Below are 72,089 nucleotides of genomic sequence, written 5' to 3'. Positions count from 1 at the left end.
ATGAGAAAATACAATTGAATGTGTTCAATCTCCATCTGGTACCTAGAGAGCAGAACACTGGAAGACATCGATCGTGATGAAACATGTCCAGTTCACAGGTTAACATCAGCTGTAACAGTGCAGCAGCTATAAAGTGTATTAATGGCTGCCTCCACATAACTCATTTTATAAGCCATCATACTACTGAAACAGGGCTCATATCATTACCATATGGTGAGCTGCTGAGCTAGCATCAATGTGTGCTTATTCTAGGATATATACTGCTAACTACCCACTGGACACAGACGTCAATTCAACATCCAGGAGCTAATGCCTAAACGTAACCTTAAGCAAATTTGACGTTTGGAACAACTTCGAAATGTGACGTTTGAGAAACATGAATGTCTAATTCTGACATGAGACTGTGAGAGCTTGTTGTTCCCTTCATAGTGCAATACTGTTGACCAGAACCCTATGGCCTCAGGTCAAATGTATTGCGCTACACAGGGAACAGGGTACCATTTGGGATGCAGCTGAGGTGTGTTGTGGTAAGTGGATATAGTTTATGATAGAGGCTGCAGAGGTGTAGACTAGAGGTGCTGTATAGAGGACTGAGTGTCTAGAAACCTAATGAATAGCAGAGTTCATCTCCCCTGTGTTGGAACACCTCATCCTCTCTCTGTTTACACACTGTCCAATAGAGACACTGATCTGGCTGCTACACTACTCTAATCTCTCTCTCTCTCTCTCTCTCTCTCTCTCTCTCTCTCTCTCTCTCTCTCTCTCTCTCTCTCTCTCTCTCTCTCTCTCTCTCTCTCTCTCTCTCTCTCGCTCAATTAAATTACATTTGCTTTATTGGCATGACATAACAATGGACATATTGCCAAAGCGTACTTTGGAGATTATGTGATACATTTACAATGTTAACATAATTAAATAATAATAATCAATATTGTCAACAGGACAACAGTAGCAACAATAATCAAGGGTCAAAATAACCATACATTCAACAATAACAATAACAATGGCATAGAGGACATGTGCAGGTTGGTTGGTCGGTCAAACACTGTCCCTCAATTTATGGCAGGCAGCAATGTAGTAAGCTGCCAACCCACAGCTCTCTGCGTCCTCCCCCAACAGGACGGGTAGCCTATTCTCATCAGAGAGGTCTTTGAAACCTTGAATAAGGGTTTCAAATTTGGGGAAATTGTTTAATTGTTTTGACATTTTGTCAGGAAATGCAGCTCTGTCTCAGGTTCTGCTGTGGTGCAGTGGTTGCACAGCCTTTCCTCTACAGGGAGCCAAGTTTTCCTGTGTCTACCCTTCTCAATGACAAGGCTGTGCTCACTGAGCCAGTACTTTGTCAAGGTTTATCTAAGGTTTTGATCAGTAACCATGGTCAAATAGTTTGCCGTGGTGTACTGTCGATTTAGGGACAGATAGCACTGCATTTTACTTTGTGCTTGTGCTTGTGTTTCCCAATAAGCAATGTCGTTTTGTTTTGACTGCGTTGTAATTTGGTTTATTCTGATTGATTGGATGTTCTGGTCCTGAGGCATCAGTGTGTTAGTAGAACAGGTTTGTGAACTCAGCCCCAGGACCAGCTGGATGAGGGGACTATTTTCTTTGCTCAGCTCTTGGCATTGCAGGGCTTGGTAATGATATGAGAGGGGGTCACTGTATTTTAGATGTTTCCAAAACTTAATTGCTATTTTTGGAGTTTTTATTATTGGTGGATATTGGCCTAATTCTGCCCTGCATGCATTGTTTGTAGTTTTCCTCTGGACATTTAGGAGAATCTTACAGAACTCTGCATGCAGGGTTTCAATGGGGTGTTTGTGTCACACCCTGATCTGTTTCACCTGTCTTGTGCTTGTCTCCACCCCCCACCAGGTATCTCCCATTTTCCCCATTATCCCCTGTTTATTTATACCTGCGTTTTCTGTTTGTCTGTTGCCAGTTCGTCTTGTCTTTCCAAGTCTTACCAGCGTGTTTTCCCGTTTTCCAGCCACTCTAGTTTCTGTTTTCTAGTCCTCCCGGTTCTGACTATTCTGCCTGCCCTGAGCCTGCCTGCCGTTCTGTCCCTGATTGACGCTGCCTTGAATTACTGACCATTCTGCCTGCCCTGACCCTGAGTCTGCCTGCCGATCCTTATTCACGCTGCATTGGACTACGGACCTCTGCCTGCCCTTTGACCTGCCGTTTGCCCCCTGTCTTATAAATAAACATCTGAGATAAAAACTGTCTGCCTTCTGTGTCTCCATCTGGGTCTCATCCTGAGTCCTGTTAGTTTGTCCCACTGGGTGAAATCTTGTTTTGCAAGTGGACCCCACACCTCGCTGCCATAAAGTGTGTTCGAATCCAACGATAGAAAGTTGTTTTTGATATTTTAGTTTTTAGGCTATCCCAAACCTAAACCCTAACCTTAACCATTTCGAGTTAATACCTAACCTTAAGATGTCAGAGTTAATTCCTAAGCTTAACCTTAAACACTTTGAAAATCTATGTTTTGAACAACTTCGAAATTTGATGTTTGAGAAACATGAACATCTAATTCTGACATGAGACTGTGAGAGCTTGTTGTTCCCTTCATAGTGCAATACTGTTGACCAGAACCCTATGGCCTCAGGTCAAACGTACTGCGCTACACAGGGAACAGGGTACCATTTGGGACGCAGCTGAGGTGTGTTGTGGTATGTGGATATAGTTTATGATAGAGGCTGCAGAGGTGTAGACTAGAGGTGCTGTATAGAGGACTGAGTGTCTAGAAACCTAATGAATAGCAGAGTTCATCTCCCCTGTGTTGGAACACCTCATCCTCTCTCTGTTTACACACTGTCCAATAGAGACACTGATCTGGCTGCTACACTACTCTAATCTCTCTCTCTCTCGCTCTCGCTCTCGCTCTCGCTCTCGCTCTCGCTCTCTCTCTCTCTCTCTCTCTCTCTCTCTCTCTCTCTCTCTCTCTCTCTCTCTCTCTCTCTCTCTGTCTCTGTCTCTGTCTCTGTCTCTGTCTCTGTCTCTGTCTCTCTCTCTCTCTCTCTCTCTCTCGCTCTCTGTCTCTGTCTCTGTCTCTGTCTCTGTCTCTCTGTCTCTGCTCTCTCTCTCTCTCTCCTCTCTCTCTCTCTCTCTCTCTCTCTCTCTCTCTCTCTCTCTCTCTCTCTCTCTCTCTCTCGCTTCCTCTCTCTTCCTCTCTCTTCCTCTCATCCCCCTCTCTCTCTCAATTCAATTAAATTCAATAGACTTTGTTGACATGGCAAATTAAATTACTTACATTGTCAAAGTATACATATAACAAAAATGGTGGGACCAACAGCAATAATAATAGTAGTAGTGGAAATGGAAATGGGATTACCATTAACAGCAACTACAACAACACTATTAATGAGAATAACAATACATTAAAGCAATAGTAGTCGACCAGTCTCAACATGACTGAGAAGACACATGGCATGGTATGAAAAACAAAACGAAATGGGAAAGTAATATTGATATTACATTACACTTTTCACTGGCTGTCCCTCAGGTTGTGGCAGGAGGACATATATTTGCACATTTTGGCTTTTCACCCAATAAATATTTGATTTCTTCTTCATCTTTTATAGTTTCAAATTCTTTGTACTGAATGATAATTTTGGGAAAAAAATATTATCTTAGGTCTGAGTATTTTTCACAGTGTAGTAGGAAATGCAGCTCTGTCTCTACCTCTCCCCCGGGGGCAGAGTGAGCACAGCCTGTCCTCTCTGGGCAGCCAGGTTTGCTTGTGACGACCGGTCTCTATAGCCAGACTGTGCTCACTGAGTCTGTACCTAGTCATTGTTTTCCTCCGTTTTCTATCAATCACAGTGATCAGATAGTCTGCCACCATGTACTGTCTGTTTAGAGCCAAATAGCATTGAAGTTTACTTTGATTTTTTGTGGTGTCTTTCCAATAGGTGATATATTTTTCTTTTTGTTTTGTGATGATTTGGTTGGGCCAGATTTTCCGAGTGCTGTCCTGAGGCTCTCTGTGGTTGGTTTGGGTTAGTGAACTGAGTCTCAGAACCAGCTGGCTGAGGGAACTCTTCTCTTGTTTCATCTCTTGACATTGTAGAGCTGTGTGATGGAATGTTTTGGGGTCACTTGTTTTTAGATGGTTGTAAAATTTGATCTTTCTTTTTTCTATTCGAATAAGGAGGGGGTATAGGCCCAATTCTGCTCTACATGCGTTATTTTGAGTTTTTCTTTGCACTTGCAATACAGTCTTGCAAAACTCTGCATGTAGTATTTAGAATGGATGTTTGTCCCATTTGGTAAATTCATTATTAGAGAGCGGACCACATTCTTCGCTGCCATATAGAGCAATTGATTCTATAACTGATTGGAAAATGTTGAGCCAGATTCTAATTGGAATTTCGATTTTAATGTTCCTTTTAATGGCATAGAATGCTCTTCTTGCTTTGTCTCTCAGCTTGTTCACAGCCATGTGAAAGCTACCTGTGTTGCTGATATTTAGTCTTAGATACAGTGGGGAGAACAAGTATTTGATACACTGCCGATTTTGCAGGTTTTCCTACTTACAAAGCATGTAGAGGTCTGTAATTTTTATCATAGGTACACTTCAACTGTGAGAAACGGAATCTAAAACAAAAATCCAGAAAATCACATTGTACGATTTCTAAGTAATTAATTTGCATTTTATTGCGTGACATAAGTTTTTGATCACCTACCAACATGTAAGAATTCCGGCTCTCACAGACCTGTTCGTTTTTCTTTAAGAAGCCCTCCTGTTCTCCACTCATTACCTGAATTAACTGCACCTGTTTGAACTCGTTACCTGTATAAAAGACACCTGTCCACACACTCAATCAAACAGACTCCAACCTCTCCACAATGGCCAAGACTAGAGAGCTGTGTAAGGACATCAGGGATAAAATTGTAGACCTGCACAAGGCTGGGATGGGCTACAGGACAATAGGCAAGCAGCTTGGTGAGAAGGCAACAACTGTTGGCGCAATTATTAGAAAATGGAAGAAGTTCAAGATGACGGTCAATCACCCTCGGTCTGGGGCTCCATGCAAGATCTCACCTCGTGGGGCATCAATGATCATGAGGAAGATGAGGGATCAGCCCAGAACTACACGGCATGAACTGGTGAATGACCTGAAGAGAGCTGGGACCACAGTCTCAAAGAAAACCATTAGTAACACACTACGCCGTCATGGATTAAAATCCTGCAGCGCACGCAAGGTCCCCCTGCTCAAGCCAGCGCATGTCCAGGCCCGTCTGAAGTTTGCCAATGACCATCTGGATGATCCAGAGGAGGAATGGGAGAAGGTCATGTGGTCTGATGAGACAAAAATAGAGCTTTTTGGTCTAAACTCCACTCGCCATGTTTGGAGGAAGAAGAAGGATGAGTACAACCCCAAGAACACCATCCCAACCGTGAAGCATGGAGGTGGAAACTTCTTTGGGGATGCTTATCTGCAAAGGGGACAGGACGACTGCACCGTATTGAGGGGAGGATGGATGGGGCCATGTATCGCGAGATCTTGGCCAACAACCTCCTTCCCTCAGTAAGAGCATTGAAGATGGGTCGTGGCTGGGTCTTCCAGCATGACAACGACCCGAAACACACAGCCAGGGCAACTAAGGAGTGGCTCCGTAAGAAGCATCTCAAGGTCCTGGAGTGACCTAGCCAGTCTCAAGACCTGAACCCAATAGAAAATCTTTGGAGGGAGCTGAAAGTCCGTATTGCCCAGCGACAACCCCGAAACCTGAATGATCTGGAGAAGGTCTGTATGGAGGAGTGGGCCAAAATCCCTGTTGCAGTGTGTACAAACCTGGTCAAGACCTACAGGAAATGTATGATCTCTGTAATTGCAAACAAAGGTTTCTGTACCAAATATTAAGTTCTGCTTTTCTGATGTATCAAATTCTTATGTCATGCAATAAAATGCAAATTAATTACTTAAAAATCATACAATGTGATTTTCTGGATTTTTGTTTTAGATTCCGTCTCTCACAGTTGAAGTGTACCTATGATAAAAATTACAGACCTCTACATGCTTTGTAAGTAGGAAAACCTGCAAAATCGGCAGTGTATCAAATACTTGTTCTCCCCACTGTATGTGTAGTTTTCGGTGTGTTCTAATAGAACTCTGTCCAAATAGAATGTATATTTGTCATCCTGATTTCCGGACCTTTTTTGGAATATCATTATATTTTATTTAGATTAATGGTCAGAGCCCAGGTCTGACAGAACCTGTGCAGATGATCTAGATGCTGCTGTAACCCCTCCTTAGTGGGAGACAGTAGCACCAGGTCATCTGCGTACAGCAGACACTTGATTTCAGTGTTGTGTAGGGTGAGACCAGGTGCTGCCGATTCTTCTAATGTTTTTGCCAATTCATTAATGTAGATGTTAAATAGTGTTGGACTTATTGGGCAGCCCTGTTTCACTCCACGTCCCTGGGAGAAGAAGTATGTTTGCTTGTTGCCAATTTTAACCGCATGTTTGTTTTTAGTGTACATTGATTTAATAACATCATATGTTTTCCCTTCAATACCACTTTCTATTAGTTTATAAAAAAAGACCTTAGTGCCAAATTGAATCAAATGCTTTCTTGTAGTCTACAACAAAACATGAGTAGATTTTGCCTTTGTTTTGGTTTACTTGTTTGTCAATTAGAGTGTGGAGGGTGTAAATGTGGTCTGTTGTTCGATAATAAAAATAAATAAATCCAATCTGGCTTCTGCTTAGGATGTTGTGTTCATCAAGGAAATTATGTAGTCTGCTATTTATGATACTGCAGAACATTTTCCCCAAGTTGCTGTCAACGCAAATTCCTCTGTAATTATTTGGGTCAAATTTGTACTGTTTGCACTCCATCTATAGGCCTGTTTAGTACCATGTAATTTATTGGGCCGTGATACTTCACGGTTGGGTTCTACTCTTCTCAGATACACTGTGATTTTACTGTGGTCTGAGAGAGGTGTTAGTGGGCTGACTGTGAAGGCTCTGAGAGACTCTGGGTTGAGGTCGGTGATGAAGTAGTCTACAGTACTGCTGCCAAGGGATGAGCTGTAGGTGTATCTATCAAAAGAGTCCCCTCTTAGCCTACCATTGACTATGTACAGACCCAGTGTTCGACAGAGCTTCAGGAGCTGTACTCCATTTTTGTTTTTCACTTTGTCATAGTTGTTTCTGGGGGGGGTATATGGGGAGGGAAAGGTTGTTGCGTCCCGGTAGGTGTTTGTCCCCATGACTGGTAATAGTGTCTAGTTCTTCTGCTGTTCTAGCATTCAGGTCTCCACAGACCAGTACCTGAAAGTTGGGCCTGAAAGTGACTAATCTCCCCCTCTAGAATGGAGAAACTCTTCATTGAAGTAGGGTGACTCTGAGGGTGGAATGTATAGCACAGAGGAAGACATTTTTACCTGTTAAGATAGCCTCCTTGTTGGTTTTTAAACAGATAAAGAATTCTCCTGTTTTGATCAATTCGATTGAATGAGTTAGTTCAGATTTATACCATATTAGCATTCCCCCTGAGTCTCTGCCATTTGTGATTCCATTTAATTTGGTGGATGGTACGATTATCTCCCTATAACCTAGTGGACAGCCAGTGGAAACATCACCTCTGCACCATGCTTCCTGTAGTACTACAATATCAACATCATCAATTTCTTTCAGGAAGTCTGGGTTTCTGCTCTTTAGCCCAAAAGCAGAGGACTTAAATCCTTGTAAATTCCAACATGTAACTGTTTTTTCTTTACCTTCAAAATGAGATGAACACTCACAATCCAACAATAACTATTAAAATAGGATTTTTCAATTAACGTAAACTCTTATTATGCAAATGTGATTTGTTTATCATTTAAGATAGCATTTGTGTCATGCCACTTGGGTGGATGTAGTGTGAGGATGGTGGTGTTCTTGTGCTCATCTTACCATGACCCTCAGCCGATCACATGTGAGCATAGTAGACTCAGCATTTGTTTAATGTCACTCATTTTGTTCGTGGGGACAGGGCCAGTTGCTCCTCTCACAGCCTGTGTGTAGCTCTGCCTGCCGAGCTGTGGCTCCTCCAGGTGTGGGTCTGCGGTGGGGGGGAGGGGGGTGGTAGGCCTCGTCTGGGTGGGGGTGGTAGGCCTCATCTGGGTGGGTCTGAAGCTGGGATGGGGTGGTCTGTAGCTCAGCTGGTAGAGCACGGCGCTTGTAACGCCAAGGTAGTGGGTTCGATCCCCGGGACCACCCATACACAAAATAAAATGTATGCACGCATGACTGTAAGTCGCTTTGGATAAAAGCGTCTGCTAAATGGCATATTATTATTATGTCTGTGCTGCGCTGGCTGTGGTGGGCATTGAGGTTGGTGGTGCTGTAGCCGTGGCTGGGGGGTCCAGGGTGCTGGTCCGGGGTGTTGTCTCTGTGATCTCGGGGGGGTGGAGATTGCTCCGCTGTTCCTAGGTGGAGAGGTCGGGCTGCGGTTTAAAGCGACGTCCTTGAGAGTCTTGGCGAGGATGGGGACTGTCTCCCTATACAGGTGAACATGGTCATAGAGACAGTCCAGATCGAGGGTGGGATGGTGGGCCAGGTGTACATTGGGTCGCAGGGCACAGTCCCGGGAGAGGCTGGCGTTTATTCTTTGGATTGTGGCAGGGTGGAAGTCCTTCCTCTGTAGAAGGGTTGACACCACGATCCTTGAGTTGGGGAAGATCGCGGAGGCCTTCTCAATCACTCCCCGTAGTGAAGTCGCCACCCTCTCCTGCTGAGCACGCAGGTCGTTGCTTCCGGTGTGTATGATTATGTGCTTGGCGACCCGAGCTGGGCCTTATCAAGCAGTTGCATGGCACTCTGCTTTGTTGGGCACCACACCTCTCTCGTTTTGTGTCTAGGGAAAAGTTTCTTCTCCTGAACAAACTTCCCATTTGAGTCCATCAACAGGACGATCTCAGCTAGTGTTTCTTCTGGACTGGAGGGGGTAGAGTGGGGGCTGGTGGGTGTTGGAGCTGGGGTGTGGCTGGTCTTTGCCGGTGCCGCTGTCAGTGGGAGGCTGTTCTGTGGGCTGGGGGAGGCGTGCAGCAGGCAGGGCTGGGGAGGCCTGGCTGGTTGAGGTGGGCTCCTCTGCTGTGTGAGGGCAGGTCATAGAGTGGTGATCTAGCTGCTCCTGCAGCCTGTCCTCTGTTCTCTTTCTCTCCTGCAGCTCCTCTCTTAGTGTGGTCAGCTCGTTATTACTGCTCTGCCTGTCTTTTTGGAGCTCTCTCACCTCCTTTGTTAGATCAGCCAGCTCTCTCTTGAGTCCGTCTCTCTCTTGCTGAACCTCTTTCAGCTGTGTTGCAAGGCTGCTGTCCTGCTCTGTCCGCACCTTGGTTAGGAGCTCCTCTAATGTGTGGATGTCTGGTTGCTGTTTGCTCTCGCTCTCCCTGAGCAGGACCACCTCCCCCTCCAGTTTGGTGAACTCATCCCTCATGGCAGCCATGGTGGTGAGGAGGGCCTGAGCCTGCTCTGCACTGAGGGGGTCGCTCTCCTCCTGGGGCGTGTCCTCCACTTTGGTGGGAAGAGAGTGCTGGATGTGCCTTTTTGGTTGGGGATAGTGGGGGATGAGGTTGGTGCTGGTGGAGTTTGTCTTGTGGGAGGGCATGTCACTGGTGGTGTCCTTCTCTCTCTCTGCTCTCTCCTTAATGGTCTGAAAGTCTGTTTCAAACAGCCTAAGGTTACCTTGCACCATGACAGTCCCAGTTTTGTAGAGGTTGATTGTTATCATGGTGCTGTCAGGGTCATCTGTCTCTTTGACTTTCAGCTTCCAATATTTATTAAACTAGAATTAACTGAAGGGGCTATTGGCTTCTAGCAGCCTATTACAATTATTTTATGAGAAAATATAATTGAATGTGTTCAATCTCCATCTGGTACCTACAGCGCAGAACACTGGAACACATTGATCATGATGAAACATGTCCAGTTCACAGGTTAACCTCAGCTGTAACAGTGCAGCAGCTATAAAGTGTATTAATGGCTGCCTCCACATAACTCATTTTATAAGCCATCATACTACTGAAACAGGGCTCATATCATTACCATATGGTGAGCTGCTGAACTGCTGAGCTAGCATCAATGTGTGCTTATTCTAAGATACACTATATATACAAAAGTATGTGGACACCCCTTCAAATTGGTGGATTTGGCTATTTCAGCCACACCCGTTGCTGACAGGTGTATAAAATCGAGCACACAGCCCTGCAATCTCCATAGACAAACATTGACAGTAGATAGGCCTTACTAAAGAGCTCAGTGACTTTCAACATGGCACCGTCATAGGAAGTCAACTTTCCAACAAGTCAGTTCGTCAAATTTCTGCCCTGCTAGAGCTGCCCCGGTCAACTGTAAGTGCTGTTATTGTGAAGTGGACACGACTAGGAGCAACAACGGCTCAGCCGTGAAGTGGTAGGCCACACAAGCTCACAGAACGGCACCGCTTCCAGAGGCAGGTTGCAACACCCACTACTGAGTTCCAAACTGCCTCTGGAAGCAACGTCAGCACAAGAACTGTTCGTCGGGAGCTTCATGAAATGGGTTTCCATGGCCGAGCAGCCGCACACAAGCCTAAAAACACCATGCGCAATTCCAAGTGTCGGCTGGAGTGGTGTAAAGCTCGCCGCCATTGGACTCTGGAGCAGTGGAAACACATTCTCTGGAGTGATGAATCACGCTTCACCATGTGGCAGTCCGACAGACTAATCTGGGTTTTGCGGATGCCAGGAGAACGCTACCTGCCCCAATGCATAGTGCCAACTGTAAAGTTAGGTGGAGGACGAATAATGGTCTGGGGCTGTTTCTCATCGTTTGGGCTAGGCCCCTTAGTTCCAGTGAAGAGAAATCTAAACGCTACAGCATACAATGGCATTCCAGACGATTTGTGGCAACAGTTTGGGGAAGGCCCTTTCCTGTTTCAGCATGACAATGCCCCCATGCACAAAGTGATGTCCATACAGAAATGGTTTGTCGAGATCGGTGTGGAAGAACTTGACTGGCCTGCACAGAGTCCTGACCTCAACCCCATCGAACACCTTTGGGAAGAATTGGATTGCCGACTGCGAGCCAGGCCTAATCGCCCAACATCAGTGCCCGACCTCACTAATGCTCTTGTGGCTGAATGGAAGCAAGTCCCCACAGCAATGTTCTAACATCTAGTGGAAAGCCTTTCCAGAAGAGTGGAGGATGTTATAGCAGCAAAGGGGGACCAACTCCATATTAATGCCCATGATTTTGGAATGAGATGTTCGACGAGCAGGTGTCCACATACTATTGGTCATGTAGGGTATGTACTGCTGACTACCCACTGGACACAGACGTCAATTCAACATCTATTCCACGTTTGTTCAATGTAATCTCATTTAAATGACGTTGAAACAACGTTGATTCAACCAGTGTGTGCCCAGTGGGTAAGCTCACTGTAACCATTCCTCCCTCACTCCCTGCCCTCCCTCCATCCATCTATCCAGTCAGGGTCATGGGCCTGCTATGATTTAAACCCTTCTCCATCCCTTCTCTTCCACTCCCTCTCTTCTACTCTCTCTCTCCTCTTCCTCTCTCTCTCTCTCTCTCTCTCTCTCTCTCTCTCTCTCTCTCTCTCTCTCTCTCTCTCTCTCTCTCTCTCTCTCTCTCTCTCTCTCTCTCTCTCTCTCTCTCTCTCTCCTCTCCCTTTCAATTCAATTCAATTTCAATTTAAGGGGCTTTATTGGCATGGGAAACATATGTTTACATTGCCAAAGCAAGTGAAATAGATAATAAACAAAAGTGAAAAAAAACTATAAAAAATTAACAGTAAACATTACACTCACAAAAGTTCCAAAATAATAAAGACATTTCAAGTGTCATATTATGTCTATATACAGTGTTGTAATGATGTGCAAATAGTTAAAGTACAAAAGGGAAAATAAATCAACATAAATATAGGTTGTATTTACAATGGTGTTTGTTCTTCACTGGTTGCCCTTTTCTTGTGGCAACAGGTCACAAATCTTGCACACTGTGATATTTCACCCAATAGATATGGGAGTTTATCAAAATTCTTTGTGGGTCTGTGTAATCTGAGGGAAATATGTGTCTCTAATATGGTCATACATTTGGCAGGAAGTTAGGAAGTGCAGCTCAGTTTCCACCTCATTTATGTGGGCAGTGTGCACACAGCCTGTCTTCTCTTGAGAGCCAGGTCAGCCTTCGGCGGCCTTTCTCAATAGCAATGCTCACTGAGTCTGTACAAACTATTACAGACTACAAAGGGAAGCACAGTCGCGAGCTGCCGAGTGACACGAGCCTACCAGACAAGCTAAATTACTTCTATGCTCGCTTCGAGGCAAGTAACACTGAAACATGCATGAGAGCATCAGCTGTTCCGGACGACTGTGTGATCACGCTCTCCGTAGCCGATGTGAGTAAGACCTTTAAACAGGTCAACATTCACAAGGCCACATTGCCAGACGGATTACCAGGACGTGTACTCCGAGCATGCGCTGACCAACTGGCAAGTGTCTTCACTGACATTTTCAACCTCTCCCTGTCTGAGTCTGTAATACCAGCTAGTTTCAAGCAGACCACCATAGTCCCTGTGCCCAAGAACACTAAGGTAACCTGCCTAAATGACTACCAACCCATAGCACTCACGTCTGTAGCCATGAAGTGCTTTGAAAGCCTGGTCATGGCTCACATCAACACCATTATACCAGAAACCCTAGACCACACTGCCCTTTCACACCTTGACAAAAGGAACACCTATGTGAGAATGTTATTCATTGACTACAGCTCAGCGTTCAACACCATAGTGCCCTCAAAGCTCATCACCAAGCTAAGGACCCTGGAACTAAACACCTCCCTCTGCAAATGGATCCTGGACTTCCTGATGGGCCGCCCCCAGGTAGTAAGGGTAGGTAACAACACATCTGCCACGCTGATCCTCAACACGGGGGCCCCTCAGGGATGCGTGCTCAGTCCTGTCCTGTACTCCCTGTTCACTCAACACCATCATTAAGTTTGCCAATGACACAACAGTGGTAGGCCTGTTCACCGACAGCGACGAGACAGCCTATAGGGAGGAGGTCAGAGACCTGGCCGTGAGGTGCCAGGACAACAACCTCTCCCTCAACGTGATCAAGACAAAGGAGATGATTGTGGACTACACGAAAAAGAAGAGGACCGAGCATGACCCCATTCTCATCGACGGGGCTGTAGTGGAGCAGGTTGAGAGCTTCAAGTTCCTTGGTGCCACATCACCAACAAACTAACATGGTCCAAGCACACCAAGACAGTCGTGAAGAGGGCATGACAAAACCTATTCCCCCTCAGGAGACTGAAAAGATTTGGCATGGGTCCTCAGATCCTCAAAAGGTTCTACAGCTGAACCATCGAGAGCATCCTGACTGGTTGCATCGCTGCCTGGTATGGCAACTGCTCGGCCTCCGACTGCAAGGCACTACAGAGGGTAGTGCGTACGGCCCAGTACATCACTGGGGCCAAGCTTCCTGCCATCCAGGACCTCTATAGCAGGCGGTGTCAGAGGAAGGCCCTAAAAATTGTCAAAGACTCCAGCCACCCTAGTCATAGACTGTTCTCTCTGCTACCACACGGCAAGCGGTACCGGAGCGCCAAGTCTAGGTCCAAGAGGCTTCTAAACAGCTTCTACCCACAAGCCATAAGACTCCTGAAATTTTATTTTTATTTTTGTCATTTTAGCAGACACTCTTATCCAGAGCGACTTACAGTTAGTGAGTACATACATTATTATTGTTATTATATATTTTTTTAATTCGTGGGAATCGAACCAACAACCCTGGTGTTGCAAACACCATGCTCTACCAACTGAGCTACATCCCTGCCGGCCATTCCCTCCCCTACCCTGGACGACTTGTGCACCGCCCCATGGGTCTCCCGGTCGCGGCCGGTTACGACAGAGCCTGGATTTGAACCAGGATCTCTAGTGGCACAGCTAGCACTGCGATGCAGTGCCTTAGAGCGCTGCGCCACTCGGGAACATTCAATCAAATGGCTACCCAGACTATTTTCATTGCTGGATTTCGATAATTAGCGGGTATCGGCCTAATTCTTCTCTGCATGCATTATCTGGTGTTTTACGTTGTACACGTGAATTCTGCATGCAGAGTCTCAATTTGGTGTTTGTACCATTTTGTGAATTCTTGGTTGGTGAGCGGACCCCAGACCTCACAACCATAAAGGGCAATGGGTTCTATAACTGATTCAAGTATTTTTTGCCAGATCCTAATTGGTATGTCGAATTTTATGTTCCTTTTGATGGCATAGAAGGCCCTTCTTGCCTTGTCTCTCAGATCGTTCACAGCTTTGTGGAAGTTACCTGTGGCGCTGATGTTTAGGCTGAGGTATGTATAGTTTTTTGTGTGCTCTAGGGCAACGGTGTCTAGATGGAATTTGTATACATGGTCCTGGCAACTGGACATTTTTTGGAACACCACTATTTTTGTCTTACTGAGATTTACTGTCAGGGCCCAGGTCTGACAGAATCTGTGGAGAAGATCTAGGTGATGCTGTAGGCCCTCCTTGGTTGGGGACAGAAGCACCAGATCATCAGAAAACAGTAGACATTTGACTTCAGATTCTAGTAGGGTGATGCCGGGTGCTGCAAACTGTTCTAGTGCCCTCGCCAATTCGTTGATATATATGTTGAAGAGAGTGGGGCTTAAGCTGCATCCATGTCTCACCCACGGCCCTGTGGAAAGAAATGTGTTTATTTTTTGCCAATTTTAACCGCACACTTGTTGTTTGTGTACATGGATTTTACAATGTCGTATGTTTTCCACCCAACACCACTTTCCATCCATTTGTATAGCAGGCACTCATGCAAATTGAGTCAAAAGCTTTGAGAAGACTTTGCCTTTGTTTTGTTTGTTTGTCAATTAGGGAGTGCATGGTGAATACGTGGTCTGTCGTACGGTAATTTGGTAAAAAGCCAATTTGACATTTACTCAGTACATTGTTTTCACTGAGGAAATGTACGAGTCTGCTGTTAATGATAATGCAGAGGATTTCCCCAAGGTTGCTGTTGACGCATATCCCACGGTAGTTATTGGGGTTACATTTGTCTCCACTTTTGTGGATTGGGGTGATCAGTCCTTGGTTCCAAATATTGGGGAAGGTGCCAGAGCTAAGGATGATGTTAAAGAGTTTAAGTATAGCCAATTGGAATTTGTGGTCTGTATATTTTATCATTTCATTTAGGATACCATCAACCCCATAGGCCTTTTTGGGTTGGAGGGTTTGTATTTTGTCCTGTAGTTCATTCAATGTAATTGGAGAATCCAGTGGGTTCTAGTAGTCTTTAATAGTTGATTCTAAGATTTTTGTTTGTTTTTGCTGTTTGTTCTTTGTTATAGGGCCAAAAAGATTGGAGAAATTGTTTATCCATACATCTCCGTTTTGGATAGATAACTCTTCACGTTGTTGTTTGTTTAGAGTTTAGAATTTTTCCAGAAGTGGTTAGAGTCTATGGATTCTTCAATTACATTGAGCTGATTTCTGACGTGCTGTTCCTTCTTTTTCCGTAGTGTATTTCTGTATTGTTTTATTGTTTTGCATTCTTCATCAAACCATTTGTCATTGTTGTTAATTTTCTTATGTTGTCTGCTTGACATTTTTAGATTTGATAGGGAAGCTGAGAGGTCAAATATACTGTTTAGGTTTTCTACTGCCAAGTTTACACCTTCACCATTACAGTGAAACATTTTGTCCAGGAAATTGTCTAGAAGGGATTCAATTGTTTTTTGGTAGAGTTCCACACTACTTTCCTTCCATCTATAGCATTTCTTAATATTATTCAGTTCCTTTGGCTTTGATTGAGCATAGCTCTGTTCAAGTAGAGTGTGATTTTGCTGTGATCTGATAGGGGTGTCAGTGGACTGACTGTGAACGCTCTAAGAGACTCTGGGTTGAGGTCAGTGATAAAGTAGTCTACAGTACTACTACCAAGACATGAGCTATATGTGTACCTACCGTAGGAGTCCCCTCGAAGCCTACCATTGACTATGTACATACTCTCCTCTTCCTCTCCCTCCCTCTCTCTCTTTCTCTCTCTCCCTCCTACTCTCTCTCTCCTACTATCTCTCTCCTACTCTCTCTCTCCTATTCTCTCTCTCCTACTCTCTCTCCTACTCTCTCTCTCTCTCCTACTCTCTCTCCTACTCTCTCTCCTACTCTCTCTCCTCTTCCTTTCCCCCTCTCTCCTACTCTCTCATCTATCCTCTCCCGCTCTCCTCTCCTGTATCTCCATCTCTCCCGCTTTATCCTCTCTTTCCTCTCTCTCTCTCTCTCTCTCTCTCTCTCTCTCTCTCTCTCTCTCTCTCTCTCTCTCTCTCTCTCTCTCTCTCTCTCTCTCTCTCTCTCTCTCTCTCTCTCTCTCTCTCTCTCTCTCTCTCTCTCTCTCTCTCTCTCTCTCTCTCTCTCTCTGAGCGATGACTCTATTGCTTCGCTGTGATGATATTGGCCAAGAAAAGAAAACGACTTTAACTTCCATGTGTGTGTCTGTGTGTGTGTTACTGCGAGTGTGTGTTTGTGTGTGTGTTTGTGTGTGTGTGTGTGTTAGTGTGTGTTTGTGTGTGTGTGTGTGTGTGTGTGTGTGTGTGTGTGTGTGTGTGCATGTGTGCGTGTGACCACAGGGCAGAAAACCTGTTTAACTTCCAGGAGCCAAAGCTAATGACACGTCAGGGAAGAGAGAGAGCCCTTGATGTGTGTGTGTGTGTATGTGTGTGTGTGTGTGTGTGTGTGTGTGTGTATCCTACTAAAATCACGGCTGTGATAAAACGGGGGAGACTGACTGCTCCATAGCTTGCTGGTTCACATCTGCTACACTAACAGAGAATCAAGTTAATGCAACATAAAACACGTAGGGATGAAGGGAGAGGAGGGATAGAGAGGGGGAGGGGTACAGGGGGTTAAGATGAATGTTGTTGATGATGAATCCTGGATCTTTACCTGATTAATGCTGGGGTTTAAACACACACACACACACACACACACACACACACACACACACACACACACACACACACACACACAGAACTAGTGAGAACACACATACATTCACGTCAGTTGTAGCAGCTTGCTCTCTCTCCTCAAACCAAGGTCACAGCAGTGTGTGTGTTTCCAGAGCTCCTGTGGTTTTGATAAATCCTCTCTTCCGCTTCATCTGTTCTTCACTGAATATTCTCTCTTTCTATATTTCCCTCTCTCTCTCTCTCTCTCTCTCTCTCTCTCTCTCTCTCTCTCTCTCTCTCTCTCTCTCTCTCTCTCTCTCTCTCTCTCTCTCTCTCTCCCTCCCTCCCTCTCTCTCTCTCTCTGTCTGTCTCTCCTCTCTCCTCTCTCTGTCAGTTAATTGAGGTCAGTGGTGTGAAGAAGTGTGCGCGCGTGTGTGTGTGTGTGTAAAGAATCAGAGACAGTAAAAACATATTTGAAACCTCCACTCCAACAGCTACTGAGAAGACACTGTCATCATTCTCTCTTCATACTGTATCACACGCTGACTCACCCCTGCAATCTGAGACAAACAGACTCACCCCCTGCAATCTGAGACAAACAGACTCACCCCCTGCAATCTGAGACAAACAGACTCACCCCCTGCAATCTGAGTCAAACAGACTCACCCCCTGCAATCTGAGACAAACAGACTCACCCCCTGCAATCTGAGTCAAACAGACTCACCCCCTGCAATCTGAGACAAACAGACTCACCCCCCTGCAATCTGAGTCAAACAGACTCACCCCCTGCAATCTGAGACAAACAGACTCACCCCCTGCAATCTGAGTCAAACAGACTCACCCCCTGCAATCTGAGACAAACAGACTCACCCCCTGCAATCTGAGTCAAACAGACTCACCCCCTGCAATCTGAGACAAACAGACTCACCCCCTGCAATCTGAGACAAACAGACTCACCCCCTGCAATCTGAGACAAACAGACTCACCCCCTGCAATCTGAGTCAAACAGACTCACCCCCTGCAATCTGAGTCAAACAGACTCACCCCCTGCAATCTGAGACAAACAGACTCACCCCCTGCAATCTGAGTCAAACAGACTCACCCCCTGCAATCTGAGACAAACAGACTCACCCCCTGCAATCTGAGTCAAACAGACTCACCCCCTGCAATCTGAGTCAAACAGACTCACCCCCTGCAATCTGAGACAAACAGACTCACCCCCTGCAATCTGAGACAAACATATGCAGATAATCCACAGCGTTTAGTATGTGGGTTTATGTGCATAAGGGTCTGTGCACACACACACACAGACACAGACACAGACACAGACACAGACACAGACACGACACACACACATACAGCACACACACACACATACAGCACACACACACACACACACACACACACACACACACACACACACACACACACACACACACACACACACACTCAACTGTTGACTTGATATTGACACTGAGAGCTGATAGTGATGGTTGAGGTGATTAACAGTGAAATAGTGAATAATGTATCTCTTCCTACCACTGATGGCTGAGGTGGTTAACAGTACAGTAGTGAATCATGTATCTCTTCCTACCACTGAACCACTAAACACGTGTATGTGACAAATAAAATTTGATTTGATTTGATGGTTGAGATGCAGCACAGACAAGACTAATAGACCTGCTCTAACAAAGTTTCTCATCCCATTGGGAACCTGATGTGTTTTGATATTGATCCTGTTCACATCACCTACTGTTCTGTTGCTAATGCCTTAATCAATCAGATCTCCCCCTGTTCTATTGAACATGTCTTAATCAATCAAATGACAAGTCTCAGGGACTTTCGTTTATAATAAGAAAAACAACGTTATTGATTGTACCTGTGAGAGATTGTGTTGAGGGGAGTTTGATGTACTGTAGTTTCATACCGTGACTAGTAAAGAATGGCCAGCGAACAGTTATACTGGTCAGCTGTTAGTAAACCTAAAGATTCCTAGCAGGCTGTGTCAAGTTGAATAATCAAGATGGCTCATGGCTGCACTCAGTGCCTTATGACAACACTTAAGAAACAAACTCTCAAAAATCAACAAAACATCACTGTCTTGCCCCGATGCTGATCTGTTAACGATGATAACGAAGCCACACGACAACTCAAATGCAAATAGTCCAGGTAGCCATGATTAGCTGTTCAGGTGTCTTATGGCTTGGGGGTAGAAGCTGTTAAGAAGCCTTTTGAGCCTAGACTTGGCGCTCCGGTACCGCTTGCCATGCGGGAGCAGAGAGAACAATCTATGACTACGGTGGCTGGAATCTTTGACAATTTTTAGGGCCTTCCTCTGACACCGCCTGGTATAGAGGTCCTTGATGGCAGGAAGCTTGGCCCCAGTGATGTACTGGGCCGTACGCACTACCCTCTGTAGTGCCTTGCAGTCGGAGGCCGAGTAGTTGCCATACCAGGCAGCGATGCAACCAGTCAGGATGCTCTCGATGGTGCAGCTGTAGAGCTTTATGAGGATCTGAGGACCCATGCCAAATCTTTTCAGTCTCCTGAGGGGGAATAGGCTTTGTCGTGCCCTCTTCACGATTGTCTTGGTGTGTTTGGACCATAATAGTTTGTTGGTGATGTGGACACCAAGGAACTTGAAGCTCTCAACCTGCTCCACTACAGCCCTGTCGATGAGAATGGGGGCGTGCTCAATCCTCTTTTTTTCCTGTAGACCACAATCATCTCCTTTGTCTTGATCACGTTGAGGGAGAGGATGTTATCCTGGCACCACACGGCCAGGTCTCTGACCTCCTCCCTATAGGCTGTCTCATCGTTGTCGGTGATCAGGCCTACCACTGTTGTGTCGTCGGCAAACTTAATGATGGTGTTGGAGTCGTGCCTGGCCATGCAGTCATGGGTGAACAGGGAGTACAGGAGGGGACTGAGCACGCACCCCTGAGGGGCCCTCGTGTTGACGATCAGAGTGGCAGATGTGTCGTTAACTACCCTTACCACCTGGGGGCGGCCCGTCAGGAAGTACAGGATCCAATTGCAGAGGGAGGTGTTTAGTCCCAGGGTCCTTAGCATAGTGATGAGCTTTGAGGGCACTATGGTGTTGAACGCTGAGCTGTAGTCAATGAATAGCATTCTCACGTAGGTGTTCCTCTTGTCCAGGTGGGAAAGGGCAGTGTGGAGTGCAATAGAGATGGCATCATCTGTGGATCTGTTGGGGTGGTATGCAAATTGGAGTGGGTCTAGGGTTTCTGGGATAACGGTGTTGATGTGAGCCATGACCAGCCTTTCAAAGCACTTCATGGCTACAGACGTGAGTGCTACGGGTCGGAAGTCATTTAGGCAGGTTATCTTAGTGTTCTTAGGCACAGGGACTATGGTGGTCTGCTTGAAACGTGTTGGTATTACAGACTCAGTCAGGGACATGTTGAAAATGTCAGTGAAGACACTTGCCAGTTGGTCAGCGCATGCTCGGAGTACACATCCTGGTAATCCGTCTGGCCCTGCGGCCTTGTGAATGTTGACCTGCTTAAAAGTCTAACTCACATCGGCTACGGAGAGCGTGATCACATAGTCATCCGGAACAGCTGGTCCTTTCATGCATGCTTTAGTGTTGCTTGCCTCGAAGCGAGCATAGAAGTGATTTAGCTCGTCTAGTAGGCTCGTGTCACTGTGCAGCTTGCGGCTGTACTTCCCTTTGTAGTCTGTCATATTTTGCAAGCCCTGCCACATCCGACGAGCGTCGGAGCCGGTGTAGTACGATTCAATCTTAGTCCTGTATTGACTCTTTGCCTGTTTGATGGTTTGTCGGAGGGCAGAGCGGGATTTCTTATAAGCATCCCTGTTCCTTGAAAGCGGAAGCTCTACCCTTTAGCTCAGTGCAGATGTTGCCTGTAATCCATGGCTTCTGATTGGGGTATGTATGTACGGTCACTGTGGGGACGACGTCATCGATGCACTTATTGATGAAGCCAGTGACTGATGTGGTGTACTCCTCAATGCCATCGGAAGAATCCCGGAACATATTCCAGTCTGTGCTAGCAAAACAGTCCTGTAGCTTAGCATCTGCGTCATCTGACCACTTCCTTATTAACCGAGTCACTGGTACTTCTTGCTTTAGTTTTTGCTTCTAAGCAGGAATCAGGAGGATAGAATTTGCAACTATTTGGAATAATAATTACACCCCCCAGATCAGCTAGATGCAGGCAAGAGTGTGCAAGGCGGTATTGAATGTGTCACTTTGATTACTTCAATTTGTCTCTCGACCTGTAGCATAGGTTGTAGCAACCTCATGATGAGTACAGGGTAAATTCTAGTATCATGTAGCCTGAACTGTTACATTGAGCTGATATGCTTAAATCCAATAAGCGTTCCAGTTTATACAGCTTGGAGTTGGGAAATATGCATAATAATGATGATATGGTCAAAATACTGACTTGCCTAATAATTGTGCACACAATGTAGTAGGTATCATGTAGGGACGTTCACCCGCCTTGAGACATGAAGTGGTGTCAACCTTGACCTGCCCTAGCCTATCTAACAGACTGACTCTACCCCACTGAGATGGTTGTGCTAGCTCCACTGTGTTTGAAGATGTCCCTATAGTAGAATGTGGGTTTTAGTTTCCTCCTCTGTCTGCAGTATAAACCCTCTGAGACCAGAAGAATGAGATATCTCACTGTGTGTGTGTGTGTGTGTGTTCACTGCCCACTTTTTTAATGACTTTGATTAGTTTAGTGAGTTCCTCGCTCATATAGGATTTAAGTGGCAGAGACAGTTTTTAGTTGTTATTATATTTCACATTCCTCTGAGTCAATCCCCCGACTGAGTGAGCGGTCCCTGACTGTCCTACTAAAGGTCTAGCTGCAGTAAACAAATGTAAAGTCTAACACACACACACTTTTCCCTCCCTCCCTCCCTCCCTCCCTCCCTCCCTCCCTCCTTCCCTGTCTCCCTCTGAGATCCCAGATTAAGTCCTTGAGATTCCCTGATTCAGACATTTCCCTGAAAACTCACCCCCTGATCTGTCCATCCATAACTCTCCTCTAGACACCCCCCCTCTCTCTCTCTCTCTCTCTCGCTCTCTCTCTCTCTCTGTCTCGCTTTCTCGCTGTCTCTTCTCTCTTTCTCTCTCTGTATCTTATTACTTTACTAAACTGCAGAGATTGCAAGAGGAGAGATGCGTGTGTGTGATGCTGTAGAGACGCTGTCGTGCTGTAATACAGAGCTCTGTCCTTTACTGTCTGGCCTTATGCCAACTGCTACCAGCACTGCAGAATCCTTCTGATGATGTATGTCTCAATGACATCTCTCTCTCTCTCTCTCTCTCTCTCTCTCTCTCTCTCTCTCTCTCTCTCTCTCTCTCTCTCTCTCTCTCTCTCTCTCTCTCTTTATCTCTCTCAGAGATCTCTCTCCCCTCTCACTCTCCCCTCTCTCCTTCTCTCTCTCAATCTCTCCCCTCTCCCCCTCTATATTTGTATTTCTTTTAATCCAGCTCACCCTCAGCCTCTCCTCCTCCTCCTCTCCTCCTTTCCCCTTCCTCCTTTCTTCCTCCTTCCTCCTCCTCCTCCTCTCCTCCTCTCACCTTCCTCCTTTCTTCCTCCTTCCTCCTCCCTCCTCCTCTCCTCCTCTCTACTGCAGTAGATAATGTAAAGAAGCGATAGAGATTCTTTTCCAGGCGACGGAGGAGGTTTGAATGACAAAGCTGAGAGTGAGGGGGGCTAATTTAAGCAGTTACGAAACTGAATATGAATAGAGAGAGAGAGAGTGAATGAATAGAAGTCCTAGAGAGATGTCAGCTGCAACGTTTTACTTCCTATATAGGCCTACATGCTGCATAATAAGAATATAATCTCTAGGATGGTTGCTCTAGTTTTGAATAACAGGTATTAGCTACATTGTGGAATTATTTAACCCCATATGAATAAAAAAGCAGTTATTAGCTCGATCCTAAATACAACTATAATCCACAGTCTTACCTGCCTCCCTCTGGCTTCTGTCCTTGAAAGGTAACAGTTCAAGAAACAGTCCAATTCTGAAGAAAAAACCTCAGTAAAGATAGAAATTGTCATTTAATTGATAGTAGACCTAATGTCGTAGAGGTCAAAGTGATTCAAATGTTTTAATAAAACGTTACAAGGCTCCTATTCTGATAAGCCACACCTCTAACGACACCCACACCTTTAAATTCCAAGCCTTAAAAGGTGAATATGTAAATAAGCTAAATGCAGACACCCTTGGCCAAGTTATAATACACAGCACATTTCAATACTCACAGTATTTAATAGATATATTCCTTTCCCTTCATCCCTAAGTTTCAGTAATGTTTAATTTCATAATGACTATGTTGATAGAAAGCACCACTCCTCCTGATGACAGGCACTCTGCTGTAGTGACAGAGCTGTCATAGTGAAAGACTAAGAGTCACTTTGTTACGCTCCTTCTCCTCCACTCTCCGATTTAAAGACCGCACACACGCACGCACACACAAACGTGTGTGCACACACACACAAACGTGCGTGCACTCACACACGCACACACACACACCAGGAGAGCTGAAATCCCATCATCCTTCACTGTCATCCTGGCATTCCGATCATCCTCATTACCATAATATTCCCATTCCCATGATGCCCTGCTCCTACTACATCATCGCTCTCTCTCTCCTCCTTTTCCTGCCTCTCCCTCTTCCTGTCTCTGTCTCCCTAACTCCCCTGTGGGATGACTACTCTATTAAATGAATGAGTAATTCTGATGAAGTCCCTTCAGACTCCTGAGCAGGAGCCTTTGAAGGTAGCAGAACACGAGAACCAATAAGTTGTACCCTCCTCACGCCTGAAGTTTTAGAGGCAGCACTTGGATGCCCCCTGGTGGACATACCTGGAACTGACCTGCTTTTCAATGGCCAGGAGAGGGCAGTAACACTTCGCAAATAATTTTGTGAGAGAGAGAGAGAGAGAGAGAGAGAGAGAGAGAGAGAGAGAGAGAGAGAGAGAGAGAGAGAGAGAGAGAGAGAGAGAGAGAGAGAGAGAGAGAGAGAGAGAGAGAGAGAGAGAGAGAGAGAGAGAGAGAGAGAGAGAGAGAGAGAGAGAGAGAGAGAGAGAGAGAGACAGAGAGAGAGAGAGAGAGAGAGAGAAGAGAGAGAGAGAGAGAGAGAGAGAGAGAGAGAGAGAGAGAGAGAGAGAGAGAGAGAGAGAGAGAGAGAGAGAGAGAGAGAGAGAGAGAGAGAGAGAGCATTTTTTATATTTCTCTCCATCCCTCCGATTGGTTAGAAGTTTCCAGATTGTTTTTTTCAGAACTTTCTCTACTATAAAACTCATGGAAAAGTGCAAAAGCTTTTCTTTAGAAGTGGAAACGCTCCAAACTGACAGGACTACACAACAGACCAAGGAGAGACAACACACACTTCTGGGATTACTTCTTGAGGAATATTGTAATTGAAAACTCACACTAACTTCACACAGCATTTGGCTATTATCTTCAGCTTGTCATCTCTATCAACTGTGATCGTTTTCTTCTGTTTTACAGTTTTTAACAGGGTTTATACAACACAGGACTATTTTCAAATCTTTACAATTCCTTTCACAATAGTCCCATAGCCGTTGTGAGTCTGACAAGCGAGGCTACTTTCACACGAGCTTCAACGTATCTTTAAAGTATCATCAGTTGTTTTTGAACCTTTGGGGACTATTTGGGCTGTGGACTGTCCAATTCCCACTGTCTTGAGTCACTCTGACTGCCTGGACCATTTTACGTTTTTATAAACAGTTTTTGAAGACTATTCTACCCTAGGACTACCCTACCTCTCATTGCCATGGCGAACAGCTGTCTCCAGCTCAGCGGTTTTGTGATGAGTTGTATCGGGTGGGTCGGGATCCTTATCGCCACGGCCACCAACGACTGGGTAGTGACATGTAAATACGGCATGAACACATGCAAGAAGATGGACGAGTTAGGAGCCAAGGGCCTGTGGGCTGAATGTGTCATATCAACCGCCCTCTATCACTGTATATCACTGACACAGATATTGGACCTACCAGGTAATAGAACATTACTCTACTGTATAATACTGTACTGTACTCTACTATACTATACTATACAGTAATACATAATAATACTATATTAAAGGTAATATAACATTATTATACTATATTATACTATACTCTACTATACAACAATAAATAATACTAATATATTAATATATTACTCTACTATGTTATACTATAATACACTCTACTATACTATACAGTAATACATAATACTACTGTATTGAAGGCAATATAACATGACTCTACTCTACTATACTGTACGATACTCCACTATACTCTAATATACTACACTCTACTATACTGTACAGTAATAAATAATACTGCTATATTAAAGGTAATATAACATTACTATACTATACTCCACTATACTCCACTATACTATACTCTATTATATTATAATATACTACACTCTACTATACTCCACTATACTATATTATATTATACTCCACTCCACTATACTATACTATACTATACTATACTATACTATACTATACTATACTATACTATACTATACTATAGATAGATTATACTACTATATTGAGGTTAATAAATAAGTAATAATGGGGCTGTGCAGACTGTTGCGTCTCTGTGGCTGTGGACTCTGACCAAGAGGTTATGATATATTGTGAATATTTCTACAGCTAAAGGGTGTTGTTTGTCCCAAGCCTAAACCGATAGTCTAGAACAGCTAGTCTCAAACTCAAGGCCTGGATATCTTTCCTATTGGAATCAACCAAGATTACTATGGCACATTTCAAGCCATACCATGTATTTCTCTGTCTCTGTGTGTGTGTGTACAGCATACATCCAGACGTCGAGGGCGTTGATGATAACTGGATCCCTCCTGGGGCTGCCTGCGGTGGGGATGGTCCTAACAGCCATGCCCTGCATCTCCCTGGGGGACGAGCCTCAGTCAGCCAAGAACAAACGATCCCTACTTGGGGAGTTCTCATACTGCTAGTGGGTAAGTCTGGACACACAGACACGCATGCACGCACGAACACAAACACACGGACACACACACACGGACAAGGACAGACAGACAGACAGACACACATACACACTTGAGCACAGAGACAGATGTTTGCATACACATTACAACATACGGTCATACTCATAACAACCCCCAACCCCAGCCCCAGGCCTAACCTTGACCCTTAACCCCCCATCCTTCCTCCCACCCACCCCCTCCCAGCCCTCCCTTTCACCCCTCCCAGTCCTAACCCATTATTTACCCTGAGGTGGTGAGACTAGGATATGCTATGGGACTCTTCCTCTCTAGACTAGAGGATATGCTATGGGACTCTTCCTCTCTAGACTAGAGGATATGCTATGAGACTCTTCCTCTCTAGACTAGAGGATATGCTATGGGACTCTTCCTCTTTAGACTAGAGGATATGCTATGGGACTCTTCCTCTCTAGACTAAAGGATATGCTATGGGACTCTCTTCCTCTCTAGACTCATGAATCCAAGATGGCGAAGTAGTGCAGTCTTGTTTCTGTCGTGTGTCTGTAAATAGCCTGTAAATACCCAGTTTTTTGTATTTTTCGTACATATTTCCCTATCAGACTTTTCATCCTTCTACAAAATATACTTTCCTGCAACCTGCCTCACTCAATGTGGAACGGATTCTATTATTGACTTACCTTTTATCCAGAATCTAGAATCTCCAGTTGAAACTAGCTAGCCAGCTAACTAGCTACTTGCTATTAGCCACGGCTAGCGGTGTTTCACCCAGAACATAGGATTTTTTTCCGCAGGATTAATTTTAATCACTGGACATTGATCACCGGATATTCGGCCAGTCTGCACAGCAGCATTATCGACCCAGAACATATCAGTTCTTCCGCCGGATTCACTGGACCTCTAACTCCGATTCATCGCCACCAGCTGGCTACAACAAAACGGACGCTGTGGTCTGGCTAATCAACCTGAGCTAGGCCCATCTCCCGGCTATCTACCTCTCTATCAACTGGGACGGGACCACCTAGGATTGACGCGGAGCCCGCCGATCCTACACGACTGGTCTGCCGACGAAATCGTCTGATGTGGTTACGACGTAACCACGAAGATTCCATCCATCTGCTAGCCCTGGCCCGTTAGCACACGCTTACTCACTAAACTGAACTAGCTACTGAACTAGCTACTTGCTATTGGCCACAGCTGGCGGTGTTTCACCCAGAACATTTGATTTTATTTTTTTTCCGCGAGATTGGTTTTAATCACTGGACATTGATCGCCGGATATTCGGACAGTCAGCACTGCGCGTTGTCGACCCAGAACATATCAGTTTTTCCGTCGCTACCAGCTGGCTACAACAAAACGGACGTAGCACACGCTAGCCGTGGCCTCTTGCTCACTGGCGCTTCACCACCGGACCTTGTGATAACTCAGCTATACAGCTGATATCTGCTGGACTGTTCCTTTTTTACGGTACTACATCCTGTTTATGTTTAGCCTCAGCCCAAACATGGTTAGTTTATTGTTGTTTCGGTTATTTCTAATTGTACTATATCACTGTAGACCCCCCAGCCTAGCTGAACCTGCCTTGGTTAGCCCCTTTGTCCCTCCACCCATACACTCACAGACCGACTCAATTTATGCCTCTAGAGATACTATCTCTTTCAGTGTTACCCAACGCTTAGGTTTGCCTCCACTTTACTCATGTCCTTCCATATCCTTGTCTGTTCATAATGCCCTGAATCTTTTCTATAACACCCGGAAATCTGCCCCCTTTATTCTATGTACCCAACGCACTAGAAGACCAGTTCTTAAAGCCTTTAGCCGTATCCTTATTCTAGTCCTCCTCTGTTCCTCTGGTGATGTAGAGGCTAACCCAGGCCCTGTAGCCCCAGTATCACTCCTACTCCCCAGGAGCTATCATTTGTTGACTTCTGTAATCGCAAAGTCTTGGTTTCTTGCACATAAATATCAGAAGTCTACTTCCTAAGTTTGAGTTATTCACTGCGTTAGCACACTCTGCCAACCCTGATGTTCTAGCAGTGTCTGAATCCTGGCTCAGGAAGGCCACCAAAAATTCTGAAATTTCCATCCCCAACTATAACATTTTCCGTCTAGATAGAACTGCCAAAGGGGGTGGAGTTGCAATCTACTGTAGAGATAGCCTGCAGAGCTCTATCATACTATCCAGGTCTGTGCCCAAACAGTTTGAGCTTCTACTTCTAAAAATCCACCTTTCCAGAAATAAGTCTCTCACTGTTGCCGCTTGCTACAGACCCCCTCAGCCCCCAGCTGTGCCCTGGACACCATATGTGAATTGATTGCCCCCCATTTATCCTCTGAGTTTGTACTGCTTGGTGACCTAAATTGGGATATGCTTAATACCCCAGCCATCCTACAATCCAAGCTAGATGCCCTCAACCTCACGCAAATTATCAACGAACCTACCAGGTACAACCTAAATCCTTAAACATGGGTACCCTCATAGATATCATCCTGACTAATATACCCTCTAAATACACCTCAGCTGTCTTCAACCAGGATCTCAGCGATCACTGCCTTATTGCCTGCGTCCGTATCGGGTCCGCGGTCAAACGACCACCCCTCATCACTGTCAAACGCTCCCTAAAACACTTTAGCGAGGAGGCCTTCCTAATTGACCTGGCCCAGGTATCCTGGATGGATATAGATCTCATTCCGTCAGTAGAGGATGCCTGGTTGTTCCTTAAAAGTAATTTCCTCTCAATCTTAAATAAACATGCCCCATTCAAAAATACAGAACTAAGAACCGATATAGCCCCTGGTTCTCCTCAGACTTGACTGCCCTTGACCAGCACAAAAACATCCTGTGGCGTACAGCATTAGCATCAAATAGCCCCCGCGATATGCAACTTTTCAGGGAAGTTAGGAACCAATATACACAAGCAGTCAGGAAAGCAAAGGCTAACTTTTTCAAACAGAAATTTGCATCCTGTAGCACTAACTCCAAAAAGTTTTGGGACACTGTAAAGTCCATGGAGAATAAGAGCACTTCATCCCAGCTGCCCACTGCACTGAGGCTAGGAAACACTATCACCACCGATAAATCTACAATAATCGAGAATTTCAACAAGCATTTTGCTACAGCTGGCCATGCTTTCCATCTGGCTACCACTAACCCGGCCACCAACTCTGCACCCTCTGCTGCAACTTGCCCATGCCCCCCGCTTCTCCTTCCCACACAAATTCAGACAGTTGATGTTTTGAAAGCGCTGCAAAATCTGGACCCCCTACAAATCAGCTGGGCTAGACAATCTGGACCCTTTCTTCCTAAAACTAGCCGCCGAAATTGTCGCAACCCCCTATTACTAGTCTGTTCAACCTCTCTTTCATAACGTCTGAGATCCCCAGAGATTGGAAAGCTGCCGCGGTCATCCCCCCTCTTCAAAGGGGGTGACACTCTAGATCCAAACTGCTACAGACCTATATCCATCCTGCCCTGCCTTTCGAAAGTATTCAGCCAAGTTAACAAACAGATCATCGACCATTTCGAATACCACCGTACCTTCTCCGCTATGCAATCCGGTTTCCGAGCTGGTCACGGGTGCACTTCAGCCACGCTCAAGGTCCTAAACGATATTATAACCGCGATTGATAATAGACAGTACTGTGCAGCCGTCTTCATCGACCTGGCCAAGGCTTTCGACTCTGTCAACCACCGCGATTCTTATTGGCAGACTAAATAGCCTTGGTTTCTCAAATGACTGCCTCGCCTGGTTCACCAACTACTTCTCAGATAGAGTTCAGTGTGTCAAATCGGAGGGCCTGTTGTCTGGACCTATGGCAGTCTCTATGGGGGTGCCACAGGGTTCAATTCTTGGGCCGACACTTTTCTCCGTGTATATCAATGATGTCGCTCTTGCTGCTGGTGACTCTCAGATCCACCTCTACGCAGACGACACCATTTTGTATACATCTGGCCCTTCATTGGACACTGTGTTAACAAACCTCCAAACGAGCTTCAATGCCATACAACAATCCTTCAGTAGCCTTCAACTGCTCTTAAACACTAGTAAAACTAAATGCATGCTTTTCAATCGAACGCTGCTAGCACCCGCCCACCCGACTAGAATCACCACTCTCGACGGGTCTGACCTAGAGTATGTGGACAACTACAAATATCTAGGTGTCTGGTTAGACTGTAAACTCAACTTCCAGACTCACATAAAGAATCTCCAATCCAAAAGTTAAATCTAGAATCGGCTTCCTATTTCGCAACAAAGCCTCCTTCACTCATGCTGCCAAACATGCCCTCGTAAAACTGACTATCCTACCGATCCTTGACTTCGGCGATGTCATTTACAAAATAGCCTCCAACACTCTACTCAGCAAATTGGATGTAGTCTATCACAGTGCCATCCGTTTTGTCTCCAAAGCCCCATACACTACCCACCACTGTGACCTGTACGCTCTTGTTGGCTGGTCCTCACTACATGTTCGTCGTCAAACCCACTGGCTCCAGGCCATCTATAAATCACTGCTAGGCAAATCCCCGCCCTATCTTAGCTCACTGGTCACCATAGCAGCACCCACCCGTAGTCTGCGCTCCAGCAGGTATATCTCACTGGTCATTCCCAAAGCCAACACCTCCTTGGCCGCCATTCCTTCCAGTTCTCTGCTGCCAATGACTGGAACAATTGCAAAAATCTCTGAAGCTGGAGACTCTTATCTCCCCCAATAACTTTAAGCATCAGTTGTCAGAGCACCTTACCGATCACTGCACCTGTACACAGCCCATCTGAAATTAGCCCACCCAACTACCTCATCCCTATATTGTTATTTAATTTGCTCTTTTTGCACCCCAGTATCTCTATTTGCACATAATCTCTTGCACATCTAGCATTCCAGTGTTAATACTATTGTAATTATTCTGCACTATAGCCCATTTATTGCCTTTTACCTCCATAACTTGCTACATTTGCACACACTGTATATATATTTTCTGTTGTATTTTCTGACTTTATGTTTTTTTCTTTACCCCATATGTAACTCTGTGTTGTTTTTATTGCACTACTTTGCTTTATCTTGGCCAGGTCGCAGTTGTAAATGAGAACCTGTTCTCAACTGGCTTACCTGGTTAAATAAAGGTGAAATAAAAAAAATAAAAAAAAAAAGACTAGAGGATATGCTATGGGACTCTCTTCCTCTGTAGAGAACTCCCTCTCAGCACACACCAACTCAACCCTGAATGACACACAAAAACACACAGACATGCACCCACGTACACACACACGCAAAACACACAATTCCCTACAGTTCACGCATCCCCCAGACCACCATTCCTCACCACCCACCTCGTCCACACCCTGTTCCCTCCTGCTGGAAAATATTTTCCCATTTGTTGTTTAACACAACATAAAAACCTGTTTGATCTGCCTTTCACTGTCCAGTTTTCCAGTACCGTGTTCCACATGATGTCCATCGTATGTCTGTGTGTGTGTGTGCATGCGTGTGTATCGATGTCGTATATACTACTATAAGTACTATATTTACCTATACATTATACTGTGTACTGAACAAAAATATAAACGCAACATGGTCCCATGTTTCATGAGCTGAAATAAAAGATCCCAGAAATGTTCCATACGCACTAAAAGCTTAGTTCTCTAATATGTTGTGCACAAATTAGTGGTACATCCCTGTTAGTGAGCATTTCTCCTTTGCCAAGATAATCCATCCACCTGATAGGTGTGGCATATCAAGAAGCTGATTAAACAGCATGATCATTACACAGGTGCACCTTGTTTTGGGGGACAATGAAATGCCACTCTAAAATGTGCAGTTATGTCACACAACACAATGCAACAGATGTCTCAAGTTTGGAGGGAGCGTGCAATTGGCATGCTGACTGCAGGAATGTCCACCAGAGCTGTTGCCAGAGAATTGAATGTTAATTTCTCTACCATATAAGCCGCCTTCAAAGTCATTTTATAGAATTTGGCAGTATGTCCAACCGGCCTCACAACCACAGACCACATGTAACCACGCCAGCCCAGGACCTCCACATCCGGCTTCTTCACCTGCGGGATCGTCTGTCGACCAGCCTCCCGGACAGCTGATAAAACTGAGGAATATTTCTGTCTGTAATAAAGCCCTTTTGTGTGGAAAAACTCATTCTGATTGGCTGGGCCTGGCTCCCCAGTGGGTGGGCCTGGCTCCTCAGTGGGTGTGCCTATGCCCTCCCAGGGCCACCCATGGCTGAGCCCCTGCCCAGTCATGTGAAATCCATAGATTAAGGCCTAATGAATTTATTTCAATTGACTGCTTTCCTCATATGAACTGTAACTCAGTAAAATTGTTGCATGTTACGTTTATATTTTTGTTCAGTGCCTTGCAAAAGTATTCATCCCCCTTGGCGTATTTCCTATTTTGTTGCATTACAACCTGTAATTTAAATGGATTTTTATTTGGATTTCATGTAATGGACATACACAAAATAGTCCAAATTGGTGAAGTGAAATGCAAAAAATTACTAAAACATAAATAACGGAAAAGTGGTGCGTGCATATGTATTCACCCCCTTTGCTATGAAGCCCCTAAATAAGATCGGGTGCAACCAATTACCTTCAGAAGTCACATAATTAGTTAAATAAAGTCCACCTGTGTGCAATGTGTGTCACATGATCTGTCACATGATCTCAGTATATATACACCTGTTCTGAAAGGCCCCAGAGTCTGCAACACCACTAAGCAAGGGGCACCATGAAGACCAAGGAGCTCTCCAAACAAGTCAGGGACAAAGTTGTGGGAGAAGTACAGATCAGGGTTGGGTTATAAAAAATATCCAAAACTTTAAACATCCCACGGAGCACCATTAAATCCATTATTAAAAAAAGAAAAAGAAAGAAAGAATATGGCACCACAACAAACCTGCCAAGAGAGGGCCGCCCACCAAAACTCACGGACCAGGCAAGGAGGGCATTAATCAGAGAGGCAACAAAGAGACCAAAGATAACCCTGAAGGAGCTGCAAAGCTCCACAACGGAGATTGGAGTATCTGTCCACTTTAAGCCAGTACACTCCACAGAGCTGGGCTTTATGGAAGAGTGGCCAGAAAAAAGCCATTGCTTAAAGAAAAAAATAAGCAAACACGTTTGGTGTTCGCCAAAAGGCATGTGGAAGACTCCCCAAACATATGGAAGAAAGTATTCTGGTCAGATGAGACGAAAATTCAGCTTTTTGGCCATCAAGGAAAACGCTATGTCTGGCACAAACCTCTCATCAGTGGCAGCATCATGCTGTGGGGTTGTTTTTCATCGGCAGGGACTGGGAAACTGGTCAGAATTGAAGGAATGATGGATGGCACTAAATACAGGGAAATTCTTGAGGGAAACCTGTTTCAATCTTCCAGAGATTTGAGACTGGGACGAAGGTTCACCTTCCAGCAGGACAATTACCCTAAGCATACTGCTAAAGCAACACTCAAGTGGTTTAAATGTCTTGGAATGGCCTAGTCAAAGCCCAGACCTCAAGCCAATTGAGAATCTGTGGTATGACTTAAAGATTGCTGTACACCAGCGGATCCCATCCAACTTGAAGGAGCTGGAGCAGTTTTGCCTTGAAGAATGGGCAAAAATCCCAGTGGCTAGATGTGCCAAGCTTATAGTGACATACCCCAAGAGACTTGCAGCTGTAATTGCTGAAAAAGGTGGCTCTACAAAGTATTGACTTTGGGGGGGGGTGAATAGTTATGCACACTCAAGTTTTCTGTTTTTTTTGTCTTATTTCTTGTTTGTTTCACAATAAAAATATTTTGCATCTTCAAAGTGGTAGGCATGTTGTGTAAATCAAATGATACAAACCCCCAGGTTGTAAGGCAACAAAATAGGAAAAATGCCAAGGGGGTGAATACTTTCGAAGCCACTGTACATGTTCATAATCAAATCAAATCAAAATCTAATTTTATTTGTCACATGCGCCGAATACAACAGGTGTAGACTTTACCGTGAAATGCTTACTTATGAGCCCTTTCCCAACAATGCAGAGTTAACAAGTATGAAAAAAGTTGAACCTTTTATGTGTATTAAATGTGTGTATTAATCTAAATCGCTCTCTCTTCCCTTCCTCCTCTATAGCTCTGTGTGGGGGGGTGTCGACAGTATGGTTTCCTATCGGAGCCCACCAGGACCAGGGTCTCATGTCGTTTGGGTTCAGCCTGTACGCTGGCTGGGTGGGCGCGGCCTTCTGTCTCCTGGGAGGGGCCATGATCACCTGCTGTTCTACTGAACCCTCCCAACACTACAATCACCATGACAACAACAGGTTCTACTACTCCAAAGGACAGGTGCCTGGCAACCCCTGTTCACCCTCCACTAACCACGCCAAGAGTGCCCATGTTTAGACACACATACACTAGATGCATGCACTCACACAGACACACAGACACAGACACACACACACACACACACACACACACACACACACACATGCACACACACACACACACACACACACACACACAGACAGACAGACAGACAGACAGACACACACCAGTGTTGTGTAACTCAGAAGGGGGTCTAACCTGGTGCCTGAAGAGAAACCAGGGGTCTGATCGGGACAACCCTGCTCTGATTAAGAACTTATTTTATCCCTTTGTTCTACAATGAAGGCTAGGGTTAGGGTTAGGGTTCTTTGTTCTACAATGAAGGCTAGGGTTAGGGTTAGGGTTCTTTGTTCTACAATGAAGGCTAGGGTTAGGAGTTAGGGTTCTACAATGAAGGCTAGGGTTAGGATTAGGGTTCTTTGTTCTACTATGAAGGATAACTGTGGATGGAAAGTACTGTACATCTATCAGTGCATTTTATAGAAAATAAATGTGTACCATTTTTAATAAAGACTGTGATGATTTTTTTGTTTTTGATAAATACCATGTCTTGAATGTTTCTTATTGTTGATTATATAATGAGCATTATGTTGGTACCTACCTGTGTTCCAAGAGTAATATGGTAAGGAATTGTATTATTATATTGTTTTATTATATGATGACAAACCGATGTAGCCGTTCTCTCGAACACTGCCAAGTCAGTTTCTTTAGCCTGATGGAACGGTTAGTGATAGGGTTTGCCTAACATGGCCAAACAAATCAAAAACATGCAAGACCGTATGAAACCTAGGGCTCGATTAAATCAGAATCGCACAAGTTCAGAGTTATAGCGCAATTTCAATTTAAAGGTAATTTCCGATTGAGCCGACATAGACTGGTTGGTTGTTTTGTGTGCAACTATGGGGAAAAACAGATTGGGTTGGCTTAGATTGTTGACAACATGTAAGCTATATTTAATCTCCAGTATTTATTGAAAACATAAATACATGTTTACAATGAGCACTTGTTGTCTCTCAAATACATTGCTACAGTTGTTGGTTAGCTAGCTAGCGAATTTTAGCCATATTAGCATAGATGTGACTTCAGTCAAAACACCTCAAAACAAGACATGGTATCAAGAACAAGAGGAAAGCGAAGCTACTTACGATTCCCTACATGGCAGTTTCTTGTCATTCTTGCTATCTATCTGGCCATCCAGAATCACAACTAACACGCTGACTTCTACCCCATGGAAGCATGCACATCGTTTCGTGACATTGTCAGCTAACATATTTATACTGTATGCAGCCTTGACCGTGAATGCAGTCTCTGCTAACACGGAACATTGCCTTTAAATTTCTAACGTAGTTCTTTAGCCTACGGATTGAATCGAGCCCCTCGAGGGCTTGAGTGACATTAATGAATAAATTATGTTTTGACAGAGAGATCTACAACTAAAATTGTTAAGATAACGTTATTCATTTCACGTTTGAGCCGTATGTGTAGGAGAGGCTCTGTACTGTTTCTATGTCTCCAGGTTTCATAGTTCTGTCAACATGGCCCCTTCCTTTTTCATCTCTAATGACACCCCTACCTTATATAGTGCACTACAAAGGACCGGTGGGGCAAACACTACATAGTATGTGTCTCTGGCCAATAGTAACGCAGCACACTGGGGTGTCATTTCAGATGTGTTTGTTCATTATGTGGTCTATCCACCAGACTCCCTCTCTGTAGTTCTAACAACAACTCTTTGTAAAAACACAAACGTTTCTGGAACTTGTCCGCCATAACAGTGTTTATCTTGGTTTATTTATTGTGCTATCCCAGTGTTTTTGTTAAGATTTTCTGTAATAAATAAAAAAAGTGATTTGGTTAATATGAATAATAATAATAAATAAAAAAGTCCCAATGTTTTTCATGTCAAGTAAAATGACTAGCTAACTGCCCCAACATTTCTGTCAAATGTTCAAACACCCCACACAGGAATCCTCCTACTCACTCCCCCCTCTCCAGCCATGTTTCCCTAACTGTAGCAAAATAAACACTGACATCAGAGGTGTTCTCACTGCTGCTCCGGTTCTATCTGACCCCAAAACACAGGAAGTGTAGCATGTGTGTGTGTGATGTAATCAGTAATCCTAGTCTGTGTTCCCTGAAGCATATCTGGCCTCGTGAACTGTCTGTTTTTCGCACTGAGTGAGGACACAGACGTATGTGTGTGTGTTCACCCAGGGCATTGTTATAAAGTGTGTTATCAGTGGTGTGACTCTGACCTTGTCCTGGTTAGCTCAGCACAGAAGGCTCTGTTCCCTGTGATACACTGATACACACTGTCCTATCATATCCTCCTCTATGTCGCAGCGTGTGTGTTTGTGTGTGTGTGTGTGTGTTCATGCATGTTTCTGTGACAAAAACAGAGCCAGTCCAGTTCATATTTGCAATAAATAATGTTTCATTGTTGCATGGAGGCGATACCGACAACTCAAGCAAACAAGCGCACTCAGAGAGCAGAAACACACACAGGGCCAGACTCCCAAACTACACCCTATTCCTTTAATAGTGCACTACTTTTGGCCAGAGTCCTGATAGGGTGTCATTTCAGACCAAGTCATGGAGAAAAAACTATATTAAAACACCAACAGAAAAACCCCAAATACATCAGAACATTTCACGAACTTCAGATACCAAAAATATAACAGAAGAAAAACAAATATCTAGTCAGCAAACAGAAGCCAGTCTCAACAACCCACAAAGACACCCAGCCACAGCAGGAGAGAGTTCGAGCGAATTCATCACCGCATTTCATTACCTATTGAAAAAAACCAGCAATTGAACCAATGTGGATAGCTGGCGTTAATTTATATCACCCGTCCCTAACGACTTTAGGGAAGCTGTTAGGAGGATTGTTGACGTTCTGTGCTTCAAACTAATGCATTATGATTGAATACCAGGAAGTACCAACTCACTTCTCTCAGACAAAATAAACAAACAGCAGGTCTGACTTTAAAAGCAACAGTGGCAACATTCTCTTTAGTGTTGTAATAAAATAGTGTTTTATTGTTTTATATTGTTTTTGGTCTAAACCTTCTAATTTCCTACTTTAACTGAATAAATGTTATAAATTTTAAAAGAAAAAAAAATGTTTTTAACTTAGCCTTATAGGACTGAGATGTTTAATTATTTCCCATTTCCTCCCAAGCTGGGCTTCTGTTGGGCGAATACAGGAAGTAAAGTAATCCTCACCCACTTACTGTAGGCCCACCATTGAACATTTACTACCCAATAAAAAATAATTTTTATTTTTTTGTTTACTCTATTTTTGTTTATGTTTTTCCTCATGTTTATGTTTCGATGCTGTTATATAACTGTATGTATTTACTCCAGCTAGTAATGTAATTGCATGTGTCTACTTTAGTAAGTGTCTTCAGTAAAACTTGAATTCTGCTTAGAAGCGGCTTCTAAACCATCATTAGATATGCGGTTAACCCTTAGTAAACTGTATCAATATCAATAGAAAAACTGAATTATTTGGGTCTTTTTATACTTGGTTCCAGGTGAATCCTGATTAATGTTGACTTCATAATTCAATTTACTTAAACAACCTGTTATAATGATTATACTTTATAAGCAGGGCGTATGGGGGTTACGTGTACCCTTTAATATACCTGAGTACTTCAATCTATTATACAGGGTCTATTGTCTAGTCTAATGGATTCTCATGGTTGTTTTGTTCTCTACAAAGTTAACAAACGTTGTGGACTTTGGCTTGCTTTGTAAACACAGGTGTGGGGGGTAGGGGGTGGAGTTAGTGGTGGGAATATACCAAACCCCTCAACCACCACCTCTATTTGCTACATATCATCCCAGTTCCAGATCACCTGTCCCCTACCCTATGTTTCCCTTGTCAGGGGTCAGGGGTCAGGGTCGTTTGAGTGGGTGTTTTTTCTTATTCTCTTCCTCTCACCACATGCAAATACCCATCTACAACCATCTATACAAATTAGTATGCTATCACATTCACCAGCCAGCCACGTCACATAGCCACGGCATGAACACACACACACACACACACACACACACACACACACACACACACACACACACACACACACACACACACACACACAAACATAATATTTACAGTACAACTAAGGACACATACCTACGAAGCCCCTTTCTGGTTTTGGGTTCAAGCTGAACTGTATTGTTTGTGTTTGTGTTGTATATGTATGTGTGTGTTTCACTGAACAACACAAGCGAGCCCACGCCTGAACAGCAGAGAGGACCCTGGGTGGTGAGAGTTAGGGATGGAGGTCGGCTTGGGGTCGAGGAGGTAGGAGGGGTCGCGTGGCATCTTCGTTCAGTGCATTTAACAGATGGCTTCCCCAGGGGGTAAACCTTAAATTAGGGGTTCTATGTACTAAACATTCAGAGATATTTGGCTTATGTGAGAGCAATTCTTATCTTGAGAGCAATTCTTATCTACGTCTTCTTTCTAACATAGTAACATTAATTTGGAGATGTTAGAAACATTGTTTAGAGCATGGTGGTGTCCATAACTCTGTTTAAAAAAAACTGTCATTTAAACCTTTTAATTCTGAGCTCTAGCAATGCAGCAACAGGGCTTGGGGGTGAGAATGGGTGAGATTCAGGAGGGTGGGATGACAAAGAAGTCACAAACACACTTCACTCCTAAACCTAAAGGGGACATAGATACAAGGTGTAAAAGCATACACACACACACACACACACACACGCATGCACACACACACCAAAAAAACATCCCCCCGTTCACACACAATAAGGCACTATTGCAACCCAAAGTCCAAAAAACACCATCAGCCCCCTCCTTCCTAGATAGAGAGGGGAGGGTGGGTGTGTGTCTGTGTGTGTGTGTGTAGCTAATTTCTTCTCTGTAAGATGAGAGAAGCAGCTGAGACAACTGGACCAGTGACAGGAAGTACCTCCTCAGCGCTCTGACAGCTTCCTATGTGTGTGGTGAACCAGGAAATGCTGACTCGCTCCCAGTCTGTCATAACTCTGGACTGTCTATAGTGAGAGGAAAATACATTCACTGTATGCCCATCACCAAATCACCCAAAACCCCTTCCACTGTTTGTAATTTGTCAGTCTACAGCTTTCCTCCATAGGATCATATTTCCTTTAACTCAATAAATTAAACTAAAAAAACTACTGAAAGTATCTAACAAAAACCCACACACACACACACACACACACACACACACACACACACACACACACACACACACACACACACACACACACACACACACACACGCAGGCAGGCAGGCAGCCAACAGTAGGCAGTACATTCAGGTGTTAACAACAATAACATCTATCAATCCTCTGGAAACATCAGTCCATCCTTCCTCCATCATTCCGTTCTTCTCAAAATCCATTGGGTCCTCCTCCGCTACGCTCTGTTAGCTCCTCCCTTCGGATCTCAATCATCATCATCTCTTGGGGGTCCTGCCCTACCTCAACCCCCTGGTGAGGCCCATCTTGTTCTGGGGTTGGGGTGTCGTCGCCTGAAGCCTGAGAAGCCGTCGTCCACCCCTGCATGGTGGCCATCGTCGCTGTATTAGGCCATGGACCTCCTGCTCCCTGGACCTGATCTCTAATGTACTGTTCCACATCCCATGCCAAAGTAGATCAGGATACCTGAAGGAGACACACACCAACACGCAGAGAGACGCACACACACACACACACACATGCATACGAACACACACACACACACACACATGCATACAAACACACGCACACACGCGCGCACACACACCGCACAGTGTTAGAGTATGTGGTACATAGACACATGTACCTTCATCCATCCATCCATCCACACTTCTCTCCATTAACGCACCTAGAAGCACCAGACAGCCAGGCGTATCCAGGTGATAGCAGACAGTTTAACATCAGGTAGCTGTTGACCAGCATGGCAGCAGCAGGAACCCAGGGAACAGCCGGAGCCATGTAAGGCAGTCGCTTAGGGTTCTCTGGCTGCTGCAGGATGATGATGAGGAGGAGAGCCATGAAGATGACCAGGAAGATCAGCAGGAGAAGGGCCCACCAGCTGCCATCACCGATGCTGGCCGCACCTGGAGAAGAGAAGAGAGAAGTTCAAATCAAATCAAATCAAATCAAGTTTTATTGGTCACATGCGCCGAATACAACAGGTGCAGACATTACAGTGAAATGCTTACTTACAGCCCTTAACCAACAGTGCATTTATTTTTAACAAAAAAGTAAAAAAATAAAACAACAACAAAAAAGTGTTGAGAAAAAAAAGAGCAGAAGTAAAATAAAGGTAACGTAGGGAGGCTATATATATACAGGGGTTACCGTTGCAGAGTCAATGTGCAGGGGTCCCAGCTAGTTGAGGATAGTTGAGGTTATGTACATGTGGGTAGAGTTAAAGTGACTATGCATAAATAATTAACAGAGTAGCAGCAGCGTAAAAAGGATGGGGTGGGGGGCAGTGCAAATAGTCCGGTAGCCATGATTAGCTGTTCAGGAGTCTTATGGCTTGGGGGTAGAAGCTGTTGAGAAGTCTTTTGGACCTAGACTTGGCACTCCGATACCGCTTGCCGTGCGGTAGCAGAGAGAACAGTCTATGACTAGGGGTGGCTGGAGTCTTTGAAAATTTTGAGGGCCTTCCTCTGACACCGCCTAGTATAGAGGTCCTGGATGGCAGGAAGCTTGACCCCAGTGATGTACTGGGCCATACGCACTACCCTCTGTAGTGCCTTGCGGTCGGAGGCCAAGCAGTTGCCATACCAGGCGGTGATGCAACCAGTCAGGATGCTCTCGATGGTGCAGCTGTAGAATTTTTTTGAGGATCTGAGGACCCATGCCAAATCTTTTCAGTCTCCTGAGGGGGAATAGGCTTTGTCGTGCCCTCTTCCACGACTGTCTTGGTGTGTTTGGACCATGATAGTTCGTTGGTGATGTGGACACCAAGGAACTTGAAGCTCTCAACCTGTTCCACTACAGCCCCGTCGATGAGAATGGGGCGTGCTCAGTCCTCTTTTTTTCCTGTAGTCCACAATCATCTCCTTTGTCTTGGTCACGTTGAGGGAGAGGTTGTTGTCCTGGCACCACTACGGCCAGGTCTCTCGACCTCCTCCCTATAGGCTGTCTCATCGTTGTCGGTGATCAGGCCTACCACTGTTGTGTCGTCGGCAAACTTAATGATGGTGTTGGAGTCGTGCCTGGCCATGCAGTCATGGGTGAACAGAGAGTACAGGAGGGGACTGAGCACGCACCCCTGAGGGAGCCCCGTGTTGAGGATCAGTGTGGCAGATGTTGCATCATCTGCATCATCTGTGGATCTGTTGGGGCGGTATGCAAATTGGAGTGGGTCTAGGGTTTCTGGGATAATGCTGTTGATGTGAGCCATGACCAGCCTTTCAAAGCACTTCATGGCTACAGACGTCAGTGCTACGGGTCGGTAGTCATTTAGTCAGGTTATCTTAAGAGTCCTTGGGCACGGGGACTATGGTGGTCTGCTTGAAACATGTTGGTATTACAGACTCAGTCAGGGACATGTTGAAAATGTCAGTGAAGACACTTGCCAGTTGGTCAGCACATGCTCGGAGTACACGTCCTGGTAATCCGTCTGGCCCTGCGGCCTTGTGAATGTTGACCTGCTTAAAAGTCTTACTCACATCGGCTACGGAGAGCGTGATCACATAGTCATCCGGAACAGCTGGTGCTCTCATGCATGCTTCAGTGTTGCTTGCCTCGAGCCGAGCATAGAAGTGGTTTAGCTCGTCTGGTAGGCTTGTGTCACTGGGCAGCTCGCGGCTGTGCTTCCCTTTGTAGTCTGTAATAGTTTTCCAAGCCCTGCCACATCCGACCGAGCGTCAGAGCCAGTGTAGTACGATTCAATCTTAGTCCTGTATTGACTCTTTGCCTGTATGATGGTTCGTCGGAGGGCATAGCGGGATTTCTTATCAGCGTCCGGGTTAGAGTCCCGTTCCTTGAAAGCGGCAGCTCTACCCTTTAGCTCAGTGCGGATGTTTCCTGTAATCCATGGCTTCTGGTTGGGGTATGTATCGGTCACTGTGGGGACGACATCATCGATGCACTTATTGATGAAGCCAGTGACTAATGTGGTGTACTCCTCAATGCTGTCTGAAGAATCCCGAACATGTTCCAGTCTCTGCTAGCAAAACAGTCCTGTAGCTTAGCATCTCGTCATCTGACCACTTTTTTATTAACCGAGTCACTGGTGCTTCCTGCTTTAGTTTTTGCTTATAAGCAGGAATCAGGAGGATAGAGTTATGGTCAGATTTGCCAAATGGAGGGCGAGGGAGAGCTTTGTATGCGTCTCTGTGTGTGGAGTAAAGGTGGTCTAGAGTTTTTTTCCCTCTGGTTCCACATTTAACATGCTGGTAGAAATTAGGTAGAACGGATTTAAGTTTCCCTGCATTAAAGTCCCCGGCCACTAGGAGCGCTGCATCTGGATGAGCGTTTTCCTGTTGATTTATGGCCTTGTGCAACTCATTCAGTGCAATCTTAATGCCAGCATTGGTTTGTGGTGGTAAATAGACAGCTATGAAAAATATAGATGAAAACTCTCTTGGTAAATAGTGTGGTCTACAGCTTATCATAAGATACTCTACCTCGAGACGAGCAAAACCTCGAGACTTCCTTAGTATTTGATTTTGTGCACCAGCTGTTGTTTACAAATATCACAGACCGCCACCCTTGTCTTACGGAGTCGCCCGTTCTATCCTGCCGATGTAGCGTATAGCCCGCTCGCTGTATGTTGTCCATGTCGTCGTTCAGCCACGACTCGGTGAAACATAAGATATTACAGTTTTTAATGTCCCGTTGGTAGGATAACCGTAATCTTAGGTCATCCAATTTATTTTCAAATGATTGAACGTTGATAATAGGATTGATGGAAGAGGCAGTTTACTCGCTCGCCGTCGGATCCTTACAAGGCACCCCGATCTACGTCCACGATATCTCTGTCTCTTCCTCACGCGACTGACAGGGATTTGGGCCTTGTCGGGTGTCTGTACGATATCCTTCGCGGCCGCCTCGTTGAAGAAAAAATCTTTGTCCAATACGAGGTGAGTAATCGCTGTCCTGATATCCAGAAGCTCTTTTTGGTTATAAGAGACGATGGCAGAAACATTATGTACAAAATAAATTACAAATAACGCGGAAAAACACACATAGTAGTACAATTGGTTAGAGGGCTGTAAAACGGCAGCCATCTTCTCCGGCGCTGTTTCACTGGGGACTTTATTGTAGAATATATAGGAGTGAAATAACTAGAGAAGGAAACTTTCACCATGCAGAAACGTCATTATTTCAATGGAATAATATAATAGGATAGAATGAAATGATTTAGCAGTTTGCAGTTAGTTTGGTTTGTGTAGTTTTAGATGTATGTTGTTGAGTGCAAGTCATTTGAGAAATGTGGGTTTGAATCTTACACATTTGTTTTGTAATTAAAGTTTGATATAATACAGAAACGAATGGTGTATCAGTGGGAGTATAGTTTCAATAGTACTGAGTGTTGAACAGAGACGTCTCCTCACCGAAGATGATGAAGGAGTTGAAGATGAAGACGGCGAGAAGAGGAGGAGGACACAGACAGTAACTGTCTTCCCTGTTGCCGGAGTGGGCGGTCCATCTTCCTGGCAGGCCCAATCGGATCCTCATGGTGTAGTACCGTGGACCAATCAGCTTCTTCAGCCTCCACGACATCCCGCCCTCCGACTCTTCTGATTCGATGCCGAGCCCATGTCGACGGTACCGTAGTTCGGGTGGCTGGCGTGTAAGTGGTTTTATCTGGTTTACCAATCAGCATCTCGTTGTCACCTGGATTACAATATTACAATGTTACAATGTTACAATATTACAATGTTACAATGTTACAATGTTACAATGTTACAATATTACAATATTACAATGTTACAATGTTACAATATTACAATATTACAATGTTAGGGTAATATGGTAATATGGTATTGTCATGAGCCCTCTCACTCCACTGGGTTACCACCTTAAGTTGTTTCCACTCTGCTCACCACTCTCTCTCTACTCAGCCTAACTAGCTCCACCTGTCCCTGCTCTGCTCGGCTCTAATTACTCTGCCAGCTGCGCTGCATTACCCACTAACCTCTCCCAGTATTTATAGCCCTGTCTTTCAGCTCTCCTTTGTCAGATCGTCTGCAAAGCTCACACCCGGAACCTGTTTGCTCGCGCTTCTGGCTCACCCTGGTTTTGTGACCCCGGACCTGCCTGTTTTTTTTGGATACTCTTCTGCCTCAGGAGATCCAGACCTGCTTCTGCCATTACGACTCCTGACTACTCTTCAATCCCGGTAACTCTGACCAGCCTTCTGCCTTGCTACTACGTATTTTGGATTTCCCTTGAACTGTACTTCTGCCTGTTTTCATCCGCCCCGTTGTGTCTGTGTTTCCCTCCCCCAGGACTTCTGGACCACCAACCACCGGCGTCATCGGACATCGCTGCCACTGGGGAGGCACAGACCCAGCACATCGGACGGGGATAACCCCTGGAGCCTTCACTCACTCCCTACATCCCTTTCCCCTTAAGTTTAAATAAACTTTTTGGTGTGACGCACATTGTGGTCCTCTTGTCGTCTGTCTGAACCGTGGACAGTACGATCTGACCATCATGGACTCAGCGCACACTTCCCCGACATGGAAACCGAAGAGCCTGAGCAACCCACCGCCATGCTACGCCTGGAACACACTGAGAGAGAGCTAGGCCGCATGAGCGCGTCATCTCCTCTCTGCTTCAGGTCGGCCACCAACAGCATCAGCAGTTCCAGCAGCACCAGCGAGCAGTCCCAGCAGCAGCAACAACAACTCGCCATGATCATTCAACTCCTCACCAACCTGACCCCAGCCAGTCTGCCCACCAGCCCTGCCCCCGAGTTACCTGCCCCGGTCATTGCAGCGCTGCTCCGGAACCCAAGATTGGAAACCCCGAGCGGTTCAACGGCGATTCAACCCAGGTCCGGCCATTCCTGACTAGCTGCCGACTTCAGTTCTCCTTGCAGCCAAGGACCTTCGCCACGGAGGGGGCTAAAGTTGGGTATGCCATCACTCACCTGACGGGCCGAGCTCGACTCTGGGGAACAGCAGAGTTCGAACGTCAAACCCCCGCATGTGCAACCTTCGACCTGTTTGCTGAGGAGATGCTGAAGGTGTTTGACCTGGATTCCCCAACCGCAGAGCGTCTCGTGAACTGTTCAGTATTCGACAAGGCAGACGTACAGTCGCAGACCATTCCATCGACTTCCGAACCCTGGCTAGACGAGGGTTCTTGGAACACACCATCGTTGGTGGACGCGTTCTTCCATAGTTTGGCTGACTATATCAGGACGAGTTGGTCTCCCATGAACTGCCTTCCACTCTTGATGAAGCCATCGCACTGACTGTCAGGATCGACAGTAGGATACAGACCCGTCGTCGTGGGAGGGGGCGCCAAGGTCCACCTACTACCGGCATTCGGAGAGATCCGACTGGGCTCCTGTCATCTACTGCCACTCACCCAGGTCAGCTTGATCAGTCTGAGCCTATGGAGATTGGGCGAGCCTCTCTCACTCCTGCAGAGCGCCAGCGACGCTCACCTCAAACCTCTGCCTCTATTGTGGAGGTGATGGACATCGTGTGGTAACCTGCCCTTTAAAGGGCCGAAGCTCACCGGGCATAGGGGAGTCCGGTTGAGTTCAATGACCATCCAGTCCTCCGACCGCAAACCCCTGCTGCAAGTTCACCTCCGCCTCCTGACTCAACTCACACCCTGGCTGCTCTGGTGGATTCTGGCGCCGAAGCCAACATAATGGACATCAAGCTGGCACGCCAACTGGGACTGGAGAACCTCCGTTTGACACCTCTATTCCTGCCCGGGCACTGGACGGACACTTACTCGGATCGGTCACTCATGTCACGGCCCCGGTCTCGATGGGTCTGTCCGGAAACCATCAAGAAACTATCCAGTTTCACCTGCTCCCCTCTCCAGGCCAACCCCTCATCCTGGGTTACCCATGGCTCCGCCGGCACAACCCTCAGCTCGACTGGGTGACCGGGGTGATCAGGAGTGGGGGAGAGGACTGCCGCCCGAACCTGCCTGCTTGCCGCCAACTGCCCCCTCGGCCAGGACCTACTAACTCCGCTCCTGACCCTCCAAGGACCCTGTGTCGATTCTGCCAAGTCCCTGCATCGTTGCAGCTCTGACCTGGGCTGTTGAGGAACAGGTGCTGGAGGCTCTCCGTAACCAGCCAGGTCCCAGCACTTGCCCAGCTGACCGCCTTTTTGTCCCCGAAGACCTGAGGTCCCAGGTCGTTCAGTGGGGACATGACTCCCGCCTAGCTTGTCACCCCTGGCTCCACCCGCACTTACAACCTGCTCGCCCAGAGGTTCTGGTGGCCCTCTCTGAGGAAGGATGTACGGGAATTCGTCCAGCCTGCCCCATCTGCAACCAACACAAGTCGTTCTGCCAGCCCCCAGCTGGATTGGCGGCAGCCCCTGCCTGTGCCCAGGAGTCCGCTGGTCCCTGCTGCGCCTTGTCCTCCTCCTCCACGGCTCGTCGATGGTGGTCTGGTTTACACCGTCCGCCGCCTGCTTCGGTCCAGACGGAGGGGTAGGGTCTCCAGTACCTCATTGACTGGGAGGGCTATGGACCTGAGGAAAGGACCTGGGTGCCAGCTAGTCGGATTGTGGATGGACTCTCATCACCGCTTTCTACCAACGGCATCCTGATCAACCTGCAATCCCGTAGGGAGCCGCCCCAGAGGATCCCTAACCGTCCTGCCCGCTCGGCTTCCTGTCCTGTGCCTGATCCTGTCTCGGGACCTGTCCCATCTCCCGACCACGGCCCTCCGGCTTCCTCCGAGGATGAGGACGTTCGCTCGGACCGTTCGGAGGAGTTCTAGCCCTCCTCCGGCTCCCCTCCTCCCGCCCGGCGTGGTGTTGCTCTTGGGACTTCTGGGGCCGTCCCTTGGGGGGGTTCTGTCAGGCCCTCTCACTCCACTGGGTTACCACCTTAAGTTGTTTCCACTCTGCTCACCACTCTCTCTCTACTCAGCCTAACTAGCTCCACCTGTCCCTGCTCTGCTCGGCTCTAATTACTCTGCCAGCTGCGCTGCATTACCCACTAACCTCTCCCAGTATTTATAGCCCTGTCTTTCAGCTCTCCTTTGTCAGATCGTCTGCAAAGCTCACACCCGGAACCTGTTTGCTCGCGCTTCTGGCTCACCCTGGTTTTGTGACCCCGGACCTGCCTGTTTTTTTTGGATACTCTTCTGCCTCAGGAGATCCAGACCTGCTTCTGCCATTACGACTCCTGACTACTCTTCAATCCCGGTAACTCTGACCAGCCTTCTGCCTTGCTACTACGTATTTTGGATTTCCCTTGAACTGTACTTCTGCCTGTTTTCATCCGCCCCGTTGTGTCTGTGTTTCCTCCCCCCAGGACTTCTGGACCACCAACCACCGGCGTCATCGACGCATCGCTGCCACTGGGGGGGGCACAAGACCCAGCACATCAGACGGGATAACCCCTGGAGCCTTCACTCACTCCCTACATCCCTTTCCCCTTAAGTTTAAATAAACTTTTTGGTGTGACGCAATTGTGGTCCTCTTGTCGTCTGTCTGAACCGTGACAGGTATTAGGTTAGTAGGACGGAAGTGTGTGTGTGTGTGTGTGTGTGTGTGTGTGTGCACCTAGCGAGGGGAGATTCTTAGCTCCACAGGTGTTAGTTTGAGGTCCTCCGTAGTCATCTACTTCACTGATTGGAGAACACACTTCCTTCTCACACTCGCTTACGCCCTCCTTCTTCTTATTGGACTGCTCCTCAGACAGGAAGTTCACAAAGCCGTGGATGTCTGATTCTGGCTGGTAGCGTAGCAACAACACACACACACTAACCTGGAAGAGGTAGAGAGGGAGTGAGAGTTAGTGTGTGTGTGTGTGTGTGAATGTGTGAGTGTGTGTGTGTTAACTCACCAGTGTGTAAGCCAGTAGTGTTCCTATGGACATCATCTCTATGAGATCTCGTAGGGAGACGAGGAGAGAGAGGAGAGCAGCCAGACAGCCAGACACAACACATGCTAGTGCTGGAGTCTCAGTGTATGGAGACACATGGGCCAGGAACCTAGACACACACACACACACACACATGCGTTAGTGTATGATCATGTCCGTGTGTGTGTATATGAGTGTGTCCATGTGTGTGTTGTCACCTGAACAGCAGTCCGTCTCCAGCCATAGCGTAGATGACTCGTGGCATGGGGAACAGAGAGCCCAGGAGACTGACAGACAGGCCAGCTACAGAGCCTACTGCTACTATGTACTTAGCAAAGTAACAGCCATGGACAGCAAACATCTCCATCAGAGGAGCGTCTGCATCTATCTCTGTATAGGGAACCATCAGAGTCAGAATCACTGATACCTAGAGACAGAGAGAGAGAGAGAGAGAGGAGAGAGAGAGAGAGAGAGAGAGAGAGAGAGAGAGAGAGAGAGAGAGAGAGAGAGAGAGAGGGAGGAGAGAGAGAGAGAGAGAGGGAGAGAGAGGGAGAGAGAGAGGAGAGAGAGAGAGAAAGAGAAAGAAAGAAAAAGAACACATTAATATCACACACCACGTTAAAGTCAGGGATATGAAGATAAACTCACGTGTGCATGTCTGCAATCACTGCCCAAACTAACTCTAGTGAGTGTGTGAGTGTGTGTGTGTGTGTGTGTGTGTGCAGCGTGTGTGACTGCGCCTGTGTGATCTATGCAAACTGACGTGTGAAGTCATGCGGCCATCTGTCAGCAGATCAGAAAGAGAGAGAGAGAGAGAGAGAGATAGAGAGAGAGGGGCGAGAGAGAGAGAGAGAGAGAGAGAGAGAGAGAGAGGAGAGAGAGAGAGAGAGAGTGAGAGAGATAGAGATTAGGATGCAGAGATTGTGGAGGAATCGAGAGGAATAAAAAGGCCATCTCTTACTGAGAGATCAACAACCTCTAAACCAGAGATATAGATATAATATATATATGAAACCATAGAGTATATAGATAGAGTCTCTATCTGAAACCATAGAGTATATAGATAGAGTATATCTGAAACCATAGAGTATATAGATATAGTCTCTATCTGAAACCATAGAGTATATAGATAGAGTCTCTATCTGAAACCATAGAGCATATAGATAGAGTATATCTGAAACCATAGAGTATATAGATAGAGTATATCTGAAACCATAGAGCATATAGATATAGTCTCTATCTGAAACCATAGAGTATATAGATAGAGTATATCTGAAACAATAAGAGTATATAGATAGAGTCTATATCCAAAACCACAGACACACATAGAGAGAGTCTAACCAACCAGAAATCATACATTCTGACAAACTCTTGAGGGCAAATGATGTCATTTGTACCGAATAGGGCATGGACGTGTATGTGTGTGTGTATATGTATGTTTGTGTGTGTGTGTATCTGTGTGTGTATCAAATCAAATCAAATGTTATTTGCCACATGCGTCGAATACAACAGGTGTAGACCTTACAGTGAAATGTGAAATGCTTACTTACAGCCCTTAACCAACAATGCAGTTTTTTAAGAAAGAAAAAAAAAAGTGTTAAGTGAAAAATAGATACATAAAAAATAATTAAAGTAAAATAAAATAACAGTAGGGAGGCTATATACAGGGGGTACCGGTACATGTGTGTATGTCTGTGTGTTTGTGTGTGACGCGTGCATGTGTGTGTGCGCACGTGTTCGAGTGTGTATGCGCGCGTGTGCCGTGTGTGTGTGTGTACTCACAGAGACGTATGCAGTAAGGCAGGTGATGAGTGAAACAGTAATAGCATAGGGTATAGAGGTGTTGGGACTTTTTGCTTCCTCTCCTGTTGTAGCGATGATGTCAAACCCTATGAAGGCATAGAAACATGTTGCCGCTCCCTGCATCACCTGGTATAAACACACACAGGAGAGAGACAGAGGTTTAGGGGTGTCTTAAAACACAATCGCTTTTGGCATTATGATTCCACCAACAGTTGAGCTAGAGTTAGCCGTTAGTTAGCATTGTTGCTATCTAGACCTAGCTAGTAAAGTAGGAGAAGTTGACTAATGAGTTGAATATCACAATTCATTGCATATCTGCATGCCTACCAATGTATGTGTGTAATAGTGTGTGCGTATGTATATAAGTCTGTTTGTGTGTCTCACCCCTGACCACCCGAAGGGTAGGAACCTTCCATCGTCCCAGTTGTGTCCGTTGACGAAGAAGAGTCCGGCCACCATCATGAAGACCCACACCATCAGGTTGATCACATTCAACACATTATTAAACCCTACTGAGTTCTTCACCCCCAGGGCCACGATCACTGTCACTATCACTGCTATCAGCAAGGCCAGGAGGTCTGGGTACGACTGCTCTCCTTTACCTAGAGGGGGGAGTGGAGGGAGGGGAGGAGGAGGGAGGGAGGAGGGAGGGAGAGAGGGAGGGGTGAGAGGGGAGGAGGAGAGGGAGAGAGGGAGTTAAATACATACCACATCGAGAGGTAAAAATAAAAAATGTAACCAGGAAAAGCCCATTGAGACCCAGAGTCTCTTTTCAAGGAGACCTGGCCAAGAAGACCGCAACAATCAATACATTACAGAATTAAAACATACAACAAAACAATACAATTCAACAACATGATCCAGCCTAAAATAAGCATTTACACTCCTCTGTAACAGTCTCTATCAAAAATGTAAATTCATTCAGTGGCACTAACATATCTAGATGAAGCATGGATTGTAGACTATTCCATGCCTCTGGTGCACAAGACGAGAAGGCAGTCTTGCCTAATACTGTACATGTCCTGGGGACTTTTAGTAGCAACCACCTAGCAGACCGGTTATAGCAACCACCTAGCAGACTGGGTATGGTAACTGCTGGTGGTGATGGAGACCAGACTAAGTGTAACTGATGGTGGTGATGGAGACCAGACTACAGAGGTAAAGAGGAGTTTACCCAAAAGGGCTTTGTAGATGAACACATACAAATGTAGCTTTCTGCGCATATAAAGTGAGGTCCAACCCACCATTTGGTACAAGGTGCAATGGTGGGTGAGTGACTTGGCATTTGTAATAAAGAGCAAGGATGCATGATAAACAGAGTTCAGTCTCTGTAAGACAGAGGAGGCTGCATGAATATACAACAAGTCACCTTAATCAATTACAGAGAGAAAAGTGGCCTGAACAAGCTTCTTTCTAGCCATAAGCGGGAAGCAAGCCTTATTACGAAAATAAACCCAGTTTCAATTGAAGCTTCCTCACAAGATTATCCATATGAACTTTAAAGGACAACTTGTCATCCAACCATGTACCTAGGTATTTGTAGGATGACACTTTTTCAATGGATAAGCCACCAGATGTGACAATGCTAACCTTCTCTGGCTGAGTGCTTGCTCTGGTAAAGGTCATGATTTTTGTTTTTGTACATTCAAGACCAGTTTGAGACCATAAAGGGAGACCTGCAGTGACTGAAAAGCAGTCTGGAGCTCTTCAATAGCCTGAACCAGAGAAGGAGCACATGAATATATGACTGTATCATCTGCATATACAGTGGGGAGAACAAGTATTTGATACACTACCGATTTTTCAGGTTTTCCTACTTACAAAGCATGTAGAGGTCTGTAATTTTTACTCATGGTACACTTCAACTGTGAGAGACGGAATCTCTCCAGAAAATCACATTGTATGATTTTTAAGTAATTCATTTGCATTTTATTGCATGACATAAGTATTTGATACATCAGAAAAGCAGAACTTAATATTTGGTACATAAACCTTTGTTTTCAGTTACAGAGATCATACGTTTCCTGCAGGTCTTGACCAGGTTTGCACACACTGCAGCAGGGATTTTGGCCCACTCCTCCATACCTCCAGATCCTTCAGGTTTCGGGGCTGTCGCTGGGCAATACGGACTTTCAGCTCCCTCCAAAGATTTTCTATTGAGGTTCAGGTCTGGAGACTGGCTAGGCCACTCCAGGACCTTGAGATGCTTCTTACGGAGCCACTCCTTAGTTGCCCTGGCTGTGTGATTCGGTCGTTGTCATGCTGGAAGACCCAGCCACGACCCATCTTCAATGCTCTTACTGAGGGAAAGAGGTTGTTGGCCAAGATCTCGCGATACATGGCCCCATCCATCCTCCCTCAATACGGTGCAGTCGTCCTGTCCCCTTTGCAGAAAAGCATCCCCAAAGAATGATGTTTCCCACCTCCATGCTTCCCGGTTGGGATGGTGTTCTTGGGGGTTGTACTCATCCTTCTTCTTCCTCCAAACACGGCGAGTGGAGTTTAGACCAAAAAGCTATATTTTTGTCTCATCAGACCACATGACCTTCTCCCATTCCTCCTCTGGATCATCCAGATGGTCATTGGCAAACTTCAGAGCGGGCCTGGACATGCGCTGGCTTGAGCAGGGGACCTTGCGTGCGCTGCAGGATTTTAATCCATGACGGCGTAGTGTGTTACTAATGGTTTTCTTTGAGACTGTGGTCCCAGCTCTCTTCAGGTCATTGACCAGGTCCTGCCGTGTTTCTGGGCTGATCCCTCACCTTCCTCATGATCATTGATGCCCCCACGAGGTGAGATCTTGCATGGAGCCCCAGACTGAGGTGATTGACCGTCATCTTGAACTTCTTCCATTTTCTAATAATTGCGCCAACAGTTGTTGCCTTTCCACCAAGCTGCTTGCCTATTGTCCTGTAGCCCATCCCAGCCTTGTGCAGGTCTACAATGTTATCCCTGATGTCCTTACACAGCTCTCTGGTCTTGGCCATTGTGGAGAGGTTGGAGTCTGTTTGATTGAGTGTTTGGACAGGTGTCTTTTATAGAGGTAACGAGTTCAAACAGGTGCAGTTAATACAGGTAATGAGTGGAGAACAGGAGGGCTTCTAAACAAAAACTAACAGGTCTGTGAGAGCCGGAATTCTTACTGGTTGGTAGGTGATCAAATACTTATGTCATGCAATAAAATGCAAATGAATTACTTAAAAATCATACAATGTGATTTTCTGGATTTTTGTTTTAGATTCCATCTCTCACAGTTGAAGTGTACCTATGATAACAATTACAGACCTCTACATGCTTTGTAAGTAGGAAAACCTGCAAAATCGACAGTGTATCAAATACTTGTTCTCCCCACTGTAGATGCAACTTTGCTGGTTGCATCCCATTTCCCAAATCATTAATACAAATTGAGAACAACACAGGAGCTAAAATGGAACCCCTGGGGCACACCTCTATTAATCGCAAGAAAGCTAGACTTGTGATTGTCAGCATATACACATTGTGTTCTGTCAGAAAGATAGTTCCTAAACCAACTTACTTCACTGAGACCAATGTTACTGAGTCTAGCTAGCAACAATTCATGGTCAACTGAATCAAATACCGTTGATAAATCAACAAACAGAGCAGCACAATGTTGCTTTTTATCAAGTGCATGTATGATGTCATTTGCCACTGCCATAGCTGCAGTTGTGGTGTTGTGCCCCGATCTAAAGCCAGACTGAACCCCGCTCAGTACGTTCTTTTCAATTAAGACGTTTGTTAACTGTGAGTTCACTAGGGACTCAGACTTTGGCCAGGATAGGGAGTCTGGCGATAGGATGATAGTTCATAGCATCTGAGGGATCTCCACCCTTTAGCAGTGGGAGGACATACGCTGATTTCCAAATGCTGGGTATAGAATTGGTCAAGAGACTCAAGTTGAAAATGTGAAGCTACAGGTTCAGTAATAATACCAGCTGCTATCTTTAAGAGGGATCCAGGTTGTCTGGACCTGCAGACTTTTAGTGTCTATTGCCTTTAGTGCTTTATAGTCCTCAGCATAAGAAACAGGCTCAAAGTTAAAAATGGTTCACATGAGGGCCTATATCATAGTTTACTGTAACAGAGCTTACATTAGACGCCTGGGCCCCACCATTATCAAAAACTGAACCAGCAGAACACACATGAACACACACTGTCAACAGTCATGCACCGTACCAGCAGTGTGTGTGTGTGTGTGTGTGTGTGTGTGTGTGTGTGTGTGTGTGTGTGTGTGTGTGTGTGTGTGTGTGGATGGCAGGCTAGATGGCCAGCTGTTGGAAAGTTACCATTTCCTTTTCCTGTTAGAGAGATTTTGTCTCCCTCTGTCTGTTTCCCACAGTTCCTAGGCTGTCACACAACTATCACAACACTGTAGCATAACCCTCGATCACAATCCACAAACAGGAAAAATAGTGTTCATCTGTTATGTTGAGGAATGAGCTTTCACTGTCTGTTTCTACACTGCTAGCCACTCTAGACTTCAGGAAGGTCAAACCTCCTGACTTGTATTATTACTCTGCCTGTCTGAAAGGCATGGCTGTTCTATGCAATATATTTCTATGCTGGACACAGCCCAGGTCTCAGGGAATATGATGTCACAGCAACTGTGTCTTGTACTCAGCTGTCCACCTACACACACTCCTCCTGCTCCACACCCTCCCTCCCTCCACCCCCCTCTCCCTCCCCCTCTCCCCCCTCAAGACTCACCCAGGCCGTTGAGTGTTCCGACGTGTGTGTTGTCATAACGTAGAGATGCTTTTATTGGCTAGTGAGTCCGCCATGCTGCTGAGAGCGCGCTCCCGCGGCTGTACCAATCAGGTACTCCAGGATCAGGTTCCAGCCAATGAAGAAGGCCACACACTCCCCCACTGTCACGTAGCTGTAGGTGTAGGCCGAGCCCGTTGTCTTGGGAACGCGCACCCCAAATTCAGCATAACACACTCCTGAAGGGGAGACACACAAATATCATGTAGCTGTAGATGTGTGTGTGTGTGTGTAAGTGTGTGTTCTTACCTGACAGTATAGAGGCGACAGCAGCGATGATGAAGGAGACGATGACGCCAGGTCCGGCCATCTCCTAGCAACCAGCCCGGAGACCACGTACATCCCGTGCCAACGCAGCTGCCCACCCCTAGTGACACCAGGTCTACCGTGGACAACACCCTTGCTAGTTTGGTGCCATGGCTGCTGGTACCACCTGTACACACACACTTACATTAGCATACAAACACACACCTTAACATAAAACCCACATGTTAACATAACGTACACACATATATTCACACACATACTGTATACCCACACATATACCCCCCCTCCACGCACACACACACATTACCACCTTCACTCACACCCCTAGAGACCCCCCTGTAAACACCTACCTGTCCCAGAGTCCAACATGCTCTCTACAGGTTTGGTCCTGAGGACTCTGGAGGTGAAGGAGTGCCATCCTGACCGCCACTGGACACGCTGCAGCTTACCACGCAGACCTGACATACTGAGGTCACAGGTCAGGGGTTAGAGGTCAAGAGAGGGCTTGAGCTTTTTCTAAAAAAAAAATCCTCTGACGTTCACTTCCTCCTCTCTGGAAAGAATATCGTTTCTCCTTGTCCAGATGGGTTGGTGGGAGAGAGGATGGGAGAGAAATGGGAGGATGAAAAGTGTGTTCTCTCTTCTTTCCGTCTTTCTCTCTCTGGTAGTCAGGTGAGGGGGTGTCAGCAGTTCCTCATGCTGATATAGACGTGTGTTGTCTGTTGTCTCAGGTGTCAATCTGTAACAGAAAACACCATGTTTTTACACATACAGTACAGTACAGCTGACAATATATGACTCCATGTCTGTGTCGTGTCCACAGCTGTTTGACAGTTACAGTCACATTGGGGAAGAAATGGCAGGTATGGCAGGTTATCCATCCTTTATTGTAAACACACACACATACAGACACATTTAGTTTCTACCTGAACACAGAGAACTCATTATCAGCTGGTCCCTGTAGACCTGTTGTTATAGCAACCATCTCATTACACCACGTCATAGATGACAGTTCATATCCGTGTGTGTGTGTATGTGTGTATGTTCCAGATGACTGTGTTGTGTTATGTACGTCTTGTGAGTCATCATCACTTCCTGATTAGATCTGACCTGAGATGAACTCAGAGCTGATGGACTGTGAGGACTCAACTCCTATCCTCCACTCCCCCAATCTGACAGTACACATTGTTCTGTTACAGGCCCACACAACACACACAATATAATTACAGCCATAGACAAAGAATGACATGGTATCGTCCCAATGGCACCCTATTCGATATAGTGCACTACTTTTGACCAGAGTACTGGTCAAAAGTAGTGCCCTATAAAGGAATAGGGCGCTATTTGAGCACAATTCATGGTCTTCGATCAACAAATCCCCTGTACTCTGCCCAATCAGTCAACTACTGCACTCATAGAAGATGATTGAATAAAACCATTTGGTCTAAAGTGAATAAGAGTTAATACACAGTCAGTATGTAAGGCCCAGGTAGGAAAATAACCTGCTATGATTACTGCTATTACTGCCAAGCTCTTTCCCTCTCTCAATTATCTTTCTTTCTTTCTCTCTGTTTCTTTCTCGATTATTCCCCCTCTGGCTGCACTCAGGAAGAGGGGGAGAAATCATTTGTGTAAAGTGGGCCAACCAAACCTCTCAATCATCGAACACACACACACACACACACTACACACACGCCTCTCAGCCATCAACCACTTAAACGAGGCCTGCAATTACCCAGCTGTTTCACCACGGTGGTTGTATGTGTGTGTGTGTGTGTGTGTGTGTGTGTGTGTGTGTGTGTTTCAGTTTAACCACAAAGCAAGGCACAATACAGGAGAGTGGTGGGCATGGCAGCTATTGTCCCTGCAGAGTGTAAATAATAGAACATAAAAGATGATGATGGAGGGATGATGATGGAGGGATGATGATGCAGGGATGATGAGGATGATGATGGAGGGATGATGATGGAGATGATGATGGAGGGGTGATGATGGAGAGTGATGATGGAGTGATTGGGGTGATGATGGAGGGATGATGATGAGGATGATGATGGAGAGATGATGATGGAGGGTGATGATGGAGAGATGATGGAGGGTGATGATGGAGGGATGATGATGAGGGATGATGATGGAGAATGATGATGGAGGGATGATGATGGAGGGATGATGATGGAGGGATGATGATGGAGGGTGATGATGGAGGGATGATGATGGAGGGATTGATGATGGAGAGATGATGATGGAGGGATGATGATGGGGTGATGATGGAGGATTGATGAGGGATGATGATGGAGGGATGATGATGAAGGGATGATGAATGATGAGAGGATGATGATGGAGGGATGATGGATGAGTGGAAGGATGATGATGGGGATGATGAAGGAGGTATGATGATGGAGGGGTGATGATGGAGAGGTGATGATGGAGGGTGTGATGGAGGGATGATGATGGAGGGTGATGATGAGGGATGATGATGGAGGGGATGATGATGGAGGGATGATGATGGAGTGGTGATGATGGAGAGGTGATGATGGAGTGGTGATGATGGAAGGATGAGCAGCAGACTGATAAAACAGCTCATCTGTTTCCATCAGACACAGTATTGATCTCACACACAATGCAATATGATCTGTCCTCCCTAACTAGAGGAATAGGAGTAAACACACCATTACAATGTCCAGCCGTCCTCTGTCCGTCTGTCCGTCTGTCCATCTGTCTGTTATCTGGCTTCCTAATCATCCACCATAATAATCAATGTTCGTTATCCAATCAGCCAATCAATGAGCATGATTTATTGTTGTAAGACAGTGCTTAGCTGTGTCTTCCAGCCAACATTCTGTCTGACTTACAGAATGTACAGTACATCCTGATTCAGCTTCTGGAACTCAGTCCCTTAATAAAGGTAAGAGCCTCATTCAGTCCAATCTGGCAACCGATTCATTCCAACCTGGCAACCGATTCAGTCCAACCTGGCAACCGATTCAGTCCAATCTGGCAACCAGCAATGTTCTGATATGGCAACCACTGTTCTTCTGAGTAGGTCACAGACAGAGAAAAGCTAAGTCATCATTTAGTATATGACCTGACTCAGGAGAAATGTTCTCTCTCTCTTCCTTTCTTTCAGTCTCTCTATCTTTCTCTCTCCAGTGCTGAGTTCAAGGGTGTAGTGAGAGTGTAAAAGACAGCTGGAAAGCAGCCTTTCATCTCTCTCTTCTTATATCTCTGTCCAACCCTCTCCCTATCCGTTTCAATTGATCTCTCCCACTCTCTCTCTCTCTCTCTCTCTCTCTCTCTCTCTCTCTCTCTCTCTCTCTCTCTCTCTCTCTCTCTCTCTCTCCCTCTCCCTCTATATCTGTGTTCCTTTGGATGACCTTGTATGTGATCACTATGGTAACCATATTGCCAAACTGTGACACATATCTAAAAGGATTAGTAACCACACCAATACGCTATACATATCACTAGGGCCCAGAGTTTATCCCGACCATGTGGCCTGATCTGGTAAAACTCTAGTCTTCCTCTCCTCTCCCCAGTAAAAAGGATGAGATGAAAGATGAGGAGGAGAGTCATTCTATTAAACTACAGTTATAGTCTACCTATTCATTTCCCTTTCATTGGACATGCAATAAGATCACAGAGATAACATTACAATAGGAACAAACACCCTCCCACACCTGTCCCCAGGCCACCCCCCTCTCTCTCTATCTCTCTATCTCTCTCTATATATCTACGTGTCCTGTAGTCTGGTAGGAGGGTGTGCTGCTGATGACGGAGATGCAGATGGCTCTGTGATGGTGTGTGTGTGTGTGTGTGTGTGTGTGTTGAGGTTTGTGGAGGTGATTGTAATTAGCTTTTATGCACAGACAGGCTCTGTGACGTCAGTGAGGCTATCTCCCATTCACAAACCAAATCAGGTTGTGTGTTCTTGTGAGATGGTGAGTCACACATGCAGTAGAACAAGGGTTATGACATCATCTACACACACACACACACACACACACACCAATCTATCAAGCAATCAAGCAAAGGGCACTTTGCACAAACAAACATTTATACAAAAACACACAGTATAAGAACACCACACACACACACACACACACACACACACACACACACACACACACACACACACACACACACACACAGAGCTGCAACCTGTGACTCTGTGATGTTTCATCATTACGCATTACACACACACACAAACACACCTGTTGGCAGAATGATTGATCTAAATCAATTTCAAACAAGCTTATAGGGAGCAGTCGATGTAACTCACCATGACAGGAGGTGAATTATTGAGCTGGTATCCCCATCAGGGTTAAAAACATCTTGTGATCTTCCTTGGCATGAATGGAATGTAGCCAAACTAATACAACATAACAGACATGACTATTATCAAGAATTGATCAACACTATATTGCTATTATAAACTGGTTACCAACGTAGTTAGAGCAGTAAAATACATGTTTTATCATACACGGCTGTCAACCAATCAGCATTCAGGGTTTGAACCACCCAGTTTATAATCCCTGTTAATGACTGCTGCTTTCAGCACCATGGCCAGCACCACACAGATGGAGGAGAGAGGGAGAGAGGTGAGAGGTGAGGAGAGCAGAGAGAGGAGAGTGGGTGAGGAAGAGAGTTAGAGTAGAAAGGGAGGAATGGGAGGAATGGGTGATGGAGAGAGTGAGAGAGAGAGAGAACTCTCATGCCATGTCATTAGAGATAGTTTGTTCTCAGGCTCCAGGCTTTCTGGCACACAGACCTGTCTCAACATCTCAGGATTTTGTGTGTGTGTGTGTGTGTGTGTGTGTGTGTGTGTGTGTGTGTGTGTGTGTGTGTGTTTAAACCTCAGCCCTAAATAATTGAAATCAATGTTTCCAGCTTTTGGCTTCTCAAGACGAGAGAGGAATGTGTGTGAAGGCTCTGCTCGCAATACTGCAGTTACAGATCTCTATTTGATCCTCTCTCTCACACTCTCTCTCTCGCCGACATGATGCTACAAACCGGATGATAAGCATCCATTTCGTACGGTCTCTCTCTCTCCACACACACACACACACACACAGCAGACGGTAGCCTTATATATATATATAGATGTCCCTCTATGATAAAATAGCGATCAGATGAGATTTAGCCTCCTACGTGATGATATCAGGCAGATCTCAACATTTCACCCTAGCTGTTGATAAACAAATACCTTTACGTCGGGTAATGTAATAACGAAATCGTATCTTCTCTCTCTTCTGGTGTCTACTGCAGCTACAACGGGGATGCGAGTTCCCACCCCACACAACACGCACACACACGCACACACCCGGCAAGTGTAACTCAAGAAGGAAGCGATTTTTTTATCATCAAACAATACCGCGATCAACAGCAGGACACACATACACACCGAGGGTCGAATACGCCATTTTCACACACACATAAACAATGACGACACAGACAGAGTGAGTGAGAGTGGGCAGCGATGGAGAGAAAGGATGAGAGAGAGAGAAACAAATTCACTTACGCATTCTACCGTGACCCTGGCGGATTAGAGGATGCTCGCTCTCCCCGGAAAGGCTCTCGAGCTCCATGTCGGTTGCTGCTGCAGTCTCTCTCTCTCTCTACTCTCTCGCTGGCTCGCCCTTTCTCGCCTCTCTCTCTCCCTCCTCTCTCTCTCTTTTTCTCTCTATCTCGACCCTCTCTCTCTTCTCCTTCTCTCTCTTCAGCAGCAGCGGCATCTCGCGCATCAGCGGGCGGAGGAGGCGAGAGCCTTCTTAAATCATTCAGAAGCCTGCTTACACCACGTGACCAGTAATATATTATTTAGTTATCCACCCCCCTCCCGCAGCCGAATGGCACGTCGTGACGTCCCTTTAGTTCTCTGAAGCGGGTCCCGGTTCCTCCGCCCGTCCCGTTCAATAGCCTATAAAGTGAGAGAGGCATAGGCTAGCTATATCATTTCGAAGAGCTCTTGTTTAGGCTACTCTAGATATCATTAACCAAATTTATATTATCCTATTGCAGGCCTATGTGGCCTGCTATGCTGTAAACTAGCCTATTTTACAATTCATTAGGTAGGCCTACTGGAAAATAGCCCTGATCTGTGGGCTATCTTCATTTTGTTCCTGTTTAGCTGATTTTAAGTGGTCTAGATAGCTTGCAAGGTAGATAGAGGATCTATCTATCAGTGGAGGCTGGTGGGAGGAGCTATAGGAGGACCCGGGCTCATTGAATGGCTGGAATGGAATTAATGGAACGGAGTCAAACATGTAGTTTCATATGTTTGATGTGTTTGATACGGTTCCATTAATTCCATTCCAGCCATTACAATAACGTCCCGTCCTCCTGCTCCACCAGCCTCCACTGCTATCTATAGCCTCTAGATGATTTCAAACAATGTTTATGTTTATTTGTTCTGTCTGGTCGGGTAACATTTACCCATTATTGCCATATAATAGGCCTATTATATGAACTAATGTCGTTTTTCCCACACTTTCTGCTTGAGGCCCTACCATTTGGCAGGTAATTGCTCTGGCTGCACAAGGAGATCGATGCGTGGGGAAATGACCTGTTGTAGCTGCAGTAACAAGTTCCAACAACCATCACTCCTAGTATAAAAAGTTACCCGGTATTCAGCAGTGACATTTCCACCGAATAATCTGTGTAAGTACCCCACTACAATTGACATCAGTCTAGAGGGTTTTATACTAAGCACTGTAATACAGATAGCAGAGACAAGATGGTTATAAGGAGCCTAGGCTAGAGTCAGGGTTAGCTAGCTAGGCCACAAGGCCTGTGACCTACTGCAACAGTTGAGATAGTCTTAGCAGTTTTTTTTAATTTTTTTTTATATGATGAATATGATCTATATTTTATGGTCAGTTCACAACTCCTGGCACTAGTAATAATGATATACTGTCTTTTAGTGTCATATACAGGGGCATAGGAGCCGGGGGTAACGTGTAGAATACACAAGGTGCAATTTCCAAACTTGGTTGTGCATCTGCAGTTTTCTACTTGTTGTATGGCACTCACTGACAGTAAAACTGCAACAAAAAAAGTTCTGTAAAGCAAACGTGTGGCTCTGCTCGCATGTGTGGGTATGGATGTTGGTAGGCAGACCCGAGAGCCGCTGCGGCCCCCACCCACATCAAAGTTACCCTTCCCTGGTCTAGAGTGTGTATTGTATGTGTTAACTTCATGCAGGAGAGAGGCAGCCATGATGATACCCACGGACAGACAGTCAGAGAGAGAGAGAGTGAGAGAGAGAGAGAGGCCACAAACAAACAGGTAAGATAGTGAGAAATGCCTCTCCAAGCTCTTAGAGTTCATACACTGATAATCTGTCATAGTGTGAATCTGAATTATCATCTGATCCCTGATGAAATGACAGCAGCTTAAGTCTAGAGGGTGTATTGCATGTGTTAACTTCAGGCAGGAGACAGGCAGCCATGATTATATTTTATTTTGGATAATAAGTGGAGATTCATGCCTTTATTATTTTTTGATTATTGATTTAAATGTTTTTAACTGTGCATGTTGCTGGTTATTATTACAGTATAATAACTGTATTATAAGTTGAAAATATGACGTTAAGTGTCAAACCATAGAGTATGTACAGCAGCAGTAGTAACAACCTGACATAAGGGAAGTGAGAAAAATACTAGGAAATGAATCATACAGTAGCAGAGAAAGAGTACAAAATAGTTGTTTCATTGAATATCTCACATTAACAGTCAGACTGGTATTCAGTACAGTATGAATGGCCATGGCCCCAAGATGGGTTGGATTGTACCAGAGTAAGTGCCTCTTGCAAGGTCACCCTTAGCCTTGTAAATTTGCCCATTTAGTTCATATTTGTCTGTATCCTTTTCTCAAAAGTCACTAGAAACGAGCATTTAAAACCTTTAAAAAAAAATGTGCCCCGGACCCCTGTAGCAAAATGTGCCCCCGCCCTCCCCAATGTCAGAGTCGCTCCTACGCCCCTGGTCATATAGCTGTGGACCTAATTCTGGTGGCCTCCCCCCAGGACAGTGAAATTACCCATCCATTTTTAAACCCTACTGTTATGAAATATTCAGCAGCCATGTTATTGGCCATAGATACAGTATGCATCCATGTGACCCCATATACTGTGTGTGTGTGTGTGTGTGTGTGTGTGTGTGTGTGTGAGATGAATCACTCAGAGAGAAGGGCAAGGGTCAGACTTCCGTGCCTACTACCCAGAATCCCACGCTGCAGAGCGATGAAGTCACACAACAGAGGGGTGAGCGTGACCCCTGCTTCACAGAGACACACACACACACACACACACGAGCAGATTTACTCCTTATCACAACTCACTTCCATTAGAATCTCATCTCCCCTGTCTTTGTCAGATAACATGTGGGAATATTAAACATTCACAATCTCCTCAGTCAAACTACCGCCTGCCATTGTAGTGGAGGGGGTTAAATGCCTCAAGACTTGTGTTAGCTCCCATGACTAAGATCTTGTGTTAGCTCCCAGGACTAATATCTTGTGTTAGCTGCCAGGACTAAGATCTTGTGTTAGCTGCCAGGACTAAGATATTGTGTTAGCTCCCAGAACTAAGATATTTGTAAGCTCCCAGGACCAAGATCTTGTGTTAGCTCCCAGGACCAAGATCTTGTGTTAGCTCCCAGGACTAAGATCTTGTTAGCTCCCAGGACTAACATCTTGTGTTATCTCCCAGGACTAAGATCTTGTGTTAGCTCCCAGGTCTAAGATCTTGTGTTAGCTCTTGTTTTACCTCCCAGGACTAAGATCTTGTGGCGTGCAAACAGGGGCAGACTTAGTAATTTGGAGGCCCCAGGCAGAGGTCAGTCTTCAAAAAGTAGGTTGCCTTCACATGTTCATCCAAAATAATTCCAGCATCCGAACAGGGCACTGTGCACCTGACAACTTTCCTTCAATTCGCAAGTGTCTGAAACTATCTCACCGGAGAAAGCATCCGAGCGAGCGAAACAGCGCCCCTCTATCTTACTATATGTGCCCATGTATCTGATGCTGTCTGACCAAAACTAGTATGACATGCCATGGGCTACACATGCATATCAGCAGCACACTGTCTTTCTACTAAAGAAATGTGTTAATTTCTCTGTTAAAATTCTATCTTCTTTCTTTCTTATCTCTGTCCCGCTCTGAAAGCACCTCATTGCTGCAGCTTCATTTCAATGAAAGCCACGTTTGCAATCATATTGCGTGAAACAATGCACAGGAACCCCCCTTTGCCTTCAGAACAGCCTCAATTCGTCAGGGCATGGACTCTACAAGGTGTCGAAAGCGTTCCACAGGGATGCTGGCCCATGTTGACTCAATGCTTCCCACAGTTGTGTCAAGTTGGCTGGATGTCCTTTGGGCGGTGGACCATTCTTGATACACGGAAACTGCATGAAAAACCCAGCAGCATTGCAGTTCTTGACACAGCAAAGCGGTGTCCCTGGCACCTACTACCATACCCGTTCAAATGCACTTAAATATTATCCACTCACCCTCTGAATGGCACACATACACAATCCATGTCTCAATGGTCTCAATACTTTAACCTGTCTCCTCCCCTTCACCTACACTGATTGAAGTGGATTTAAAAAGTGACATCAATAAGGGATCATAGCTTTCACCTGGATTCACCTGGTCAGTCTATGTCATGGAAAGAGCAGGTGTTCTTAATGTTTTGTATACTCAGTGTAGATGTATATATAAATATATATTAAATTATGCCCAGATCACGAGGCCCCTTGAGGATGTGAGGCCTGAGGCAATTGCCTCTTCTGCCTAATGCTAAGTCTGCAACTGTGTGCAGGAGACCCAGGCTTGAATCCTTCACACTACTCTTACCTGGGCTTAGTATAGAGAGAGAAGGGGAGAAAGAGAGAGAGGAGAGGGAGAAAGGATGAAGGGAGGGTGGAAGAGAGGAAGTGTATAGAGAGGGAGTTTCTTTGAGGCGCAACGGGTCATCACAACCCATGATGCTCAGTGGCACTTTGAGGTGTTGCCCCCCTCTGATTATTATCTCATTAGCAGCTTCCACTGACAAACACAAACACACATACACAAACACACACAGCCACCATGTAGTGAATTAGCTTTCCTTTTGAATATATGAAATGGATTTATTGGAGTGGGCATTTAGCAGCACATAGAATACATTTTTTAGATGCATGCTAGAGTATATTAAGGCAGTATAGGCTAGTCTACATTTTCTGGAGTGCAATCATGTGTGTGTGTGTGTCTGCGTGTGTCTGTGTGTGTGTGTGTGTGTGTGTGTGAAAGGCTAGTCTATCACCGGTTGAGAGCTGCTGCACCATTTTATGTTCACCAATGTCTCCCTCTACGACCATAACTCACTAAACAGTCCAGTAAACACTGTAGAACTCACTCCAAGAGACACACTGTATCCTTTAAGAGAGCGGGGGGAGAGAGAGAGAGAGAGAGAGAGAGAGAGAGAGAGAGAGAGAGAGAGAGCGAGAGAGAGAGAGAGAGAGAACAATAGGGGAGGGGCAGTAAGAGAGAGGAAGTGAGAGGGAACGGTAGGTAGAGAATGAGGGATGTAGATTTATAGAAGAGATAAAAAGATACGCAGACAGATAGCTAGATAGACTCAGAGACAGACAGATAGCTAGATAGACTCAGAGACAGACATATAGCTAGATAGACTCAGAGACAGACAGATAGCTAGATAGACTCAGAGACAGACAGATAGCTAGATAGACTCAGAGACAGACAGATAGCTAGATAGACTCAGAGACAGACATATAGCTAGATAGACTCAGAGACAGACAGATAGCTAGATAGACTCAGAGACAGACAGATAGCTAGATAGACTCAGAGACAGACATATAGCTAGATAGACTCAGAGACAGACAGATAGCTAGATAGACTCAGAGACAGACAGATAGCTAGATAGACTCAGAGACAGACAGATAGCTAGATAGACTCAGAGACAGACAGATAGCTAGATAGACTCAGAGACAGACAGATAGCTAGATAGACTCAGAGACAGACAGATAGCTAGATAGACTCAGAGACAGACAGACAGATAAGCCAATCTGCTGCAGCAGCAACAGCCTATATCAAAAACAGACATTTATCATCTGAAGTGTTAGTGTGAGAAAGAGAGGGTGAGACAAAGTATGACTGCTGTGTGTGTGTGTGTGTATGTGTCTGTGTGTTCTAATTGCTGTCAGCAGTCTGAGATCCAGATGATCTGTGATACTGCGGACTGCACCCAGGCCTGTTACTATAGCAACAGGTTGGGCGAGGCGAGCAAGGGCTTCTGTGAATGTGTGTGTGTGCTTGTGCACAAGTGCAACAGGAAGTGATTTTGGTGATGGTGGAGCATTTAAGGAGGTTATCACGTTAATGAAATAATACAAACATTTTAAGAAATAATGTTGGTAATCACTGAACTCAACTAAAAAAGATGGTGTCTGTAAAAAAGATTGGACCTCAATGAAAAGTTAAATTAACACTTAAACATGCAATATGCAGAAATCGCTCCATCATTCCCTGGTTGCAAAACTTTTAATAGTTAGCCTAATTTCAGTTTATGTGACAAAACAAGCAGTTGTTGTGTAGAGAATCATTGTACGATCTAAACCGCTGTGAAATATATTTTGTATAACCCAAAATATTTTATATATTTTATTTTCAGCTGTTCGAAGCAAGTGTACAAAACCGAAAGTAAAAGATGCAAAAACTAAACTTAAGAACGGGAAGCATAGACATGGTGCACATAGAACAGATCTACTGCTTCTTAGACTTGATTTCAATGAGTGCCAGATCTATAACTCACATTTCTATGGGAATAGGCCCTTTTCACGATGACGTCATCTAACTTCCGCCTTTCCGCGTAGCAGGTTAACTTCACTTCCGTTCGCCCGTAACCTGAGACTTCTCAACGAAAATACAACTGTTGACCACTAACTAGCAAGCTAGCTACTTGAAGAAATTCCAAAGGTACGTTTAAGTTAAATTAGTAAAGTTAAGAGTAATAATGTTTACGTATATGCAATGGTTTGTAACTTGCTAACGTTATTGTTAATTCATAATTGTTCACTGCCTTAGTTACTTAAAAGTGGGCTAACGTTAGCTAACAACAACTTAGTACCAGATACCGATAACGTTAAAGGTAGCGTTACATTGCTGCCTGGCTGTAATGTAACAAGTTTGGACTTTAGCTAGCTATCTAACCCTTTGTTAGGCAGTTAGTTTATTCATGAATGTATAGTAACTCACCTATTCAAATACTGTTGTGCATGATAGCTAGATAAATATTGATTCCTGGTCAAAGCTGAATGTTAATTTAGCTGTTTCTTTCTCTCGGTGTCTGTATCGCAACAGTATCCCATCCAACACCGAAGCATGGCACAATCTTAGAAGATGCTATTGCAGTGTACCATTTTGTTCAAACAACAAACAGAAATTCCCGTATCTGAGTTTTCCACGATTTCCCTGTTGATGGAGAAATACGTGCCCGTTGGGTGAGGACGATCAGGAGAGATGAGGACCAAGTTTTAAGATTCTTCGTGGGAGCACCTTTGTTTGCAGTCAGCACTTTCCCCCTGAGGATAGATACACATCGGCCAGTGGACGGATCCGTATCAAACAGGATCAGTGCCGTCTAGATTCCACTGGAATGATTGGGGTAAGGATAGGTAGACAGCGTTAAACGTAATACTACTGTAATCCAATAATATATTACTTGTACAAAATGTTTAATAATTTAATCCTGATGCAATATAGCTGCTACATTTTGTCATTTTAGGGACTGAAAAGTGATTACCAAAATGTATCATGACAAGCATATGGTTAATTTCACACATATAGGAGGCGGCTCACAAGCTCGGGGAGTCAGTTTACCAGCGACGGCAAGAGCGTCTTGGTGTTGCTGTCCTGGATGATTCTGATCATGAGATGCCTGACAGCACAGAGGTGCTTTGCCTGCAGTGACAAACGATCACGACTATGCCTGCCGTCCTTCTCCTGGTTAGTATTACAAATAAGAGTAACCATGTATCTGTTTGGCAAAAAAAGTAAAAGTATATGGCAGTTAAGTAAAAATACTATTTTATACTACGATTTGGAGTAACTGGTCTCTCTGTGAAAAGACTTGGCGTTTTAAACCTCATCCATCTTAGAAGCTTCTTCAGTTTTATTTATTGAAAATGGGATGGGATAGATGAGTAATAACTAACCTACCAACATGTATGCTTTCTTCCCCTTAAGGTAAACTGGACAGTGCTACTCAAAGAATTCGAGAGTTGGAGCTGCAAGTGTTGTCCCTAGAAATTGAGATCCAGCACCTGACAGTTAAGAAGCAGCATCCACTCCTTTTTTAATTTTTGTGTCACAGATGAGGACTATCGCTACTACACACGATTCAGCTCAAAGGAGGTCTTCACTGTGTGTTTGGGATTCTGTTTATCCCTCTGCTTCACGGCTTGTATACTGGTCTAAGGCACAGCAAAACGGCACATGTCACATGTCTCATTTTTTCTTCATGGACCTGTAACATCGCCCTCTCACTGTCACCTCACCCGTTAACTACACTTGAGACTGTTTCAATACAGTGATTGGGAGAAAAGGGCGCAGCATTAGCCATTAATACATTACTGACTCTTATCTTACGGTCGATACAAACAGCAGTAATATTAAAAAGAGGCTGCAAAACAGAAACTCGTCAGCTCATAACCTTCGCTAGCATAGGGCTAATTTAAGCTAAATAAAGATAAACCACGTACCTTCATAATCAAACAGGTAACCTTCAACGAAGAACTTGTAGCCTTTATCAAGCTTCGATCTTGAAGTAAGGGACCACTTGTCAGCAAGTCGTTCTACGTCGTTAAGTCGTATTGGTGGCAGATGTGAAAGGGACTGGGTGAACTCCATAATGATGTGCTACTAGCTAAGCGTTCCTAAGCGACACCGGATGTAAACATAACCTGCATCGCGGCAGAACGGAAGTTGTCTGACGTCACGTGAAAAGGGCCTATTTGGTCGGGTCGCCCCAAAAGTTACATATTGCAGCTTTAAATCGCTTATTGATTTAATAGCATGCTTTAAAGAGGAGACAGATAGAGATATAAGGGCAGGAAATGGGATTGAGAGAGAACGATATACAGAAAAGAGAGAGAGAGAGAGAGAGAGAGAGAGAGAGAGAGAGAGAGAGAGAGAGAGAGAGAGAGAGAGAGAGAGAGAGAGAGAGAGAGAGGAGAGAGATGTGTGTGTGTGTGTGTGTGTGTGTGTGTGTGTGTAGCCTAAGTTTAAATCATTGAGTGGATCGATAGAGCTTGTGGTGGATATTCATCCGTCTGTCCATTCATTCATTATTGAATTCATTCATTCATTCTCTCTATCTCTCAGTGAGATGAGGTATGAGCAGGTCTGGTTGTTGTGTTGTAGAGAGATCACCATGGAGATGAGGAGAGCTGCTTCCTGCTTTAGAGGAATACATCATCACCTCTCCTCCTCCCTTCTCTCTCCTCTTTCTACCATCTCTATCTACCCATCTCTCCTTCATCATATCGCTTTACCACTCTCTATTTCTACCTCTATCCACCCATTCACCTTTATCTTTATCTACTGTAGGTTATCTTCCTATCTTTATGTACTATCAGGCTGTTCTGTCTGTCTGTCCTCCCCCCTCCCCCACCCCTCATACACAGTCTAGTCAGGCTGTTCTGTCTGTCGGTCCTCTCCCCCCCCCCCCTCATACACAATTCAATTCAAGGGGTTTTATTGGCATGGGAAACATATGTTTACATTGCCAAAGCAAGTGAAGTAGATAATAAACAAAAGTGAAATAAACAATACAAAATGAACAGTAAACATTACATGTCATATTATGTCTATATACAGTGTTGTAACGATGTGTAAATAGTTACAGTACAAAAGGGAAAATAAATCAACATAAATATGGGTTGTATTTACAATGGTGTTTGTTCTTCACTGGTTGCCCTTTTCTTGTGGCAACAGGTCACAAATCTTGCTGCTCTGATGGCACAATGTGGTATTTCACCTAATAGATATGGGATTTTATCAAAATTGGTTTTGTTTTTTTATTCATTGTGGGTCTGTGTAATCTGAGGGAAATATGTCTCTCTAATATGGTCATACATTTGGCAGGAGGTTAGGAAGTGCAGCTCAGTTTCCACCTCATTTTGTGGGCAGTGTGCACATAGCCTGTCTTCTCTTGAGAGCCAGGTCTGCCTACGGTGGCCTTTCTCAATAGCAAGGCTATGCTCACTGAGTCTGTACGTAGTCAAAGATTTCCATAAGTTTGGGTCAGTCACAGTGGTCAGGTATTCTGCCAGTTTGTACTCTCTGTTTAGGGCCAAATAGCATTCTAGTTTGCTCCATTTTTTTGTTAATTCTTACCAATGTGTCAAGTAATTATCTTTTTGTTTTCTTATGATTTGGTTGGGTCTAATTGTGTTGCTGTCCTGGGGCTCTGTGGGGTCTGTTTGTGTTTGTGAACAGAGCCCCAGGACCAGCTTGCTTAGGGAACTCTTCTCCAAGTTCATCTCTCTGTAGGTGATGGCTTTGTTATGGAAGGTTTGGGAATCGCTTCCTTTTAGGTGGTTGTAGAATTTAACAGCTCTTTTCTGGATTTCGATAATTAGCGGGTATCGGCCTAATTCTGCTCTGCATGCGTTATTTGGTGTTATACGTTGTACAGTTTGGAGGATATTTTTGCAGAATTCTGTATGCAATTTGGTGTTTGTCCCATTTTGTGAATTCTTGGTTGGTGTAGTGGACCTCAGACCTCATAACCATAAAGGACAATGGGTTCTATAACTGATTCAAGTATTTTTTGCCAGATCCTAATTGGTATGTTGAGTTTCATGATCCCTTTTGATGGCATGAAGGCCCTTCTTGCCTTGTCTCTCAGATCGTTCACAGCTTTGTGGATGTTACCTGTGGTGCTGATGTTTAGGCCGAGTATGTATCGTTTTCTGTGTGCTCTAGGGCAACAGTGTCTAGATGGAATTTGTATTTGTGGTCCTGGCAACTGGACCTTTTTGGAACACCATTATTTTTGTCTTACTGAGATTTACTGTCAGGGGCTCAGGTCTGACAGAATCTGTGCAGAAGATCTAGATGCTGCTGTAGGCCCCTCCTTGGTTGGGGACAGAAGCACCAGATCATCAGCAAACAGTAGACATTTGACTTCAGATTCTAGTAGGGGTGAGGCCGGGTGCTGCAGACTGTTCTAGTGCTCTCGCCAATCCTCTCTCTCTCTCTCTCTCTCTCTCTCTCTCTCTCTCTCTCTCTCTCTCTCTCTCTCTCTCTCTCTCTCTCTCTCTCTCTCTCTCTCTCTCTCTCTCTCTCTCTCTCTCTCTCTCTCTCTCTCCTCTCTCTCTCTCTCTCTCTCTCTCTCTCTCTCTCTCTCTCTCTCTCTCTCTCTCTCTCTCTCTCTCTCTCTCTCCTCTCTCTCTCTCTCTCTCTCTCTCTCTCTCTCTCTCTCTCTCTCACCATCTGTCTATTCTCACTGCATATTTACTCCCGAATGCCGAGCCTTGCTGCCAAAAAACAGCTGGTGTGAGTGTGTGTATGTGTGTGGGCAGCAGGCGCAAACCTCTTGTGTGTGTGTGTGTCCCACTCCTACTGCTATATAAACTAAATGGTTCTTTAAACTGAAGTGGACCACTATAGAAACAGAACTGGACTGTTATATGAACTAAATTGGACAGTGACTTAAAGGTCCAATGCAGGCGTTTTTATTTCAATATCAAATCATTACTGGGTAACAATTAATTATCTTACTGTGATTGTTTTCAATTAAAATTGTCAAAAATAAACAAAAATAGCTTCTTAGCAAAGAGCAATTTCTCAAGCAAGAATTTTGCTAGGACTATCTTGGAGTGGTCTGAGT

At 45.2% G+C, this 72,089-nt stretch overlaps 1 protein-coding gene, 1 long non-coding RNA gene and 1 pseudogene across 2 annotated transcripts; 1 reads left to right on the top strand and 2 right to left on the bottom strand.

Moving 5' to 3' along the window:
- The first annotated feature begins 24,311 nt into the window (after positions 1–24,311).
- Positions 24,312–34,420, top strand: LOC121563906 (claudin-11). Its single transcript, XM_045206320.1, is given in 4 exon segments — positions 24,312–24,995; positions 25,805–25,942; positions 25,945–25,968; positions 34,080–34,420. Coding segments are annotated over 4 exon segments (654 nt in total). The 5' UTR covers positions 24,312–24,769; the 3' UTR covers positions 34,346–34,420.
- Positions 34,421–40,153: 5,733 nt separating this feature from the next.
- Positions 40,154–55,735, bottom strand: LOC123481611 (annotated as a pseudogene).
- A 142-nt stretch (positions 55,736–55,877) lies between these two features.
- On the bottom strand, positions 55,878–60,754 carry LOC123481627. Its single transcript, XR_006657215.1, has 3 exons — positions 60,717–60,754; positions 59,478–59,567; positions 55,878–55,940 (listed from the first exon to the last, which is right to left on the bottom strand). It is a non-coding gene; the product is annotated as an uncharacterized LOC123481627 (long non-coding RNA).
- Between the last annotated feature and the right edge of the window lie 11,335 nt (positions 60,755–72,089).

Source organism: Coregonus clupeaformis, chromosome 22 (assembly GCF_020615455.1).
Source record: "Coregonus clupeaformis isolate EN_2021a chromosome 22, ASM2061545v1, whole genome shotgun sequence".
Taxonomy (NCBI): Eukaryota; Metazoa; Chordata; class Actinopteri; order Salmoniformes; family Salmonidae; genus Coregonus; species Coregonus clupeaformis.
Note: the sequence above shows the minus strand (reverse complement) of the source record. Positions and strands in the feature narration are given on the sequence as shown.